Source organism: Eublepharis macularius, chromosome 1, assembly GCF_028583425.1.
Source record: "Eublepharis macularius isolate TG4126 chromosome 1, MPM_Emac_v1.0, whole genome shotgun sequence".
Taxonomy (NCBI): domain Eukaryota; kingdom Metazoa; phylum Chordata; class Lepidosauria; order Squamata; family Eublepharidae; genus Eublepharis; species Eublepharis macularius.
In genome coordinates this window covers 143,194,005-143,266,093 of record NC_072790.1, presented here as the reverse complement: position 1 = coordinate 143,266,093, position 72,089 = coordinate 143,194,005, and the positions used below count along the sequence as shown (strand labels likewise).

At 43.5% G+C, this 72,089-nt stretch overlaps 1 protein-coding gene and 1 pseudogene across 1 annotated transcript; both read right to left on the bottom strand.

The window, feature by feature from the left end:
* Window positions 1–20,856: 20,856 nt before the first annotated feature.
* On the bottom strand, window positions 20,857–39,880 carry LOC129326088 (sulfotransferase 6B1-like; annotated as a pseudogene).
* A 7,170-nt stretch (window positions 39,881–47,050) lies between these two features.
* On the bottom strand, window positions 47,051–67,708 carry LOC129326094 (sulfotransferase 6B1-like). Its single transcript, XM_054974221.1, has 7 exons — window positions 67,412–67,708; window positions 66,349–66,500; window positions 56,052–56,141; window positions 53,541–53,667; window positions 51,187–51,281; window positions 50,595–50,751; window positions 47,051–47,641 (listed from the first exon to the last, which is right to left on the bottom strand). The coding sequence occupies exons 1-7, from the start codon at window positions 67,605–67,607 to the stop codon at window positions 47,511–47,513; spliced, it is 948 nt and encodes a 315-aa protein (XP_054830196.1). The 5' UTR covers window positions 67,608–67,708; the 3' UTR covers window positions 47,051–47,510.
* Between the last annotated feature and the right edge of the window lie 4,381 nt (window positions 67,709–72,089).

The following is a 72,089-nucleotide window of genomic DNA, read 5'->3' as shown; positions in this document are numbered from 1 at the left end:
TGGAAGACTGGATCTTGAAAGTTCTGAACATGGCAGAAATGGACAAACTAACGAGGAAATTGAAAGAGCAAGAAGTATTGGAATATACATTAAGTTGGGAAAAAATCAAGAAATATGTGGAGAAAAAGTGGGACATGAAGGGGAAATTGTGGTCTTTGGATAGTTGTTAAGGGGGAGATAGAAACTTACTTAAGGTTAAAAGGGGGTATATTTTATTATATTTTATTGGATTAGTATAGAGTTATAGTATTATAGTATTATAAAGTTAAGAGTAAGACAGTGTATTCATATGGGAAGTAATAAGGTTGAACAATAAGGTTGTATAGGTAATAGGGAGTATATATAATATTTTAGTGATGTAATAGAAGCAATAGATTTATAATATAGATAATAGGTATTTAAGGATTAGTATATATATATATATATATATATATATATATATATATATATATATATATATATAGTTAGTATATGTACCTATTATATACTTATATATTTTTATACTCTTAATTTAGATAAGTATTATATTAATATAGTTAATACAACTAAATAGACTAGATTAGTATGTATTATATAGATATATATTATATATACTATTATAGATTTTAAGAATTTATAGTATATATTCTTTAGGTTAAGTTGGGTATGGAAAACTGTTGGGAGTCACTAGATAAGGGAGGGGGGAAAGGATGGGGAAAATGCAATGGGGTGGAAAATGATAATGATTATCATGTTTATGTTTGTTAACTCATCCAATATTTTTTTTTTAAAAAAAGAAAGACCAAAAAAGGCAACAAAGTAAACCAATAGGCCTGCTTCACAAACATTTCCGTTAAATGATGCTTCCAGTTTTCTGGTTCCTCCTATTTATTCTAGTGGATTCCACCCACACAGACATGAATATTATTAATGCTCTCTTTCCTGAGTGACAGTGTGCAGCAATCCTCATTGTGCTCAGTATTCCATAGACTCAGTAGGGCTGTATCTCCCATTTTCTCAAGGGCAGCCTGGAGAATGGAGCAATGTAGAAAGGGAGAGCTGGACTGCAATACGGAAAGCAAAAACAGACCTCTCATTCCCTGGGCTACCCTTTGCACATGCCTATGTGCACACCAGAATTGAGGAGGTTAAAGGAAAACAGAGTTCCATTGAGCCCTATGGGATCCCTACATTGAGAGCACTGTTCCATCTTATGAGGAAAGATTGTACCTTATCTTCAGAATAAATTTCTGCAGGGTACATTAACAAGAATATGTGCCCACATGCCCAAATTCATTTCTCTTCTGGCATCACCCAAAGGTTATGTAACCGGAGATAGACTGTTGTAGGATATAGAGTTTTGCCTTGAGCAAAGACTTCAGGAATATTTCATACCTCTTGTCCTGCAAATTTCCAACAAACACAAGAATCTTTCCATCCCAAAATAATCCTTTCAAAAACATTTTGCAAAAGATAAAATGAAATATAAAGAAACACGGCAGAGCAGAGATGTATAATTCACTACATTCAACTACAAACAGCTCTATCTACCTACTTTTATTATTTTCCGGTATATACATCAAGAGGATATCTCCTTGTTACAATGACCTCTTTAGAAGAAATCCTTCCCATAATCCAGTGCTGATTCATTTATCTTCTTGCTTTTGTATTTGAGTTTTTTAAAAAAATATATGTGGCCTATTCTTCTGTTTATGAAGAAAGGCTCATTTGTTCACTTTGGGAGGTACCATCTGGTTTTAGTTTAGCTAGGGGTGGGGGCATAGGTTTTCAATCTGGCAGCACAAAAGAAGCCCACAGCAACAGAGCTGAGGAAGTGTGTTTGCTCACACTGGTCCAAGCATTTTATTTCAGCATAATCCAAAACACCTGCTACAGGGCTTGCACCTGGGCAGAGGGCACTTTGACAGATTGACAGCTTGATACCACCTCTGCTTTGAAGAGAAACTTTCCCCCTCTAGTGGCAATCTGGAGTAAGAGCTATACATATTATGAACTACTTGATACAGTTGTGATGAAATACTTTAAAAAACAAAACACTATCAGCAGTTTACCCAAGCAAAGGCAACATTCAAGGTTACATCACACATTATATATTTCACATAGAATGCACTTCTGCATAGGAAATAGTGGGAAACCTGCCTGGCAACTGTCATGTGTTTGTTACTTTACTACGGTATATGCACTAGGAATAGGAAGCACAGCTTTCTGGCCTGCATATGTGCAACTGTAACTGTCAGAGTGTTAGATAAAAACTAGAGAGACCCTGCTTCAAAGCCCCACTACGCTACGGAACTCCTTTCGTCATGGGGTTGCCAACTCTGGGTTGGGAAAGACCTGTGATTCGAGGATGGAGCCTAGGGAGGTCAGGGTTTGGGGAGGGACCATAGTTGGGTATAATTCCATAGAGTCCACTGACAAAGTGGCCATTTGCTCCAGGAGATCTGACTTCTGAAACCTGGAGATCAATTGTAATGACAGAAGATCTGCAGGCCCCACCTGGAGGTTGGCAATTGTACTGTGTTACCTTTAGCCAGTCACATTGTCTCTCAACCTAACCTACATCACAAGGCTATTGTGAGGATATCATGGAGAAGGAAAGCTATCCACAGCATCCACAATACATACTTTTCTTGATACTCACTTCCAGTGCACACAGTGAAGCTCAAAGGGGGATCTTGGGCTAATCTTTCTCTCTCTCTCTGCCTAACAGTGCAATCATAAGCAGAGTTACTCCAGTCTAATCCCATTGAAATCAATGGGTTTAGACTAGAGTAACTCTTCTTAGGATTATATTTTAAATTTCATAACAGGAATGTTTTGAGGATAAGTTGGAGGAGGGAAGAAACACACACACATCATTTTGCTCCTTCAAAGAAGGTCAGTATGCCAATAGTGTAAAAAATATACCTGTGAGTTTCATTTTGTTTCCAACTTGGAAATGTTTTTCATGCAGGAAATACCTAACAGTTCTAATGTATATGGAACAGCCAGGGCTGCATCACATTGCCTTTTAGAAAAAGCTGAAAAGTGCTAGAACCCTGGATGCACCAGAGAAGAGAGGGAAGAGTGAGATCCATCCTCCTTTCCAAACACCCAATGGTAGGATTTCTAGTACCTCATCCAGATCAGCCCTTCAGAACATACACAGCTCCAGGGCTCATTTCGAGGGGGAATGTGCAGGAACACAGTTCCGTCAGTTCCCCAAAGAGGTCACATGTCAGGTGGCCCTGCCCACCTGACTCTCGGCCATTTTGGGCCCATTTCAGCCTGGACTGGGACCGAAACGGCCCAGATCAGACCTCTGACGGGTGGTGGATCACTCTCCCACTCAACAGTGCCCCAATCCTGACCATTTGGGGCCCCTTTCGGCCATTTTCAGCCCCTTTTTGCCACTTTGGGCCCAATTTTGGCCCTGAATGGCCAAGATTGGGTCCAAAACAGCATGGATAGGTGATGTCAGGGGGTGTAACATATGCAAATCAGTTATGCCAATGACACACTTCCGGTGATGTCAAGGGGTGTGGTGTATGCTAATGAGTTATGCTAATGAGTTCCTCCAGCTCTTTTTCTATGAAATGACCCCTGCACAGCTCTATGTATAAAAGACAATGAAATGCAACTGTGATTGACTCAGCTTCAAATGCTGGGATTCCTGGAGAGTAAAGAGGATGATTGATGTGCCCCCACACACACACTTTGTGGCTAGCCTGAAATGGCAGTTGGAGATGGAATGTTATGGAGTTGACAGCTGGAATAAACTGAAGAGTGAGAGGAGTTGGAGTCTGACTTCTGACCAGAGAGGGTCAGCCACAGAGTCCTCTGTGTGAGGAAGGAAGGGGAAGGTGTACCCTTCAAGGAAAAATCTTTATGTTCATGAAGCACTTGTAGTCCTTGGACTAAAGTGGGAAAGACAGCACTAACTTCTGCACAGACCCACGAGATTTGGGAATTGTAGTGTCCCAAGGAAGTGGGTAGAAAGGAGTCTACCCTTCGGCACAGGAACAGGGTTATATATCTGGGGCATAACACCTGCCTAGTATCTAAAAAGGGTTTGACTCAGTGGAGTACCTTAAGGTCTGCAGACAAAGGGAACTCATGCTGTGTGTGTGTGTTAAAAGAGGAGCACCTAACTTATGAAGGAGTGCCAACCTCAGAAAGAATATACTGTAACAAGTCTGATAACATACAAGCCAGCAGCTTAAGAACTACACAAAAGTGTTTTGTGCCTCACACCAGTAAAGTATTCAGTTCATAAACCTATAAGTTACTTCAGTTTTAAACACCTGCCTACATGCTTTCTTATTTTATCTACTTCTAAATAAACCTTCCTTTTCATTTTGAATCTCTGCAAGCCTTGTGTGCCAGTTTCTGTTTAAGGAAAGCACAAACCCCTGATCTTTCCCCTACCCGGACTTGGCTGGGTAACCATGCCACTTATACGTTCCTGAAGGGTGGAACAAGAAAGAAAATTGAAGCTAAACCTCAAACATGCTACTAAAGGCTTTCCAGCCCAGTATTCAGCTTCATAGGCTTAGAGAGGAGAAGTTTTACCTCAGAGTAGAGGAAGGTCAGCCCAAGCCTCAGTTAGATGAGGGTTTATGACAGCAACTCTTCTGCAGCATGCAGTTTGTAGGAAGACACCAAAGGAATGATAAGCTGTGGAATGGCTCTGCACTCAAATTATTTATTTGATAGTGTATTCCATTTATATCTGAATGCGCAGAAAGAGGGGAAAATACCACACAGAGAGAAGTATGTGATTTCTTCCTTCAGTCTGGAATGTTGCCATTAGTCACCTTAGACCAGCTGTTCATATCTCATTTTTCTTTTCCCTCCCGTTACTCATTTCTTCCTGCTGCTGCTTGCAGAAAATGTTAGAGGGATTGTATTGGGGGGGGGGTGAATGTGTTGGTATGTCCCGATGAAAGACTGCCTCTTTGTTCAGGAGGTTACGGGAGAATAGGTCACTTCTGTTCAAACACCTAAGGACAAATTTGTAGGAAATCAAATACGAGTCTATGCATGATTTCTGCTAGCAGTAACTGTAGCTAAAGAACAGCAAGATACAAGACCAGTAACACCTTAAAGACCAACAAGATTCCCAGGGTATAAGCTTTCAGGAGTGAAAATTCTCTTCTTCAGAAACAAGTAGGAAAGGAGATCTCTGAGCCTTTATATCTCAGAGTCTTTCTACACTCAGGAAGCAGGAGGGATGTTGCAAAGAATGGAGTCAGGAGGATGCAAAGGTAAAATGCAGCTTGATTACAGCAGAAATTAACATCTGTAGCTAAAGGTTCTCCTCACATATACAGTTGCATTGAGCATATTGTAGCTTTGCTTTGATTTCCTCTCATTGTGATACTAAAAGAAACAGTTTTTTATAAATAGCCATCCTCCTTAATATTGCCTTCTGGTTTCTCAACTTTGCCTGATACTTCAGGACTTAGAGATAGGACCAGGGCTTTTTTTCAGCAGGAACACGGGGGAATGGAGTTCCGGAACCTCTTGAAAATGGTCACATGGCTGGTGGCCCCGCCCCCTGATCTCCAGACAGAGGGGAGTTTAGATTGCCCTCTACGCCACTTGGCGGCACGGAGGGCAGTCTAAATTCCCCTCTGTCTGGACATCAGGGGGCAGGGCCACCAGCCATGTGACCATTTTCACCGAGGGCAACCCACTGAGTTCCACCACCTCTTTTCCCAGAAAAAAAGCCCTGGATAGGACTGTGCTTTTGGAACACTGGAAGTGCATCTAGGATTCTACCATTCCTGTCAAGTACACTGCAGTCTGTATCAATGAACTTGGTATGCTCTTTTACTCCTTTCTCAGGATGAGATCATAGCCTATCTGGCAGGGGGTGGGGCTCGACGTTGCAAGGGGCCTCCTCATTCCAAAGGAGTTTTCAGGGCACACTTCATAACTTCTCATCGAGCATTACTGTGCCCTGTCACAACATTTGGGAATCAGTGGCCTGGTCATCATTAACCCACTATAAAAAGAGCCCTGCTGGATCAGACCAGTGTTTCATCAAGTCCAGCAGCCTGTTTCGTAAAGCAGCCAACTATGATGAGACAACAAGCAGGGTCAAGAGTCCAAGCAAAGCCTTTCCCTGTTGTTACAGTCTCTATGTTGCATTTTATACTAATTTATAGGATTATAGGAATAATCCTTAGTAGGTCTATGTCATGAGTCAGCCCCAGCCTCGACTGGCCACCTTACCTATTGCTTCAGAGTCCTCCTCAGAAGATGAGCAGGAAGGGCCAGAAGGGTCTTCTCTAGAGCCAGAAGCCCCTGCAGAAGCTATTGGAGAGGAAGAGCAGTCAGAAACCACTGCTGCTGCTCCAGGGAGAATTCAGCAAGAACAGCCTGGAGCTTCTGCAGAGACTGTCAGGGACGAGGAACAGCCAGAAACCTCCACAGAGGCTGTAAGAGACAAAGACTCCCCCAGGGCAAGAGCGAAATCTGAGCCTCTGGGGCCAGCTGAAAGGAGGAAACTTAGAGATAAGGCAGCGCTGCTGGAGAGGCGTAGGAGTGGCCGTCTGCAAGCACAACGCCGAGCTGAGCTGTTCGAGGGAGAGGCAACAGCTGTTCCTCATTAGGACAGCATAAAAGGAAGACGCCGAGGAAACCAAGCGTGGAAGCAACTCAGCTCGTCACTCCCTGCTACCAGAGCTCTACGCCTGGATGCTCTTGCCTTGCCTTGTGCCCTGCTCTGCTGCTGGATTGGATTTTGACCCCGGCCTGCTTTCTGACTACTCTTCTGCCTGCTCCTCTCTCTGACTGACGTATTGGCTCTGAAACATGACCTGACTTCTGGACTACTGACCTCCTGCCTGTTGTGTTCCGCCCTGCAGTACCAGTGAGCCTCCTGCCTGCTGTGCCCAGCCCTGTGCGCGACACATTGCTTCCACCCCACACTCAGCAGCTACTGGCAGCATGGATGCAGCCACAGCTGCTGCACTTGTAGCTCAGAACCAGACGCTGCAGCAGACGGTGACCCAACTGAACAACACTGTGGCTCAGCTTCAGCAACAGCTTCAGCAGCAAGCTCCAGCAGCGCCACCACCGGCCCCGCCCAAGTGCCTGGTGAGCCCGCCTGAGAAGTTCGCTGGCAATGTGGAGGAGTTTCCTGTCTTCCTAGCCCAGTGCCAGCTGTACATCAGCCTGCGCCCACGAGACTTTCCTGATGATAAGACCAAGGTGGGCTTCATCCTGAGTCTTTTGAAAGGCCAGGCGGCCAAATGGTCTACCCCTCTGCTCCTGGAACCGTCGCCGCTGCTGCAAGACTACACCAGGTTTGTGGAGCGGCTCCAGCCAGCCTTCGCTAACCCCGTCAAGGCTGAGAGCGCCAACCGGCGCATACGATGGCTCCACCAGGGACGGGGGTCTGTGGCCACCTATGCAACCGAATTCCAGCTATTAGCTCTGGACTTTGTGTGGAACGAGGCAGCACTGCAGGACCAGTTCGTGGAGGGCTTGTTCGATGAGGTTGCGGACGAGCTGGCCCGAACAGAGCGCCCCAGTTCCCTTCAAAGCCTTGGGGTGCTGTGCCAACGCATTGACCAGCGCCTGGAAGCCCGGAGACAGGCGCGCAGTGGAGAGCCCCGGTGGCGAGGGGTCCCCCGGCTGGTGCCTGCAGTCCCCTACTCCGCCCCAGTCGCTCCAAAGGGGGCAGAAGGAGAGGAGCCCAAGAAGCTGGGCGGGGCCTGACCCCGCCTGACGGCCGCAGAAAAAGCAAGGCGACGCACCCAGGGCCTCTGCTTGTACTGTGGCGGGGCCGGCCAATATGCCAACGCCTGCCCGGAAAAGCGCCGCCCCAAAGGTGCAGCAAAAGACCAGCCCCTGCTCGCGGCAACCCACACGGACTGGGGCAAGAGGTTTACACCAATGGGGCCCTCGACATCGGAGGGGGACACCTCCTCCTCCACCTAGACCTCCAGTTGCCAGACGGGTGGCACGTGGAAACCCGCGCCATGGTCGACTCCGGCGCTTCCCGGAATTTCATGGACCAGCAGTTTGCCCACCAGCACCACATCCCATTGCACGAGAAACCTGTTGCTGCCCTGGTGGAGGCCATCGACGGGCGTCTACTGAAATCCGGTCCAGTAACCCACGAGACTGAGCTAGTGGAGGTAGTTGTGGAGGGCCACTGGAACTGAGTCCAGTTTGATGTAGTCTGCATGCCCCACTTCTCGGTGGTGCTGGGGTTGACCTGGCTCATGGGCAGCAACCCGCTCATCGACTGGAAGCGCCAAGTCAACCAGTTTCCAACCAGGAAGCCGGATCCCTGCCCGAAGTTGCTTGCCAGCACAGACGCCAGTGTCCAGGGATCCCTGCTGCCACCCCGCTATGCAGAGTTTGCAGACGTGTTCGAGGAGAAGCGGGCTGATCAACTACCTCTCAATAGACTCTACGATTGTGCCATAAACCTGATTCCTGATAGATCCCTTCCCAACGGACGCCTGTACTCGTTTTCAGAGCCAGAACGAGTAGCCCTAAAGGACTTTTTGGTGAAAAACCTAGCACAGGGGTTCATCTGACCCTCAGCCTCTCCGACGTCTGCACCAGTCCTGTTTGTCAAAAAGAAGGGAGGGGACTTGCGTTTATGCAATGATTACCGGGCCCTTAACCAGATTACGATCAGAGACCGGTATCCACTACCTCTGATCCCTGACCTCTTGGAGCGGCTCCGAGGAGCAACTCGGTTCACTAAACTAGACCTGCGGGGAGCCTACAACCTCATCCGGATACGGTCAGGGGATGAATGGAAGACGGCCTTTGGGACTCGTTACAGCCAGTTCGAGTACCTGGCAATGCCCTTTGGCCTATGTAATGCGCCAGCGGTCTTCCAGCGTTTTATCAACGATGTGTTCCGGGACCTCCTTGACCATTATGTCATCGTCTACTTGGATGACATCCTGATCTACTCCTGCAACCCCGCCAGGCATGGGGAGCATGTGTGCTCGGTATTGGAAAGACTCAGACAACATGGGTTGTACGCCAAGCTTGAAAAATGCGAATTTGACCGGGAAGAAGTTGAGTTCCTGGGACACCGAGCGTCCAGCCAAGGAGTAACGATGGATCCCGCTAAGGTCGAGGCAGTACTTTCCTGGCAGGCTCCCCGAAACCGTAAGGAGGTTCAGCGCTTCTTAGGGTTTGCGAACTACTACCGACAGTTCATTCCTGATTTTGCTGCACTGGCCGTCCCCTTGACCCGATTGACATGACCCCGCCTGCCATTCCAATGGACCCAGGAAGCCCAACAGGCCTTTCAAACCCTGAAGACCCGGTTTACGACCGGACCGATCCTCATCTACCCAGATCCAAGCCTCCCATTCATCGTGCAGGCTGACGCCTCTGACACTGCTTTGGGGGCAGTCCTAGCACAAAAACACTCCTCCCCCGAGGTGTTCCAACCATGTGCCTTCTACTCCTGACAGCTCACCCCAGCCGAGCGGAATTACACTATCTGGGAGAGAGAGCTATTGGCCATCAAGGCTGCCTTTGAGACCTGGCGGCACCATTTGGAGGGAGCTCGGCACCCTGTGGTGGTGCATACAGACCACCGTAACTTGGAACATCTGCAAACCACCCGGAACCTAACACAACGCCAAATCTGATGGGCGTTGTTCTTCTCCCGCTTTCAGTTTACCATTCAATATATCCCTGGCTCACAGAACAAGTTGGCGGATGCCCTGTCCCGGAAACCTGAGTTCAGCCGGCGGGCAGGAGAGATGCCGCCAGCCACAACCATTCTGGCTCCTGAGCTCTTTGCGGCCACCAATGCCCCAGATGCCCTGCAGGATCGGATCCAGCAAGCTCAAAGCAAAGACCCCTGGGCACAACGTACCACCCAGGTGCTACAGGACCCTGTTCAGCCAGACCCCCCAGGCTACCTCCTGCAACAGGGCCTCCTTACATATGAGGGCCGAGTCTATGTTCCCCCAGGTGCGCTACGAGGGGAGGTACTGCAGCTTACCCATGACACCCTAGCCGCTGGTCACTTTGGGAGGTACAAGACCTTGGACCTGTTATCCAGGGACTTCTGGTGGCCCCGTATGCAGACGGATGTATTTCGCTATGTGCAGTCCTGTGATACATGCCGGTGAGCCAAGGACCTTCCAGGGAAGCCAACGGGACTGTTACAACCGCTGCCCACACCCGAGGGGCCCTGAGAAACCGTCTCCATGGATTTTATCACGGATCTGCCACCCTCTAAAGGGCATACCTGCATTGCGGTGTTTGTTGACCTGTTCACCAAGCTGGCCCACTTCGTACCTTGCCCATCGCTACCTACAGCCAAAGATCTGGCGTACGAGTACGTCCAAAATGTGTTCCGGCACCATGGAATTCCACGGCACCTGGTTTCAGATTGGGGGGTGCAATTTACTTCGCATTTCTGGAAGGCCCTCCAGACACTGCTTGGAACCCAGGTCCACCTGTCCTCGGCCCATCACCCACAGTCCGATGGGCAGACGGAGTGGACCAATGCCACTTTGGAGCAGTACCTGCGCTGCTACATAAACTACCAGCAGGATGACTGGGCTGACCTCCTTGCCATGGCCGAGTTCGCGTATAACAATTCAGTGCACGCCTCCACACGTCAGACCCCATTCCTGGCCACCTACGGACGCCACCCACATTATTTTCCCAGAACAATGCCAAACTCATCAGTACCAGCAGCAGATGCCTTTGTCCAGGAGCTGCAGGCCCTCCACCTGGTTCTGCGGGAACAGTTGGACCGCGCCAAACGGGCCTACAAAGCTACTGCCGACTGGCGACGATAGGAAGGGGACCCTTTGAAGGTGGGGGACTCTGTGTGGCTTTCCACTCAGCACATTCGATCACAGCGGCCCTCCCAGAAATTGGACCACCGATTCATCGGGCCCTACCGAATTACCGCCCAGATCAATCCTGTGGCCTACCGGTTGGAGCTCCCGTCAACACTCCGGATCCATCCTGTGTTCCATCGCTCCCTGCTCACCCCGTTGGCACCGCCACATCCCCTCCGTGAACCTGTACTGCCGCCTCCCCCGGTCCTGGTGGACGGACAGGAGGAGTACGAAGTGCAATGACTCGTGGACTCTCGCTGGCACCGGGGCCATCTGCAGTACCTGGTGGAATGGAAGGGCTACGGACCAGAGGATAGGTCGTGGGAACCGGCCAAGAACCTCCATGCACCCCACCTCATCCGCCAGTTCCATCGGGCCTACCCCAGCAAACCCGGACCCTTGGGAGGCGGGGGCCTTGGGAGGGGGGATGGTGTCATGAGTCAGCCCCAGCCTCGACTGGCCACCTTACCTATTGCTTCAGAGTCCTCCTCAGAAGATGAGCAGGAAGGGCCAGAAGGGTCTTCTCTAGAGCCAGAAGCCCCTGCAGAAGCTATTGGAGAGGAAGAGCAGTCAGAAACCACTGCTGCTGCTCCAGGGGGAATTCAGCAAGAACAGCCTGGAGCTTCTGCAGAGACTGTCAGGGATGAGGAACAGCCATAAACCTCCACAGAGGCTGTAAGAGACAAAGACTCCCCCAGGGCAAGAGCGAAATCTGAGCCTCTGGGGCCAGCTGAAAGGAGGAAACTTAGAGATAAGGCAGCTCTGTTGGATAGGCGAAGGAGTGCCCGTTTACAGGCGCAACACCGAACTGAATTGTTAGAGAGAGAGGCAACAGCTGTTCCTCATTAGGACAGCATAAAAGGAAGACGCCGAGGAAACCAAGCGTGGAAGCAACTCAGCTCGCCACTCCCTGCTACCAGAGCTCTATGCCTGGATGCTCTTGCCTTGCCTTGTGCCCTGCCCTGCTGCTGGATTGGATTTTGACCCCGGCCTGCTTTCTGACTACTCTTCTGCCTGCTCCTCTCTCTGACTGATGTATTGGCACTGACACCTGACCTGACTTCTGGACTACTGACCTCCTGCCTGTTGTGTTCCGCCCTGCAGTACCAGTGAGCCTCCTGCCTGCTGTGCCCAGCCCTGTGCGCGACAGTCTACTTGTAATAGGATTGCCAGTCCCTCAGTAAGAATGAGAACCCCCAGTCCTTCCCCTCATTTCACATTGCTTCTCGGAGCAGTGACAGGAGAAAAAAATTAAAAGCTGTCACAATCACTAATCTCTAGGAAGCACTAGTAAAATCATAGCATTTTTGGCAGTTCCTAGAGAAAACTAATGTCACTTGTGGGGAAAGTCCAGAAGTGATGTTAGTACTTTCTAGCAACTACAGAAAAGACTACGGTTTTACCATAGAGTTTCTGGCGATTCCTAAAGAGGTGTGATGTCACTTCTGTTTTTTCCTGGAAGTGATGTTACACCATCACTGACAACCACTTTTATTTATTTATTTATTTATTTATTTATTTATTTATTTATTTATTTATTTATTTATTTATTTATTTATTTATTTATTTATTTATTTAGAATTTTAGCCCACCCTCCCCACAAACGGGCTCAGGGCGGGTCACAACAAGCATAAAACAATAAATATAAATACAATAATAAAACCAATAAAACCACATCAGACTACAGTACCCCCCAAATTGTGGCTCATTCTGTTCGTCCCTGCCAAAATCGTGCAGAGGGGGTTTCAGCTGTTCTGGTCAGATCATGACTTTTCATTAGAGGAGATGTGTGAGGTAACTGTACAACCTCCTCTTAAGAACCTCATAGTTTCCCCCCACACGCACACACAACAGGTTCCTGTTGGTTATCCTATCTTGTAGTAAGTCCCATTTTATTTAGCATTCTTAGGACTGCAGTCTAAGTTTACTTTCCAATGATATTTAACATTTATATAGTGCCATCAGTGCACACCTCTGCAACTCCACAATTCATATCACTGGTAAAGCTTGCCATGATTTTAGCCAGGTTTATACATTGGGGCCTTTCTCATTTTTCCACACTGTCCATGAAGATGATGGACAGTGGGGAATATTTTTCCTGTGTGTTTCCACAATATCACAATTCTAGAAGAGTCCCTTTGGGATTGCTAAAGGTCCCTATGCCTGCCCAACACAGACATCAGGGACAATCTATGTTAAAAGTCCCTAGGTGCACATTTCTGATATTCAAGGATCTATAGAAAAGTATGCCCAACAAAATATACACCCTGCTAAAGAAAGACCAACAAGAAAAATTCATTTGAATCACAATGTATCTGATACCTCTCTGCAAGCTTCCCAGTCAGACTTGATTAATACTAGGACCCTCTGCTTCTGGCTATAGACTTATTTCCTTCTGCCTCAACTTACCTCCTCTGCTTACAACTTGACAGAAGCAAGCTCCAGAAAAGTTTGATACTAGAACATATTCATACACATCCCATGTTACAAACATCTATTTGGTGTGCTATAATGATGCAGGCAGTCCTGGTGCCTGCAAACCTCCAATAATGCAAAATGAACGAATCTTTGCATCCTCTAGAGCTAGGGAATTACTCTCTTCCTCCCTACACAGAGGCCCCTGAGGATGCAGGTGAGTGTACCTGTTTAGGGAATCTTGGTCCTGCTCTTGCCACTGCTTAAGGTGGGCTTCAGGCAAGAGATAGGATTGGAATAATGAAAAATGGAATGAATGGGTGAGCTGTATCCTGCAGCCTCTTCACATGCAGCCACTCCTTGTCAGTAGTGAATGTCAAATGAAAAGCAGCTGCCTGGATATGTTCAGATATTCAGAGAGTTTGCCAAAAACTTCCAGTGTGGGTGGCTTAAAACAAAGAATCTTTGGGAGGTCCATTTTCCAAAAATAATAAAATTAGATTGGGGTAAAGGTTGCTGCTAGTAACCAGGGAATTTCCCCCTTTCTATCTTCAGCTCCTATAAAGAATACAAATAGTCACGATAACACGTTTATGCCAGCCAATGTATACATGCTGGTTTTCATACCTAGAGGACGCTTTTTTCTTCTTCTATCAGTCCATTAAGCCCTACTAGCAGCCTGAGACATTTCTCCACCAAACTGTGTCCCACTAATGTTACAACTGCTATAGGACCAAATGGGAACCCCATTCTTTTTAAAGAAGGACATATTTGGGCTAAAAATAGTAGCATTGTGGGAACAGAAAGCTTATTCTTATGGTCAGAAACATTTCAAAGGCTGGGTTAATAGGCATGAATTACAGGGAGCATAGTAGAACACATTTTGCTTGTGTTGTCATGGAGCAGCAAAGGGATCTGGAAGACAACAGCAGCACTGTAGCAATTGTCATCAAGATATTTTTATTGTTGCCCAAAAGCCTCTATTTTTGGTTTCTTCTATCTTTCTGTGTTGAGGCCTGGACCAGCCTCTCTTCTTTCCATATCTGTGTGGATCAATAAGCAAGTTTTGGCCCATTACACCAAAGGCAAGAGAGCCAGCAGGAGTGTGACTGGGGTGAATTTTTTCATACTTCCTTGCCCATCAGACCTCTCAGTGATTAATCAGAGTGTGTTTGTACTGCAAAAAGTATTGTATTGGTGTGCTGCTAATATAGGACCACTTGTCCTATAATTGAATTCAGAATCTGTCCCCACAGTGTATTTTTAGTATCTCCAAATCACATACAAGTAACATGATCCTATCTTGTGCCAAGAAAAATTTCATTATAATTTTGGATCTGGGATTTGGGGGCAGGGGACCTTTACCCCATGATTGTTGGTTTTCAGGTAGGGTGTTACCGGTTTGGGATTCATGTCTGTGAAGTTTTTTCAGGTTCTGGAATGTTGGGACCATTATTCTTAATAAGGAATCAATTTGAGGGTCTGGGGCAGCTGTTTTTAAAGATTCTGGCACCGAATTTACACATAACATAGTCCTCCCTCTAATCTAAGGATCTTCTAAGTTTCAAGCAGAAGAGATGTGATTTTGCAGACTTCCAAAACAGGTGCTTTTCAGCTGATTTATATACAGGTAGGAATGCTGCTGATCACTATTTTTTTTGTTAAAAAAAATCCTGTCTGCATCCATTTTTAAAAATGTAATCTAACAGTGACTGACTACAATTTTTTTAATGACCTTTATGCTGAAAACTAGGCTTTCTTTATTTATTGGCTCATCTGACCAAAGGCCTCAAGTTCAGAACTTATAACATACGTACCCACAATTTAAAACAACCTACAGTAGTATATACATACAGAATCACTACAACAAAATCGCCATATATCATTATCTTAATAGGGCATAAGAGCAGAGATAATATATAAATTACATTCAGAATAAAATGTATAAATATATAAAAAATGTAAAACCAATGCATTGAATATGTATTAAACAAGGTAGGGAAATATAAATACAGGCTTCTCCTATTCATTTCCAAGCAATACAACTAACATTTCAGTGTTGTTTAAGGGAGTTTACTATTGTTAGGTATTTTGCCACATAACACGTTAACTCTGGGTTAGAATCTACCAACAGATGGGCTATTGCCCATGATTCCAGGGAAAGTTGATGTTTAAGTAATGCAGGAATAATGTGCTTGGACCTAGGGATTTCACACTGGTGGCAGAATAATATAAGGTGGTCTAGTGTCTCTATCGCACCAGTCATGCAATTGCATAAACAATCTGAATATGGAGTTTTGGCAAAATGCCCTTTCAGCTCTGTGGACGGGAAGGGGTTTAGTCTAGTAAGTGTAAAAGCATGCTTGTGTCACAAGAGAACTCACATACCAAGGAAGAGTCATAGAAGGACGGATCCCAAGTGAAAGGGTAGAGCGGCATACTCGTCTTGCGCAGGCTAGAGTACTGGCCTGGTCTAGATTGAACACCTTCGACCTAATCAGCTTCATTGCTTCACTGGAGTTTATATTCTTGAGCATTGGTGGTGAAAGACCAAGCTGTGTAAGTTTGTTATCTATATATTTTCCCCATATGCTTCTATGGCTATCTTCCTTTAGTAAGTATAAGCTCCTTGGGCATTAGGTACCAAATAGTAGGACTTCATTCTCAATGTGAAGGCAACAAGCCAAGCACTGACTTCCAAGGAGCATTGCACAAATTCTGCTCTAAGCACAGGTCCAGTAACATGGTTAGGCACTCCTGCCATCTAATGTAAAAACCAATGGACTATATAGTCTAAAGATTCAGTAACTTCCCTTACCCATATACCAGCCCCAAACAAAATCTGAGGGATTATTTTAGCATTGAAGGCTGTGAAAGCCATTGGTATATACTGAACACCATTTGAGTAGTGGAACCTTAGAAGAGCTTTTGAGTTGGTTTTAGCAATTCATGTTGCAATATTAATATGATGTTTTCAGGACAGATTATGGCTAAATACTACTCCCAAATACTTAAACTGAGTTATCTGCTCTATTTGTTGTTCCTTAAAGGTCCATGTCCTATAGTTTGAAAAGACCATGATTTTTGGTTTATTATAATTTATGGTAAGTCCCTCTTGAGAAAAATAGTCAGCAAATACATTAAGTATCTTGTGTTGACCCACTTCAGTCCTGGATAGCAACACTGTATCATCTGCATAGAGAAAGACAGGAATTTCGTATCCAGCTAATGTAGGTGCATGAAGTGCTGACTTTTGTATGCAAGGGATCATATCATTGATATATAAATTAAAAAGCAGACGGGTTAAAAGGCAACCTTGCTTAACACTCTTAGAAAGATGAACATTACTGATAAGTTGCCCGTTGGTGCCGCAGTGAATTTGTGCAGTAGTATTCTTATACAGCTTAAAAATTAGCCAAAGGAGCCTTTTATCTAATATTCTGACCAATTTAGTCCAGAGGCAGGATCTAGGAACAGAGTCAAAAGCCACTGTTAGGTCCATAAAAGCTGCATATATGTGAGCTCCTGAGAATGAGAAATACATCTCCACTAGATAGTGCAATGTAAGACAGTGATCAAGAACTGAGACACCTCTCCTAAATTCAGCTTGTTCTGGATATAATATACCTTCAAAGTCTATCCAATTCAGCAGTTTCGAATGGAGAAAGGCTGTGTACACCTTACCAGTTAGTGAAAGGAGACTAATGGGCTGGTAATTTGCAGGGTTAGTTTTAGGAACGTTTTTTATAAATAGGGACTATCGTTGCATGCTTCCAGGATGCAGGAATAGTACCTGAGATGATGATTTGGTTAAAGAGTGGAGCCAATAAATTACTCCACCGAGATAGATTCGTTTTCAAGAGATCTACTGATATCAGGTCAGCCCTGGTGCTTTGCCCAAGCGCATTTGTTTAATTAAAGAGCTTACTGTCTCCAGGAGTACAATGGTAAAGAGTCCAGTAGCACTTTTAAGACTAACCAACTTTACTGTAGCATAAGCTTTCAAGAACCACACTTCTCTTGATCAGATGCATGGAGAGTATGAAGAAACTGGCCAGATATATATAGATGGTGAGGGAAGGGGGGAGTAGATGCAAATCATTTGCTTCTGATAATGAGATCAGTTTGCTTCTGATAATGGAAATCAGTTACTTCTGATAATGAGATAACCATTCATAGTCTCTATTCAATCCAAGTCTGACTGAGTCCAATTTACATATGAATTCCAATTCAGCAGCTTCCTGTTGGATTTTGATTTTGAAAGGTTTCTGTTGAACTATGGTGACCTTTAAGTCCTTGATGGAATGTTCCAGAAGTACAGGTGCCAGAAATCTGTTTTTTTTTGGGGGGGGGGTCCCCCACAGGTTCTCCTCTGATCTCAGATTCAGTGCAAAAATAATGGCAAAATATTATTCCCATATCCCAGGGACAATACATGATGGAATGCTAACTACTACAGAGAGGCCTCTATTGATTACATTCCAATAGGTCTCCAACTCATTGTTATTAATAGATGAGATGAGAATCTCCCAATTTTTACAAAGCACAAGCCACTTTTTGCGCTTTAACAAAATTCTAAACTCCTTCTTCAAGGATATAAACTCCAATAAGTGACCATGTGAATTAGTATATTTAAATGTGGAGTTTGGTTCTAATTCTTCTGATATAGCCTCTACATTCCTCATTGAAGCAAGCATTTTCCCATTTTTGAATAGAGGGGGATAAGGGTTTTGAACAAACTGGCTTGAAAAGATCCAAGATAGTAGATAATCATTCTATCACTCTTACAATATCCCTCTGTTTCAAAAACTCCACTAAGATAGACTTGCATTCATTAGAACAAATGATATTCATTACTATAGGAGCTAATTCAGGTGACCGTCTAATAGGTCTTAACATGTTCCCACTTTACAGAGAGTCAGTTGAGAATCCAGAAGATATTAAACAGCACGGTAAAGCTAGAACAGTAAGCTGCAGAGGAAGATGGTCGTCTCCCTGATAATCATCCGCCTTAAACTCATAGATCTGAGGGAGTCAGCCTGGTGAGACCAGCATATAGTCAATTATACTAATACCTCTATTTGTCACACACATAAAGTCACCTATAGTATCCAAGTTTCTATGCCCATTCAGAATCACCAAACCATGATTTACTACGCAGTTAAATAATTGTTTACCCGCAAAATTAATCTTGGGAGCTCTAGATCTTCTCTCATATAGATACGGATATGAAAGCTCACCCAGAAATCCCATTCCCCCTGAGCTAATAGTGCATCATCATTAGCATTTGCCATCCTTCCTTGTACTTTATTGCTTCAAAAAGTAAAGGAGACTTCCTTTGATGACTCCTCCCCCACAGTCCATCCAGTCTTTGAGGTGATGGTAAGCTGCTGATGGTATGTTCCCAAACAAGAAAAACAACACAGATGTGGGGGGGGGGTTCATAATGTTAAGAATCCCAGATTTGTGTCACCATTCCAGAAAATCATGTTAACCGCCTGAAGCAGTGATTTTCAAATTTATTTTTAGCTTGGGAATTTCATAGTACACATCCCTAATCATCTTCCACAATGTCATGTGTTTCTTGCCCTTGCATGTAGTTTAATTTGGATTACAAGGCTGCCCAGATGTTTGGGCCCCTTCCTTGGGAGCTAAATCCCTTCTTGAACCTGAAGAGATAGGTAGCCATAACCCTGCTCTCCCCTCTTGTATAACCACTTTGGCAGTACTCTTTCCTTCCCCTCTTGCATAGAATACATTGCACAGTATGTGTGTGTATGTGTGTATCACATACTTGGAATAATTGTGGATATTCTAGTGCTGAGTATTAGATTGAATGGAGCTTTTTTACTACAGGAGTCCACCAACATCATAATCTTCATATTATTGCCCTGAAGAAACATTATTTCTGTTTTCACTCTATCCAGATTCTCAGTATTCCTTCCAAACTTGCAGAGATGTCTTGTTACTTTGTTAGAAGATCTATAATAGCCATTTGTGTGAGTCATTGCCCAGATCTGAGACATTCCTTTATGCTAGACAGGGGTGTGCATAACAAAAAAGAGCTGAAAATACACACAGGAATCACTGGATGGGCTTGTTAAAGCAACTTCTGGAATGGCAGAACAAATTCAGGAAACAAAGCTGTAATGACTTCTCCCTGTGACAAAGTTTCATTTAGATTTTTTCCACGCAGAAGTAGCACAGGCAAGCCAGGCAGTGGTGGGACGTCCAGCAGCAACTTGTTTTCCTTAATGGCAAGTCTGTCTGCACTCATCATGCAACCAATGGGATCCAAGGAGGAGAGAAACTGAGCCCTTAACGTTCACTCCATTGGTAGGAAGAGGATTTACGCAGTGGGTGTTATGTTAGTGCATTTTTTCCCAGTGCTTTCAGGGCAACAGCATTGGCAATAAGTGGGTTGTAGGGATCAAACTGCAAAAGGTTTGCTTTGCACTGGGGAGGGAAGCAGCAGATGGCACAGTGCCGTCAGAGCCAGCACTGCCATCACCAGTTGCCATTCCTTTTTATGCGTTTTTACACACAACACAAGGAAAGGCCAGAAACATCCACACGAGCTGATCTCACCTCTTTTCTTTCTTGCTTTCCCTGCAGCAACCCTTGGGGGTGATTTATTTATTTATTTAAATCATTTGTATGCCACTTTTCCACTCAAACAGGGTCCCCAAGGTGGCAAACATCAATACACTAAAAAAAATTAAAACATTTTAGAACCAATTTAAAATTAAAAGAACATTTAAATAGTACAAAAATAATCTAATAACAGCAAGAACAGGGAGGCAGGCCAATAATAATTATTGTGGGTATGCCAAATGAAAGAAAAAGTCTTCATCTGCTGGCAGAAGGCAGCAATGAGGGGGACAGAAGAATCTTCCTGGGGAAGGACATTCAAAGTTTTGGTGCCATGACCAAGAAGGCCCTTTCTCAACTTGCCACCCATCTAACCTCAGATAATGGGGGTAACCAAAAACAGGACCTCCAAAGATGACTACAGTAAATGGACAGGTTCATATAGGAAAAAGTAGTCTTTAAAATATGATAGCCCCAAGCTATATAAGACTTTAAAGGTCACCTTGAATTGGACTTGGAAGCAAATTGGGAGCCAGTATAGATGGAATAAGATTGGAGTGATATGGTCCCTATGACCCACTCCACTCAACATTCTGACCACAGCATTCTGTACCAAGTGTAGCTCCTGGACAATCTTCAAGGGCAGTCCCATGTAGAGCATATTGCAGTAATCTAATCTAGATGTTAGCAAGGCATGCCTGACATAGACAAGATCTTTCCTGCCCAGGAAGAGCCACAGCTGTTTCACTATCCAAGCTGTGAAAGGCACCCCGGCCACCACTGCCACCTACAAGAGGGTGGCCATATACTGGGCTGCTCATGCTAACAAGGCAGAATTGCACCAAATAACTTTATGGTATATTTATAGTCCACACTTTGAACTTTTAAGTGACAGAATCAAAGTTATCCATCATTAGCTGGAAATTGTATTTTCATTTTGGTGTCTATTTTTAGAAGTTTTGGGGAAAGTTTGGCATGATTTTGAATTTTAATCATTTGAAAAAGATGTTCATGAACCTTTTGAAAAACAATTTATTTATTTTTATACCAGAAACCAAGAGTGTTAGACTACACATAACGGCAAGTTTGAACAATCGGTGTTGATACAATGTAAAAGGGTGACACCTAGTGGTGTTTTTTTTAATGATGATGGTACTATTCAAAATCAAAAAGAGTCCAGTAGCACCTTTAAGACTAACCAATTTTATTTTAGCATAAGCTTTCGAGAATCAAGTTCTCTTCGTCAGATGCCTGATCTCTGCATCTCTGGTACTATTCACATATAACTAAACAGTGTGAGTAAGAAGCAATATGTAGTTCAAAGGACTTATTTACAAAATATATATCTACTAAGTAGGCTCATAGTCTGTGGATTTCTATCCCCAGGTTTCTAGCCAGATATTACATCTATTTTTATGGTTAAGAAAAAAAAACCCTTCACTATTCAGTGGCATTACCAGTTTCATAAAGTAAAAAAGGATCATAGTTATCACATGGCAAACTGTTAAGGGCATGTAATAAAATAACAAGCATGATAGAATTTTTGGGAAAACCCAGGTATGTTTGGGGCATATCACTGCCTGCTTTCACAGTGAGGATTTTCCACATTTCAGCCACCCAATACATGTGTTTTTTCACATTTCCACATGAAGTTGCCCTCTATTTTTGCAGAGATCATTAATAGCCCATCCCTTTAACAACAAAAACCCCTCTGCTTTATTTCAAAACTGTTAAAAATGGTGTTGCCAAGGTAGGATGCTATCAGCATTGGCAGTTTCTTGGGTCTAAGTTACAGAACTTTTATGAAGGGCTAGACAATTGCAGCAATTGACATAAAGGAAGAGAATCACCCAGCCTACTTTTTAGACAGAAAGGAGAGGGAGGGGATCTCCAGAGGTAACTGAAAATACATGGAATTTTTAAAAAGTTTTAGAAAGATATTCTTATGCAGCGTTGTTCATGTAGTTGTTTTTTTTAAAAAAACAGAATTGCTCACACAAGAGCATGCCATTTAGACAGGAGGGTGGGGGAGGTGCCTCTGAAAATACTTGAAGGGTTTTTTATAATTAAACAGTATTGTGTTATTCTTATGCAGTGTTACCAATGCTTTGAAAATGAAATGAAAACAGGGTTGGGGGACAATCCTGACCATCACATGAGAATACAGCGGTGTGTGTGGGGTGTGTGTGTGTGTGTGTGTGTGTGTGAGTACACATCAGGTGTGAAAAGGAAACCAGGGTAACAGTTGAGAGAAAATGGATCCCCCTCTGCTATCAAGAAATCATACTGAACACACGATCAGATCAGCAACCTGACCGCTATAGAAAAACACCCTGGTGTGGACACAGTGACTAAACCATAGGAAAAGCTGTGATATCTGAAGTTTAATTAGAGGCAAAATTGTGTTGTTTTTCACTTTTCTATGGAAACATTTTCATGGAACTTTGATTAGGTACACCTGATGTATTAAGATTAAAAAATTCTAAGGGTATATCTACATTACAAAATAAGATGTGGTTAGTTGTTGTAGATTTTCCAGGCTGTATCACCATGGTCTTGGCATTGTAGTTCCTGACGTTTTGCCAGCAGCTGTGACTAGCACCTTCAGGGGTGTAGCACCAAAAGACAGAGATCTCTGAGTGTCAATATTGTCAATCTCAGTGTCATGGCCATACAGCCTGGAAAATCTACAACAACTAATGTTCTCCGGCTGTGAAAGCCTTTGACAATATATTAGATGTGGTTCATAACAGGTTACATAGACACGACTTCTACCAAAAGATCCTGGAAAGTGTAGCCTAGAGAGGGTACTCAAAAGTCTGCATTTCAGATCACTTATGCAACCATAGTTCCTTGCAAAAACCATTTGGCCGTAATATAGATATGCCCTAAGGCAGTAAGAATATACTATAAAAACAAGAAGGATTAACATGTTTCATTTATCTTACTTCTTGTCACACCCCATAGTAAAAGAAGGAGAGAAAGGAAGAACTGGGCCTCAAGGGCCAAAGACTGCTGGTATTAGCTTCCGCAGGGGTAAAGAGTGTCTCAGGAGACCTTCTTGGGAGTAAAGACCTACTCATGTGTAAGCCAAGAGAGTCAGGGTGTGGGTGTGGCAGGAGGAAAGAGAATAATAGGATAAAGCAGGAGGGAGAGCCACTTGGCCAGAAAGCTGACCAGGCCTGGAAGAACAGAAAGGATCAGATACACCCATGCATCACAGAGATGGCATTCATGGCAGCAGAGCAGCAAGTTTCTTTCTTAAGACCTATCTACGTCACTGCCTAACCCTATAGTAAGGGTGCAATGGCTAGGGGCAGTAAGTAAAGAATCTTGGGAGCAGAACCAAGGATAGTAACCAATGGGAGACTTATCATACAGGATGGGCCCTTGCTGACAATACTGTGATATATGAGGCATCACCCTGCTCTGGCCCTACCTTATTGGGTTCAGCTGTAGCCTTGTTGACCAGGCAGGTACCGGCTGGGTGACCCAGGTCTCAGAAAAAGAGCATGGGGTGGGCTAACACTGCCTAGCGTTCCCTCATTACTCTTTTGGATGTATTCTGAACTCACTCTACAATCTCCTCCAAGCTCTCCTTCCTCTCCACCCTTTGCATGTGGGTGGACTCCCCTTTTATCCCCACCATTCTTAGGCTCCACCTCCTAGTCCCCCGTGCTACTGGGTTGGAGTGTGGTCCAGTGGTGCCTTCACTGCCATTGATCTGCTGCTTGTGGTGGTGTTGGCTGGCTGTCTCTGCCTCCTGTGCCCTCTCCCTCTGGCTGGGCTGTTGAGTTGCCCCAGAGGTGAGACAAGGGGCTGCTCTGCTCGGACAACCTAGAACGCTGTTGCATGGAATCAAATACAAACTTGACTCTTTTGAACAACATTTATGCTATGGCCTGAAGTAGGATTTAAATATCTGAAACGAGTGAAGAGATAAAAGGCCGGTGCAGCTCGTTGCCTTTCCAACTAATTCACAGCTCTGTAGCTGACCTTCACAGCAGCTTCGTTTTCTCACGTGTGACGATCTAGGAGCTGATAACGCAAGCAGCCCGGAGCACTGCAGCGAATTTACGGACGCCAGCAGAGAATCCAGCGGGACGTATCTTATTACAATCTCCGACACCGGACTTACTCCTAGACTTTTTTCTGTTCATTATGCACGCCTTATAAGGAGTGTGGGTCTGGATGGTTATTTAATGTCACATGGTAACAAGGTTGAATTACACACCCTTTGGTGTTATATCTTGACCACACGCTGTGTTGTGTTTTTTCTTTGTCCATTATACACTTCCTTGAGCGAGGTTGCTCCCTTGGTTGTTTGGTGTATGTAAGGAAGTGGTTTCCCGTTTCTGTTGTTGATAGTTTAATCCCCCCTGCTACCTGCCAGCTGATAGCTTAAAGAGATCTTTAAAGGGCCATGAAAAAGGAACTATGAACGTGTTTGTGAACAAAGTCATGTTAGTTACCATTCGTTGTTCATTGTTTGTCGATGGCAACGAACAACAAACAGCTTGTTTGGGTTTTTTTTTCTGTTTGTGCCCATGTCTATTAGGGATTACTATTAATGACACCACATAGAAATTGCTGCAATTGTTTGTTGAGCTAAAATGACACTACATACAAAAGCAAATGACTATCACATACTGAACCACAGCAAATTGTATGGATATCAAGAGAGCCGTTTCACAAGGGCTCTCTGTTTCCTCCAACTTTGCAGTAAATATCATATTTTAATTTTTTTCCTAGTTTAGTTCTGGCTAAATACTCTTCAAACCTTCTATCCATTTTTTTGTTCTGGGATTCTGAGAGCATGCTTTTCCAATCACCAACAGATCCTGTGGAAATTAATAATAAAGTTATATATTACTCAAGAGGGCATTTCCTTTAGTGGGGGTATCTGCCCCTTGAATCTGGACAGTGATGATTGAGGGAGACTTTTACAGAGGAGAACCTGTTTCCCATTTAAATACTGTACAGTTATGCCACAAGACTTATTTTGCAGCTATAAAGTTACATACTACTGATCACTCATAACAAAGAAAATTTTCTCACATCTCTGATTAACTAAAAAGTCTACAGCACTTTTTTTAAAAAATGTGGGTATGTGTTGGTTCTCATTTCATGATTTTTGCTTTGGCCATATCTTGTGGGAATCTTTCTTATCAGAAACTTCTGGAAGACAATACATTACAGTCTGGCTCTAGGGCCAAACTACACGTTACTATTTTCAATATGTCATATTTAGATTCCTCAACCTGACTTTGAATCACTTATAGCTCAATCCTAAGCAGAGTTAGTACAGTCTAAGCCCATTGAAATTAATGGGTTTAGACTGAAGGAACCCTACTTAGGACTGTATTGTTAGTCACATATCAGCATCAAGCTCCCTACTACTAGGAATTAATTTCTTAAGCATTTCTTAAGCAGTTCCGGTTGGGAATGCAGAGAAGGAGAGTCAGTCCCTGTGCTGTTATCCTTTGCTGTCCCTGGGATATTTGTCCTGTGGGATGGCTGCACATGCGCATGCTCTGATAGACTACATGTACAACCCGTAGTGAGGCCATTTCTGTTCAGAGAAGAAAGCTGACTCCCCTTCTCCCCATGCACCACAGTCACAATCTGAATTGGAACCCTGTACATTTGGGAAATGAGTTCCCAGCAGGGAGCTCATAGCGAACTGGCAGTTTTCAAGAAGAGGCTGGATGAATACTTGTCAGAGATGCTGTAGGCTGATCCTGCACTGGGCAGGGGGTTGGACTAGATGGTCTGTATGGCCCCTTCCAACTCTATGATTCTATGATTCTATATTTCTGACTGATTCACAGTCAGATCAGGGAACTCAAACACACAATTTGACACACAAAACCTCTTTCCATTTATCCACTGCTGAAACCAGACAAGGAAACCACAGCAGTGAAATAAGAGGCTCTGTATACTATAACCTTCACCAGCTTCTGAACTTATTTTATTCAATAAGCTGTATATTTCTGAACTATTAAATTCAAATCTGGAAGCAGAATTTGAGTTTCATGAAATCAAAAGTGTGAATGAAAAGTTAAACCATGGTAACTTTCAGGGCATCCCTATTACACATCTCTTAGAAACACACATCAAATCAGGTTCACAACAAGCACTATGGTGGTCACTTAGGAAAATGCTGGTAAATTCCTTTCCCTATGAAAATGTACCTTTACGGAACAAGATATCTCCAAATGCTCCATGAGTTTCTGAGGCTCTCTCTTTCATAGCTGTGAAGGTGCTTCTGTCTACTACATTTTGAATCTCTTCTTCATTCAGAGAAAATCCAAGGAAAAAAGCTATTTTTTTCAATCCCACATTCGGATTCTATACTTAAAAACAGAAGACAGTATGTTGAATGGGTGAGAAATGTATCTTTGTTGCACTTGTGGGACAACAACAATGTATCTGTTAGATTACTATTAAGGTGTTAACAGAATGTGAATTCAGAAGTAATAGAAAACATGAAGCCACAGTGGGTTTGTGCCAGCGGTGCCAGTCCAACTTCCATCGGGTTTTGCTGTTTGCATATATCAGCAAACCAAATGCAGATTCAGCCTTCAGTCTTGCCTCTCTTTCCATATTCTATTGGGGGCATTTTCTTTTAGATTAAAACATATTTAAATGTCTATATTTCACCAAAAGTACTAGAATGAGGTTTGGAAGAGGGTGGGCTTTAGTATTCCTTCCCTACATAATTAAGTTTTAATTAAAACAGACTCCCCTACACTCCCCACCACACAGGGTTTTTTAAGACATGTTTGTCTTTTTTACCTGTCAGAGATAATAGGAGTTGGGGCAGCAGAGCTCTGTATCAAGGAAAAGGCTTAGTTGCTTAATGAAATTAAAAATGTTGAGAGAGCGGAGATCCTGAATCAGCAGTTCTCTTTCATATAGGTAAGTTGGTGTGACAGATGGGAAGAAGTCCTGCCCCTTTCTTTCAGATACCTATCCCCTGTATACCTATTTGATGTGTAGGCAATGTATAACAGCCAGTCATGGGAAATGGATGGCTGGGAAGGAAGAATACAGATATACACCTAAAAAAAAACAACCTATGTTTATAGCAATCCACCTTAAGTTTTAGCAAGAAATATGGGCTATAAATGAAGTAAACAAACAAACGAATAAATAGTATGATATAAACACGTACTCTATTTTCCTCATTAGACTTAAGGAAAATAAATAGATATAGAATAGCATGTATGTATTCACAGATATGAAATGCACAAACAAAGTACTTTGTTACTTCTGTAACAGTATAGTATGGAACACGAGGTGACATCCATATCACAGAACCTCACCTCTTTTAGTTCTTCATAACTGATGGCCATAACAGTTTCAGTATCATCAATATACTTGTCCCATTCAGCTACATAGTCAAAATAGGAACCCCAGGCCACTGTAGAAAAATAAAGGGGATATAAATAACATGATAATACAGAGTTATAGCTTTAAAGACTGACATTTTAAAATCACTTTAAGTATTCTGAACTGTCTCCCCCAAACACAAGTCATTTAGCCTACTTTGTAAATGAGTAAACTTAGGACAACTGAATACATTACAACTGCTGCAGAAAACAATAACTTTATATCAGTTTTTCCCACAACCAACATGCAGTGCATGCATCTTTATGCACCTCGTACATGCATCTTGAAACCCTGACTGGGAGATAATTCCCTCTCAGGTGTTCAAATATAAACTTGTTTGTGATATGATGTCTGGCTGGAAGCCAGCAAAGTTTCCTGAGTGGTAGATCAGGAGTCAACTCTCAATTATTCTCCTGGTCAGCTGAGAGTCGGCTTCTGATATTTCCCATTGCATCAAAAAAATTTCACTGTATCCCAGCAAGGCTGGAAGACTGTGAGGTTTTCTGGGCAGGTGATCAGGAGATGACTCTTCACTAAGCACTGGAATCAGCTGAGAATTGGCTTATGATGACTTTACACCCAAATTTAGCAGCAATGGGACAGCCACAAACATTTTCAGCAGCTGCTCAAGTTGTTTAATGCTGAGCTGAACAGATCCAGTTATAAAGTTTCAAAAGTCTTAATCAAAACATACAGCTAGTCTAAAAACATTGCATTGTGTATAAAACATGAAAGATTCCAGCAGCTAACACATGTTCCCAGCCACTAGTACCCAACAAAAGCTCTGGTGCTGCATTTTGGAACAACAGAAGTTTTTGGACTGTCTTTCAGGGCATCCCAAAATAAATGCATAACTCTAGTTAAACTGAACAATTGCCATAGCATTTGTCATCATCAGCAGGACCAAAGTTTCCAGGAAAGAGTGCAACTGGTATATCAACCAAAGCTGATAGAACGTATTCTGTTCTAAGCACAGTCACTATCTAGACATCCAAAAGCAGAGCTGGGTACAAAATGAATCCCAAATGGCCTCAGCATTATTTTATTAATAATTGCTGCAAGACAGAAAGAATACCTGTCCCATCCATAAAACTGGTAAAATAATCATCCCAAGTTGAAGTAGGAAAAAACCCACTGTGTTTGTAAAATGAAAATAAGATACCAATGTGTCTTTTGGATTTCGAATCAGCACCAGTATCTGGAAGATGAAGAAATAAAAACATATATTTATTTCATAGTATAGTTTATTATTGTACCGAAATCACTGAGGATAAATTGGTATCAGTCATGATTCTCCTTTCATTCACCTTTTTAAGGCCCCAAATGACTAACAAAAATATATTGTTGGCAGGTTGATTAGTAACATTTTTTGGCTGCTACTGATCTGGCCCATTTGCAAAGCTGCATTACACAGCCAAGAACTGGGCAGAGGCAGGGACCTTGTGATGAAAAATGGAGAAATGTAAGCCTCATTTGGCCCACCACCCAATCATCTTTGGTTGTGTATGCATGCCTTGGTATGAAGCTGACACGCGTCTCATAGAATGCTGCTGGTGCTTGTACATGCCACTCTTCACAGCAATACATCATTGGTTAAAGTTTTCATGGGTTAAAGTATACAAGACTTATGTCCACTCACTTTGGCTTTATTTTTAAAAATAGATGTAGGTAGTGAATGAGGAGACAGATGTGTAATGATGATTCTTCTGGAAGGTAATTTCTTCATCCTCTTTAATGAAAGAAGAAACAAGTGCAAGTCAGAGTTATATAACAAACCCCCATATCTTAACTACACTTCATTTAAAGCATTAAACCATTTGGAAGGGAGAGTTTTTTTTTAAAAAAAAAATATTGGATTAGAAATCACTATAATATCCATTACTATCAATTTCCTTTAAATATTCCAGTTCTTACCCCCTCCCTTTCCCCCCCCTTTTGTTGACTTCCAACAGTTTTCCAACCCCTTATCCGTTTTTCCCGCTACTCATTTCAAACTTATTTTATTATATTAAACATATACTTTCACTCTCTTCTAAGCTTCTCTATTATAACACAGTGCTATCTCTATTCCCTTTCCCACTTAACTTATCAACTAAATATTACATTCCTGGCATATATTCTTTAATAATAACAATCATTTGTCTAATTTTTGTACTCCATATTCTATCTTATTCATTCTTGTCTCGTCAATATGGGACAAACAATTTGTCCCTTATTCTACATAACTTTAAGTACTTCTATAAGCATTGTATACATTCACTATAAGTCAATCAATTTAACTTGTACTCTATATATTGCTCTTTACTTCCTTCTGTCTTATATTCATTCTATTTTAGTTATATAATTTTTCCATTATACAATTATCTGCCAGAAATAAAATTAGTTAGTTTCTATCCTTATAATTCTTATAATAACACCTCTATTACTTAATACTATGTCTAGTAGTCAAATAAAATATTTGCTTAGAATTTCTCATTTAACTCTCCTCCCCTCGGTAAAGTCACTTCCCTCTTCTTTTGTTATATTTCAGTAATTTTCAAACTGCCACAGTTCTCCTCCCACCTCCCATTTTTTCACCAAATATTGCTTCAACTTTTCCCAATCCATGTTAAACTGTCCTGGATCAAGGTCTCTCAGTTTCCTTGTCATTTTGTCCATTTCCGCCATGTACAGCAATTTGTAAATCCAGTCCTCGATAGTTGGCACTTCTTGTATTTTCCACTTTTGCGCATACAAAAGTCTAGCCGCTGCTGTCATATAAAATAACAATGTCCTGTATTGTGCTGGAATATCCTCCATTCCCAAGTTCAGTAGCAGGAGTTCTGGGTTCTTATTAACTTGAAATTGTAAAATCTCACTTATCACTCTTATTATTTCCCCCCAGTACTGCCTAGCTACCTCACAAGTCCACCACATGTGGTACAAAGATCCTTTGTGCTTTTTACATTTCCAGCATTTATTAGACATGTTCAAATTCCCTAACGCAATTTTCTTTGGTGTCAAATACCAATGATAAATCATTTTGTAGATGTTCTCTTTAATATTGGTGCATGTCGTGATCTTCAATGTATTTTTCCACAAGTATTCCCACGCCTCCATTGTTATTTCTTTATTAAAGTTTATAGCCCACTTCACCATTTGCACTTTAACTACCTCATCCTCAGTATACCATTTTAACAACACTTTGTAGACCTTTGAAATTTCTTTTTTATCTCCTTGTAGAATTACTTTCTCTAATTCTGAATTCTCCATTCTTATTCCTCCCTTCGCACAGTCCGAATAATAAAGATCTCTAATCTGTCTATATTGAAACCAATCATAACTTGGAGACAACTCGTCTTGCGTCTTTATTCTTAGTTTAGAAAATTCTATTCGTGTTCTCTCTTTCTACGTTAAACACTGTTGTTCATTATCGACAGTTCTCGGATCTATTACTTCATAAGGAACCACCCAGGAGGGAATTCCTTCCTTGGAAGGGAGAGTTCAAGCACAGGCTGCAATTTGAAAGATACTTTCCTGGGAGTAAGCACTATTGAATAATATGGGATATCTGAGTAGATCTGCTGGGGTGCAACTTGGTTTGTTTTGCTGCACTACCAGGCACTGGTTTGTCTCCTCCCACCCGCAGTCAAGGCACAGGGATCACTGTGAGGAAAAGTGCCACGGGGTGTGGGGGGGAGGTGATTTGTTCAATAAATCAAATTTGATAAAAGCCCTGCAAGATTTCAGTCATAAGCTGCAATTCAAAAGACACTTCCCTGAGAGTAAGCACTATTGAATTACATAGGACTTCCTGTTTAGGATTTGTTCCATAGTGTTTCTGAGTCACATGCCAAACATGTACCTATTTCCCCCTTTCAAAAATAATCCTGTCTGCTTCCACAGGAAAAAAAGAAAACTTGTGGGGAAAACATACATCTGTTTGGGGGAGGGTAATTCAGTCAATCATTCTGCCTGCCTGCCTGCGCTTGGGCGATGGAGAAGATTGGCAGCAAGAATGCCCCGTTTTGCAGCAGAAGGCTGAGCATCAAAAGGAAGGATTTGGATTTGCCCCTCATTGTAAGAAGCTGCTATGAGGAAACATAGCAGCTATAGAGAACAGCAGAATACCAAGGTAATAAATTATTGGCACTACAGAAAAAGATTAAAAAGAAGCAGTATTGTTTTTTAATGTTGGTGCACTGAACTGGTTGGAGGGTTTTTCTACTTAGTGCCTCACTGTCCCACCCACTGATGCTCCTCTTCTACGAGTCTGTTGTTGTGTATGCAATTGTTCTTGAGGAAAAACTCAGCAGACCAATAGTTTAGACTAGGAGGAGGACTCATGGTTGATGCTGTTTTTTGTTAAGCATGAAAACAGTTGCCTCCTTGAAAAGAACAATGTCTGTTTGCACATGAGTGGCTTGCAACAGACAGGAAAGCATGAAAAAATAACGCCCAAACACATCAGTTCCAAGCCAGCCCCAGCCCACCCAGAACAAACAAGTAATGGAACCGAATTATTCTGGAACCCCCAGAACTGAAACAGAAATTTTCTTGGCTCACACCCCTATTAAAATCATAGCCCAAGTAACAAAACAGCAAGAACCCTGGCAACACCGCCACCTGGTGACTCTTACTGAGGATGCACCCTCAGACTACGTTTTATGACTATCCTGTGGCTTCAAACTACCAGTGCTGATGTGAACCAGAGCAAATGGTGGGGACAAGGGCCATTTGGCCTGAGCATCAAGTTCAAAGGGGGCCTCATATTTAGACTCTTGTTGCTTTTTAGCATTTAATAAATTTTGCAACTTGTTTTTCTGTGCCTCATGTGCCATCTTTTTCATTTTTACTATGGCTAGGGACCTGAAAAACTGTAACAGGCCTGGGCCTCTCTGGACCTCTCAGAGGGTTTGGTGTGTGCAATTGTTATGATAAGAAGGCTAGTACTCTTTAACATGTCAGCAAAGGGAGGGCAGTGTGTGTATATGAAGCCAAATGGCCTGTTTTATCTTGAACCACCAATAATCAGTTGTTTTGAAATTTCATCTCAGAGGCACTCCCTATAAAGAATCATTTTCTTCCAACACAGGAAATAAAATTCCTACTTTTTATTCTAGAGTTTTGCACATAATTCAAGGAGCACCACTAAATAAGCCAAATCTCATAGAGAGGAAGTACTATGTTATTCTCTGCTCACTCTTTTCAAGAGGGCATTTACAGCAGCAGAGGCAGTGGTGGGAGATGGGAGGCAACAGAGAACAAATTACACTGATAGCAAGCTGGGGTTAATCCAGCCACAACTATATTGATTACAGCCATTGGAGCATTGCCACAGCATAGGGCATGACTCCAAGTACTGAATGACCCGACTGCCATCAATGGTACCCCTCCCAGCTAGAGTTATCAATCCCTTGATGGGAGCAGGGATCCCTTGCTCCTAGCCTCCGCCCCCCCCACTCACCTTGGGGGGAGAATGGGCTCCTGTGCACTAGAGCTCTTCCATGTTGCACCAGGAATTATCTTATTCCTGGCGTAACAAGGAAGGGAAGGCTCCCACAGGACCAGACTGTGCGAGCGCTTTGCATGCGAGCAAGGTAAGTTCTTCCACACATACCCCCCAAACCCACCCATCCCTCAGGTTGGGCTCCAGAGGACCTGGCAACCCTACTCTCAGCCCATCTGCTGGGAGCCAACTGTGAGATGGCAGGTGATGTGATCCCCCACCTAGATGTGAAGCCACACTGTTGTTCACCTGCCACAGGAGAGAGAAGTCAAATGATGGTCCCCTAAGCTCGGCACATCCCTGCATGACTTCCCTCCAAGATTCTTTAAGGGGATCCCAACGTGGGGTGAGAAGGCCAGCCAGCATAGTCTTCTGCCACCTCAATTTGGAACAATGCCCCCCCCCCAGACACCCACTAAACAGTTTGATGACTTCAGAATAAACCAAACAGAATCCACACGCTGATGTGCCCAAATGGAAGGAGGATGGGAAGCAGGGCTGGATGCTGCTGCCTTGTGCTTGAACAAAGGAGTGAGAGGGACCTGGGGAAGCCTTTATCCTTGCCCTCCCCACTACCTTTCTGTCCCTGGCTTGAGACTTTGGATGAGACGCCCCTCCTCCATGCCACTATGGCCTGACATGGCACAAGCTCCCACTGCAGGGCCTCATGTGCCATGGCAGTGAAGACAGCCCAGCAAAAGGGGAAGAGGAGGAAGAGCCACCCTTCCTGCTCCACTATCTAGCCTTGGCCACAGCAACATTTAGCCTCAGTGTCCAGATGAGTTTTGGAGCCCCACCTCTAGCATCAATAACCTTGGTATCATGCTAACCTTGAATTTATCAGGATTTCCAAACTCAAGGCGCGAAGTCATTTCCAATTTATTTTCAAGGTCCATTATCTTTTTCATTTCCTCTTCTGTATGTTTTGCAGCCATACTTTCCAAGTTGTTTAGGATGTGATCAAGCCAGTTAGTGCCTAAAAATATAAGTGTGGACAGCATGCACTTGGAGCTGGTGAACATATCCCATTTGCTTTTATGTCACTTTTTAAAAAGCACCCATCCTTCTTAACAACACGATCCATGGCTTTCCCCTTTCACCTCTGCTGGTACTCCCCACCATTTCCGTAAAGGCACAGGCAGCTATACTTCTGAAAGTCTTGGGCATACCAGGCAGGGGTGGGATGCTACTGATCAAGGTCATGAGACTACTCCAATTGGTGACTGAAGACCAATCAAAGTTACCCAAAGAAAGAGAAAAAGGCAAGTATGGGCCTGTGATCATGCAAGTGGTATGACCACTTACTAGACAGCACTGGTTACCTTTTAAGTTTGTTTACAGTTTATAGGATTCAAATAAGCATCTGATCAAATGGAAGAAAAGCTACCATTTTCCCCAATCCAAAACAATGCCTTGCCATTTTGTGAAATTCATGGGAGTTTGTTGTTAGAAATAAATTCTATGCAATACCACTTTTTCCAAAAAGCAATGACTAAGGTAGGAGGCTAAAGGGGAATCTCTTGTCATCACAAAAAGTGCCAGGTGTTCTGTCCCCCTTTAGGGTCTAAGCCCTCTCCCCTTTTGCCCCCAGGGCAGCATTACCCCAAGTGACATCAGGGATTAAGACTTGAATGTGGGACTTTACAGCTTCTTTCAGTGAGGCTGCTTGTCCCTGTACATCCTTCAGTTTTGCACTATCATAAACATCTGAGGCCTGGTCTTCTCCCCAGGTGTTTAGGGGGACTGCATTCTCTGATTCACTTCCCGAGTCCTCACTATCTGCTCTGGGCACCCTCATCATCATCATTGGATGACTCTTTGGAGGGAACTTCCTGATAATATGCTATGTGATTGCAGATTCTGCAACATTTAGGATCAAAGTAGTTTTCCTTGACCTCATCAGCCACTAGTTAAGCTCTCTTATCTGCAAAGGGAACAAACAGCTTGTTATGCTATTCTCTGTTTCTACTTTCCCTTTCCCCCTATTCTTAATACTTACATTAGGTAGAGAGTCTGTATGCATGGCAGCACCGTTTCTTTTAAAGGTTTTGGCACTGAGCCCATTTTCTCATACACAGTTCCTCTTGTGGTAGTAGGGTTGCCAGTCCCTCTTAACCTCCCGGCAGGGGACTGGCTCCTTGTACTTACCTCTTGTGGGGGGGGGGAAGTGACATCATCATGCGGCCCCTGGGAGTGTGCCCACGATTCGCAGGGGCACTGATTGGCACCACTGTGCAGCGCGGGAGCACGCCTGTGCTCCACAGCGGCCCAAAACAGGCCTGTTTCAGGCCCGTTTTGGCACAGATCAGGCCTGTTTTGGCATGGATCGGGGGTGCTGTGGAGCACGGGAGCACTCCTGCACTCAGCAGCAGCCCAAAACACGCCCATTTTGGCCCATATCAGGCTTGTTTCAGGCCCATTTTTGCGTGGATTGGGCCCATTTTGGCCCCATCCCCACTGAGGGTCTGGCATCCCTATCTGGTAGAGATTCTGGCTCCTTGTACTTACCTCTTGTGGTGGGGGTGCGCGCCTGAAGGCATGATGATGTCACTTCCGGGAAGTGACATAATCACATGGCCCCTGGGAGTGTGCCCACGATCTGCGGGGCACAGATTGGGGCTGCTGCCCAGCATGCATTTCAGCCCACTCTGTGGGGAGGAAATTGACAGGACCCTGTGATCAGTTAGGCCCACCACATGTCCCTTGGACCCATGCCCATTGTGGCTGATAAAGGCCAGTGCTGAGGGGCTGTGGTCCTCGCTGGAGGACATTGTTAACCTATCCTTAGGCTTCGGGGTTTTTCCTTGGCCATTAAAGGAAGCTGTGATGAGGCCTCTTTTAAAGAAACCATTGCTGGACCCCACTGACCTGGTCAATTACCGCTCGTTTTCGAACCTCCCGTTTCTGGGAAAGGCGATTGAGCAGGTGGTAGTGGAAGAGCTGCAGGGCTTCCTGAAGGATGTCTCAGCCCTAGACCCCTTCCAGTCCGGGTTCTGTCCGGGACATGGGACGGAGATGTTGCTGGTCGCCCTCACAGATGATCTTCGTAGACATCTGGATTGAGGCGGCTCGGTGCTGCTGATATTATTGGATCTGTCGGCAGCATTCAATACAGTCGGTTACGATCTTCTGACTCACCGCCTCACCAATGTGGGGATACAAGGGACTGCCTTACAGTGGCTTGTCTCTTTTCTCCATGTTTGGGGACAGAGGGTGGCGCTTGGGGAGAAATTGTCATCCTGCTACCCTTTGGTGTGTGGGGTCCCACAGGGGGCAATACTCTCCCCATTATTGTTTAACATCTCTATGTGCCCCCTTGCCCAGTTTTGGACTTGGGTGTCATCAATATGCAGATGACATCCAGTAGTATCTGATGATGGATGGCCGGCCCAACTCAGCCCCAGATGTCCTGGAACATGCTTTTGCAGCCATGACTGGTTGGTTGAAGCAGAGTCAGCTGAAACTGAACCCGACGAAGACGGAGGTCCTGTACTTGAGCCATGGGGGATTTGGTTCAGGACTCCAGCTCCCAGCCCTTGATGGGGCACTGTTAGTGCTAGCTCTGAGGGTTAATAGCCTGGGGGTGATCTTGGATGCCTCCCTGAAAATGGAGGCACAGGTAACAGTGGTTGTCAGGTCCTCTTTTTTTCATTTGCGGCAGACCAGGCAACTTGTCCCTTACCTGTCAACCTGTGACTTAACTACAGTGATCCAAGCAACGGTCATCTCTAGGCTAGATTACTGTAACTTGCTCTACGTGGGGCTGCCCTTGAGCCTGACCTGGAGATTACAGCTGGTACAAAATGCAGCGGCGCATGTTATTACAAGAGTGCCAAATAAGGCACATATAACACTGTTCTTACACGAGCTGCATTGGTTGCCAGTGGAGTACTGGATCAGATTCAAGGTTCTGGTATTGACCTATAAGACCCTGTGCAGACTGGGACCAGCGTATCTACGGGACCGTCTCTCCCCATATATTCCCCAGAGGACACTCTGATCAGGGGACAAACAGCTGTTGGTGATCCCTGGCCTGAAGGGGGCCCGCCTAGCCTCGACTAGAGCCAGGGCCTTTTCGGTCCTGGCTCCCACCTGGTGGAATGCTCTGTTTGCTGAAATCAGGGCCCTGCAGGGCCTACTATCCTTCCACCGGGACTCAAAGACAGAGTTGTTCCACCAGGCATATGGCTGAGGCTGGGCCTCCGCTGGCCTGAAAAAAGGGGTGTATAAAATCTTAACCCTCCCTATGAAGGCTGTCCACCATCCTGTTTTAAATGTGTTGTTTTTAATGTACATGAATTTTTAATATGTTGTTATCCACCCTAAGCCTGCTCGCGGGGAGGGCGGAATAGAAATCTGAAATAAATAAATTCTGAGGGTTCCAGGAGCAGCTCTTGGACATCCTCTTGTACAGGCTGCATTTCTTCATACACAGGTTCCTTTCCCATCTTGCAAAAGCTTCAGCAACCATAGAAAATGTGGAGAACACAAAGTGGCTCCTCCATTGAAAGAGCTGGCTCCCCAACCACCTGCACACTCATTGGTGCATTTGAACAACATCCAGAAACTTCCCCGTGGGAGAGGAGGTGATGATGAGCATGTAGAGATGTCACTTAACACCCCCCATGCCCCTTAGCTGTCTGTAGGGAGCTTGGATGCAGGAGGTGTTCCCAACTTTCCGCCCAAGCATCCAACAAACCTAAAACCCATTCATATTGGTCCAGGGTGGTGAGATGAGCTTGTAGAGGAGAAACATGAACCCCTAAGAGGCTTCTAGAAAATTGGGGTGTACACTGATCCCCCAACTTTCCACCCTAACACCCAACAAACTGAGAAAAAACCCTTCCTATTGGTCCTGGGTGGTGAGATGAGCTCATAGATGGGTTACATGACCACACCCTTCTCAGGGTTACAAGGGTCGGGATCACTCCCTGCCACATGAAGTAGTGCTTTCTGGAGCAAAAGGGTGGGGCTTAAGTCCTAAACGGGGGTAGAGCATCTGTCATTTTTTGTAATGATAAGAGGTATCTTCCCTTTATCCTCCTAAGGTTATTTTCCTGTGATCCATCTGCAGTAAGGACAGGGCACAGGATGCAATAAACTAAAACCTATGTGACCAAAACTCTGCTCTTGAGATGAAGAAAGAAATGAGGAGGGTAATCAGAGGAGAAAGAAAGTCATAACACATGACTTCAACTACCCTTACACTGATTGGGTATATGTGCGTTCAGGTTGAGGAAAAGATACAGATGTTCTAAATACCACAAATTATCATGTCTTAGAGCACTGGCCAGACAAGAGGAAGATGACCCTGGACTTGGTCCTCAGTGCTGATCAGAACCTGGTGCAAGATGTAGAGCTGTTATACTAGTTGGGAATAGTGACAACACTGTTACAAAACAAGAGATTACACCAAATTATTTAGAATGGGAAAAATGAAACAGATTTTGAAGAATTCTAAAAAGATTTCTCCAGATTGAATAAGTACAATGTTGCAAATGAGATGTAATGTAAGTAAGCATAAAACAATACACATTGTGGAAAAAAATCCTAACTTTAAATATAAACTGATCCATCTGAACTGGTGGTGCCTGATTAGGGAAAAAAGATATTGGAATCATGGTGGGCAGTTTGATGAAAATGTTGATTGCGTGTGAAAAGGGAAATTTGGTGTCAGGGATTATTCTTAAAGGGACTGAAAATTAAATGTCCAATATAGCATTGCTCCTGTACAGATCTACAGTTTGACTATATTTAGAATATTGTTGTCATCTTAAAAAGGATATTGTAGAGCTGGAAAAGGGGCAGAAAAGGGCAACCAAAATGAGGAAGGGGTTGAAGGACATTCCCTGTGAGTACAGTCTAGGGAGTTTTGGGTTGTTCAATTTAGAGAAAAGATGACTAAGATGAAACAAATGAAAGTTTATAAAATTCTGCATGGGGTGGGTAATAATAACAATAATGTGCAAAATGTACTGTCTGTGAAATATTGGTGGGGACACAAGCCTGAAAAAGTTATTGAAAATGAGGAAGTTAAGATCTTGTGGGATTTCAAACTCCAAACTAGAAAGTACGTAATAAACTGATTGATGTGGCAATCCCAGGTGACAGTCAATTTGAAGAAAAAGAAATTGAAAGATAAAATATCAAGATCTAAGATTTGATCTTCAGCATCTCCAGGATAAACATACAATGATTATTCCAGTCGTGATAGGAGCACTCGGTGTGATTCCAAAACATTTAGACAATAGACAAGATAACAACTGAAAGTTGTAAACAGCTGCACTACTTGGACATGCCACATATTAAGATGATATTTCACTGACCCTAGATTCTTGGATAAAATCTATGTTAGTGATAGACCAAAAAATTCCATCCCAAACATTGATGGATTGCAACATGAAATAATAATAACAACAACAACAATAATATAATTCACAAAATGAAGTAGATGAACAGTAATTTCAGAATAGATAAAAGAAATGGAGCTTATGCGGAGGAAGCAAAGTGGCAGTCCTTCAGGGCAGCAGATCTGCCATTCCTCATCAGACCCCAAAGAGAAAAAGATCCTGCACTCTAATATGCACTAGTAAACTCACAGCAGTGTCTGTGTACTCCTTTATCTCTCAAACGGTTGTTATAGCACATGCCTTCACTTCAGCCTTTGAGACCTCTTCAATATCTGGTGGTTGCTTTGCAGAACCATCCCTGGTCCATCTTCCCCATTGAGGAAGCCGCTAATAACCTGATTTCAGACCTTACCTCACTCAGCTCCTCTGTTACATGTTGTCTAACTCAACAGCAAAAATTCTTAAGGAAATGAACAATTCAATAGTGATACTATATATAATTAGCAAAATTTCTCAATTGCATGCATTTTATAGGACATTTTAATGAGCCTGTGTAAAACAGACTCACCAGATTTAGGATATCCTGCCAGGATTATATCATCCATCCTGGCTTCAAAGGATTCAAGAGCTTGAAGAGTGTCTGGGTTGCATACAGCAATCGGATACAGCACTCCCTTATAGGAAAACATCAGATTTTCTGGGGGTATCCTGGCACTCTCAGTCAATGCCTTATTCAGATATTCAACAGCAGGTTTCCTGTTCTTAGGCATTTTTGTATCTCATACTATAGTAACCCGATGCAGACTGACCACAAGCTACCACTGTGACTTCTGTGTGTATGGAGGGAGGTACCAAGGCAGAAAAGTTACTGTTTAACTGAGGGAGAGCTTGAAAAGTATTCCTAGTCTTTCCTTTCCTTACTGCAGATTCATGGTGAACTAGCATTTGTTTACATCTGGATTGCTGTGCTGTTTCTCTTGAAAGAAACAGTATTCTGAAATTCTGACGTCAAGGTTAATTTTTTTTTCCCTCAGGAAGTTGAACTTATTTGGAGAGAGGAAAAAAGAGGAGGGCAAAGAAACTTCTCGGTAATTGTGGCAAAATATAATGAAATCTAATGCTGACTGAGGTGAAATTAGGTGTTATATGGGGTCACTGGGATGGATCCATGGTTGCCAGACCTTTGAACAGTCAGGGAGATTCCCTGCCTCCAGCTCCCATTTTCAGGGAGGTGAGGTAAAAATGGCTGTCAAGTCAATGGTGCCAGGTCCACAATGGGAAATTCCTGGAGATTTGGGGAAGAGAGACTAGAGAGAGTGGGGTTTAGGGATGGGAGGGACCTCAGCTGAGTATAATGCCATAGAATCTACCTTCTAAGTCAGCCATTTTCTCCAGGGGAATGTATCTCTGTTTTCTGGAGATTAGTTGTAATTCTGGGAGATCTACAGTCATGACCTGGAAGTTGGCAACCGTACTGTGACATCACTTCTGGGGAAAACCTGGAAGTGATGTTAATCCTTTCTAGGAATCTCCAGAAATGCAATGGTTTTACTATACAGCTTCCTGTAATTCCTAGAGAGCCAGGATGTCACTTCTGGGAAAACTGGGCACCAATAGCTGCCCCCATGTCTCTAACCCCATTCCCAGTCTTCCACTGGTTTCCAGACTGGTTGCCTGGCAACTCTAAACAACAAGAACAACACAAATTCTGTCTCATTCTTAGCATTGACTAGCCCATGGTAAGTCTGAACATGTGCTGAGTGCTCTTCTTCCTCCCCAAATTTACATAGATTCATAGGACTACCCAAGGTAAAATGGATACAAATAAGGTTGCCAGCCTCCAGGTGGGGCCTGGAAATCTCCAAGATTTACAACTAATCTCCAGATTACAGAGATCAGTTTCCCTGGAGAAAATGGCTGCTCTGCTGCTCTGAAGGGTGCACTCTATGGCAATATATCCCACTAAAGTTCCTTCCCTCCCCAAACCTTGCCATCCCTAGGTTTCACCCTGAATCTCCAGGAATTTTCCAACCCAGGGTAGGAAACCTAGACACAAGGCTAGCTCCCTGGCTGAAGGGAGAAATAATCATCCACACACCATGTTCTCTATAACCATGGTCAATGCAACGCATAGAGCAGGTAAAGAATGGCCTTCCATAAGAAATCAGAAAATTAGTTTCCATTTTGACCTTCAGTAACCCCGATAGCTGTCCTAAAGGACCTTTGATAAAGTTTAGGTCCTGGGGGTGCTATTTGTCCTACTGAGGAAACTATGAGTAATTTTCTCCGAAGAGTAGCTCCACAGGATGGTTTCAAGTTGGAACAAATGATGGAGAGGGGAGCTTAAACACCTCTCCCTCCATGCTGCAGTACCAGTATGAATCAAGCCCCAAACTCACAACACATGTCTGATAATTCAAACTTACGGAAAATGTAAAGACATGTAATTAAGACTTCAGCTGCACTCAAAATTCAGTGAAGTGAATTCCATTACCTATGAGGAAACTTTTAATTTGAGAACCGGACTGACAATCTTCCTTCCAAAGTCATTTCTGCTGTTCCTTTTCTTTAAAAACTGAATCAACATCACCATTTTGACCACTGTATCACCATATTTTCGGTAGATTTTGCTTACAACATAGTTGTACAAGCACTGTGTAACCAAAGTTACTACCTGAATTACCTGGGCTTGGGTGCAAATATAATATTTTGCCTATATATCTGACTGGGTGAGGCATGATGTGGTGTGCGTAAGTACACCATGGCTTTTAAGTTACTTGGAAAGAGGCCTCTGTTGTTCATTAAAGGGAGAGGTTATGAAACAAGAATGAATCAGGACAAAGGCTGCAATTTTGATTACACAAGCAGTTTGCTGCTAGTTTGCTTCCAGAACAAACAACTGTTGGGTGCGTCTTTACTGTAGTGATAGCTGCATCAAATAGGAGCCAAAATATGACAGGACATTGTATTCAGTGACTATACCCTGGTTCACTGTGTAGGAAAGGAGAAACCTGAAGTAGCTATTTTGTGACAGAGCTTCACAAATTCAAAGTAAAAGGGTCCTTTCCCCCTTGCCAATTAGCTCCAACAGTAAATGTTATAATATGGCTTGCCCTTGATCAGTAGTAGATTACTGTAAAAAAAATTATTTTTATTTCTCCAGAATGCTTGAAAGAGACCGTGCCACTTTACATGTAAAACAGGCTTACATGTAAGTATGCTTGCCAACCTCCAGGTAGGGACTAGCGTTCTCCTGGAATTACAATGGGTGAGATCAAATTTCCGGAAGAAAAAGATAGCTTTGGACCCTATGCATCACATCCCTGCTGAACTTCCTTTCCTTCTGAAGCTCTGCTCTTCCCAGGCTCTGCCCCCAAATCTCCAGGAATTTCCCAAGATGGAATTAGCAACCATACATATAAGGGCAAACCCTGGCTTGGCATTACATAAGCAAACACTGGGCTTGCATACCCCTTCCTCCTCATCTCTTCTTGTATGTTCTGATTCCCTCCTCAGCTTCTTCTTTCATGACAAAAGATAGTTTCCAGAATGTAAAACTGTGCAAAACAGAAATTGAGGGAGGGAATCATGAGAGAAGAGGAGGGAAAAGAATGAGGATGAGGGCGGGGGGGGGGGGGAGCCTAATAGTCACAAATGTAATCGCAAACCATCATTGTGCATTATTTGTGAACCAGCACCTGTATGTATGATCTGAGAGTAAAATGTGCTCCTGGGCAGCAAGTATTGGATAGATGGTATTTTCACAAGAGGCATCATCCATAATCCTCTCTTTAAGGAACAGAAATATAGATTAGCAATGATACCTGAGTAGTGCTAATTTACATATATGGTAGAATTGCTACTGCACTACAAAGAAGTGACGATTTTCTTAAATTGGTGTTTCTTAGGTGTTGCAAAAAGATATAGAAGAGAGTAAAGAGAAATGCACTTTGTGAATTTTATCCCAAAAACATGCTGTCAGATTGTTTGGCTATGTGCAGGGCTCATTTTGAGGGAGAACGCACCGGAACAGCGTTCCAGTAGTTCCCCCCAAGTCAGGTGGCCCAACCCACCTGACTTTAGGGCCGTTTAGGCCTTGACTGGAGACAAAATGGCCCAAATCCAGGCCAAAATGGCCTGGATTGGGTCGGTGCCGGGCGGGGGAACCTTCCGTGGATAAGGGCCGAAACAGCCCAGAATGGGGTTGAAATGGGCTAGACCTGGTTGGTGCCGGGTGGGGGAACCCTCCTCCGCCCGGCACCAACCCGGTCCTGGCTGTTTCAGCCCTGATCTGGGCCAAAATTAGACATGGGCACGAACGGGAAAAAAACCCTAACAAGCTGTTCGTTGTTCGTTGCCATCCACGAACAACAAACAATGAACAGTAATGAACATGACACTGTTCACAAACAAGTTCGTTGTTCGTGGCTCCTTAAAAATCCCTTTAAACTATCAGCTGGCAGGTTGGAATTCGCCCCTGCTGCCTGCCAGCTGATACTTTAAAGTGCCATTTCCTGCCACCTGCAAGGGGCAGGGCCCTTTAAAACTCCCACAAACTGACCTTCCCAATGTCCAATACCCACTAAATTTGCAGGGGACATAGTTCTCACTGTCCTCCAAAGACACCCCAAGTTTCAGAGAGATTGCACCCCAGGAAAGGCATGATCCATGGGTCATTCCCTTTGTTGTCATTTTCTCTTCACAGTGGCAAAAACAGGACTCTCTGATGGAAGCTAATTTGAGGGGTTACAAACTGATCTTCCCAATGTCCAATACCCACGAAATGTGCAGGGGGCATAGTCCTCACTGACCTCTGAAGACCCCCCCCCCAAGTTTCAGAGAGATTGCACCCTGGGAAAGGCATGATCCATGGGTCTCCCCTTTGCTGTCATTTTCTCTTCACAGTGGCAAAAACAGAACTGCCTGTTGGAAGGCAGCTACTTTGAGGGGTTACAAACTGACCTTCCCAATGTCCAATACCCACCAAATTTGGAGGGGACATAGTCCTCACTGTCCTCCGAAGACCCCTCAAGATACAGAGAGATTGCACCCCATGTGTTCTCCCCCCTTTGCTGCCATTTTCTCTTCACAGTGGCAAAAATGGGACTCTCTGCTGGAAGTACTTTGAAGGGTTAAAGCCAGAAGGGAAGCCAGAAGGAGTTCAGATGGAGTTCAGTCCCTGCCATTGTCAGGGGAATTGATTGAAAGGCCCCATGCTGTCTGGCTTGACTAACGGCTGACAAAGGCAACTAACGAGGCTTGCAATGACCACTTGTTCATTTAGAATGGAGCCTCATAAACAGCTTGTTCGTGAACAGACGAACGGGCTGTTCATGGGTTTTTTTCCGTTCGTAATGCTGTCCGTGCCCATGTCTAGCTGAAATGGACCAAAATGGCCATTTTGGGCCCGTTTCAGCCTGGATTGGGAACAGTCTCCAGAGTCTTGGCTTGAAGAGGCAAGGACTCCCTGATAGGTAAGGAGCTAGGGAGTCTGCTGTCCTGGTTCGCTCATCCACAGCTGTGTCCCCCATTCTCCTCTCACATGGGCTGGTGCCTCCCCCCAAATTCTGGCCTCTATGCTCGACGTTGGCAGCATGTGTTGGGGGGAAGCCAGACTCTGCCTTCTAGGCACCAGGCCCTTCCCTGACACAGGGAACTGTGTTCAACAGAACTGCCACTGATGGAGGGCAGCGGGGGATGCTTGCAGCTCATGAGAGGGCTGCATGCAGACTGCCTTGACTGGATTCCCCCCTCCCTCTCCCCCCCACTTCAGGCAGAGCACAGCCATAGATTGTTTTGCCATGTCTCTGGCTCTCTGTACTCTCTACTATGGTGGCCAAGCAACCCATGCACTCGTTTACATGAAGGATCATAGCCCCAAGCAGCAGAGGGAGCATAGCAAGCAGATGCAGTTGAAGAGTACTTCCTGGCTGGATGAGTAAGAGCCATTTGGATGTTCATCACCTCTGTCTTGATGGGGTTTTCAATCCCCTACCCAATGGGGCTATAGACCCTCCTGAGGTGCAGTAGACCTGGCCTCACCATTGCTGCACATGTCTCAGAGCCTTGCTACAAGTGACATTTTACACGTGAAGGATAAAGGATCATTTTTGCAAGTCTTTCTGGGAACTGAAGTTCCTCTCCCCCACCCCTTTTCCTTTTGTTTCTTCCCCTCGCTGCCTGAAGAGATAGAGAAAGCCTGCGGCAACAGCAACTTTTGCAAATCGTTTCTCCAGTCACAAGCCTGCTCTCAATGATCTTTGGGGCAGGCAGCTGCAACTTTCTCAGCTTTCTCCGGAGCATTTCCCCCCCCCCCCCCCGCAAGACGATTTGCAAAAGCTGATGTTGCCGTAGGCTCTCTCTGTCTCTTCAGGCAGCGAGGGGAAGGAACAGAAGGAAAAGGGGTGGGGGAGAGGAACTTCAGTTCCCAGAAAGACTTGAGAAAATGATCCTTTATCCTTCACGTGTAAAATGTCACTTGTAGCAAAGCTCTCAGTTCTTTCTTTAGGCAAGTGGCAATCCAGCAGGGAGAGCAGGGAGCACAGCCATTACAGTTTCCAATAATCATCTCAGACCACATTTCCAGTACAGCAGTGAGTCTGCCTTGCTTACTGAAAAGCAGATTGGCACATTGAGGTGGGGACCAACATCCATGTAAGGCTAGCACTGCCAAGGATAGTGGAGGGGGACTTGTGGAGAGATTCCCAGCCAAAATAAGGGATCTCTGAGGTGCCTCACCCGCTAGGTCAGCCCACTTCCTCTTTTGGCTGTTGGAGGGGAGTCAGACCCTGGACTTTAGCCTCTCTCCCCTGCCCACATGGGGGTCACTCCTGGAGCCCCAGGCATGCTATTCCACTGATACTTGCAAAATATTCTCTGTATGGCCCCATGTGGCTAGAGGAGACATCTGAGTTGCAAGGAGATCTCTAGTCCCTTCTGGTATGTCCCTCTGCAGGAGGTGAATGGTGCCTTGGCTGCCAGCCTGGCCTTTGCCAGAAATGGGGTAAGAGGGCACCCTGTGTCATGTCTGCACCCCTACATCCATGCCATTGTTTTATATGTTCTGGGTGTTGAACCATTGATAATGATTTCATTTTGAAAATGCTCTGCAAGTGCTCTAACCATAACTTTAGTTTCTCCCTCTAGCAGCCTGTGAACACAGCTGTCTTAACTTTTATTTGAAGCCCACAGGAGTGACCTTGTACTGTTGAAATGTTACAGTTTACTCTCATGCATTCCCAGGCTCCTTCCCGCGCAAACCTATGGTCTAGCTGGGATGGGGGGAAATGAGTGGGTATTTAGAATTGTATTTTCCTCACGTCTCTATTCCTATCAAGGAAGTATGTACTGCTGAGATGCTTTCTTGCCTCTGTGGAACAGTATGGAAATATATGTGGAAAGATTGGATTTCTGAATAAAACCATTTAATCAAGAGTTTGGACTTCTTGTTGCAATGGTGCAGGGACCTGTCTACCATATCCTGTCATCCATAGCCTGACACCCTGTCTGCACCTTGGGTGTGCATTCCCTCTGAGCTGAGTAGGACACCTCTCAAGCTTGGTGCCTTTGTTGGAGTGCCGTGCAATTGCGGGGTCTTTGCACCCTGTGCATCTGCTCACTGAGGGGGAGGGTAGTGGCATTGGCAGGCAGCTGGGATCCCTGCTGGGGATTGGATCCACCTTTGCCTACCACTCACAGAGATGTCAATGGCAGTTCTCATGTGACGGATGGATGCTGCCAGAGTTTCCATGGAAACAAGAGAGTGTGCTCTGCTGGTTGTGCCTGGCCTCAGTTTCCCGCTGACATATCTCCCTTCTGAATGTCCTTCGGGATCAGACTAGTGGTGCCAAAGTTAGACAGGCATCTGCACACCCGCACTCCAAGGGGACTAAGAATTGAACTATCCAGTGTATACCCCCTCCTAATATTTAATACTTTCATTTAAAAGAGATAAAATTAGAGACAGACAGATTCTGAAGTCTATATATAAGCAGGAAATTTTATTAATATTTGTAAAAATATTCAACTTTTTAAAATACATCAAATCAGCAACGTATTTTTTAAAAGTTCAAATCTCAGCAATATATTTTTAAAAGTTCAGGTTTTAAAACGTCAGATCTTAGAAGATAAGCAGGGTCAGTCTTGGTTAGTATTTGGATGAGAGAACTCCAACAAAGATCAGGGTTGCAGAGGCGGGCAATGGCAAACAACCTCTGTTAGTCTCTTGCCATGAAAACACCACCAGGAGTCACCATAAGTCAATTACGACATGAGGGTACTCTTCACCACCAGAAAAATTTATACTTGATTCAAGTTTATTGATTGCTTATAGCCAAAGGCAATCTTAACAAATGAAATAACAGAAACATACAAAAATAATAGATTCTGAAGTATTCAGATTAATCCATTACCCATCAGCCATGAGAACTAGTGTTGTACTCAGCATTTACAGTACACATCATACTTTAACATCATTCCAAGCTTTGTTCTTGCTACACTCTCTTCAAATTTTCTATCCATTTCTTCATTCTGGTTTTCTGAGAAGACATTCTTCCAGTCACCTACTATACCTGCAAATGTAGAGTATAGCAACTGTTACACTGAAAGAGAGAAATGCTTCTTCCTCAGATAAATGGTAGTATTATTTCATGGCAAGGGCAGCTTTCCCTTCAAACCCACCCTCACTGGTTTGTTTCCTCTTTTGACTGGATCTTGTTTTATGTGTGTTCTGCAATATAATGTAACACACCCTTCTGATGGGAACCTGTGTTACAATATAACACACCCTTTCTGACATTTTTTCCCAACTTCCTCTTCTCTAGCCTTTGCTGTTTGCTGCTTTATGAATAGCCTCTGCCTCTCAGAGCTTTTTTTTTAATGGAAATATGTACAGCAATATGTGAACCTGGTTTTCTTAATTCCCAGCTTTCATATTTTAAAATAGTGTCTACCTCCTTCCATTGTGGAGATTAAAAGGAAAAGGCAAAATTTGACACTGGAAGGAGCTGGAGACCTACTCTTTTAAAATGAAACCAGGGAATTCAGAGAACCTGGTACACATATTGCTATACTGTTATATTGATATAATGGTAAACAATTGCTGCTTTAAAAAATGAAAAGCACCCATGGGCAGGGGAGGAAACGACTTTTGCAACAGCCAAGCCTCAGAAGAGTCCAGGAGCCTGCCAGCCCACCTGCCATTTTCCTGTTGAGGGGATAGGTTCTGCTGCCAACAATGCTGGCAGTAAGAAGTCTCCAGTGGGGATGATGCTGACATGTTAAGTCCACAACCAGTTTTGTAATGTAAAAGTCTGTGAGTGGAAGTCAGATCTGCCTGACCATTAGCTGTTACTTAGCTAGTTTCCTCTCCCTTGCTCCTATACTTTCTCAAAATACTCCCCAAAGTCTGGGAGACAAATTTTTGTTATTCCCAGAATTTAGGGACAGTTCTGCATCATTTCAGGTATCTCCAAGCTGACCTGAAGCTGCTAATTTTGGCCTTTAGTCAGACACAATCTCACAGACTAATGAACTTCACAATGTTGCTGTGAGGATAAAAATGGAGCAGTGGTGGAACCATGTACTGTGCCCTGAACTTTTGGAAGGAAGGGTTGGATTAAAATGTGGTAGATACAATAAGAGAGAAATCCTAAGCAGGTCTTCTCAAAATTAATTCAATTTTATTCAATGGGGTTTAGTCCCAGGAAAGGGTTCTTAGGCATGCCTAAATCTTTTTAAGGGATCACACCTAGCCTGGATTGCCCACTCAACCTCTTTTATGGCTTTTGGAACTGATTTACATTTGCATGGCCCTCACTCCCTGCACCCTCTCCCTGCTCCCCTCACCACCTATGTATCTTTGGCCTGTTTCTTCATACCCTCCGTACATCTGATGAAGAGAAATGTGGTTCTCCAAAGCTTAAGTTACAAAAAAGTTGGTTAGTCTTAAAGGTGCTACTGGATTCTTTACTATTTTGCAACTACAGACTCAGATAGGACGGAAGTATTGTAGGGAGGGGATCTCAAATGCTTCACTAAAGAGTTAGGGACCATGGACTTCACCACTATGTTACCTTGTATATTATCTATTGCTCAAATACGTACTTCTATACTACCTGTGCTTCATGTTATCTAATGTCAGTCCTAGAACTGATTATGTTCTGTTTCAGCAATTATTCAACTCTGTATTGGATCCTTGCTAATGCTGTGTCTTTGTAAAATCCTATGACATTGTTGTGGAAATGCCCTTGACACTGTATAGAAATGTCCTTGATACTGATTGTACTAATCTCACACTAAGTAATCCGCCTTAAGTCTCAGTGAGAAAGGCGGACTATAAATGACATAAATAAAATAAAATAAATAACACAGCTAACTCCTATGGTAAGGTGCCCTGAGTCAGTGAATGATTTATTATGGACATCAGAGGCTCATTGATGTGACTCTTACAAGACACATCTGAAAAAATGGGCTGTATTCCATGAAAGCTTATGCTAAACACACTTGGATAGTCTTTAAGATTCCTCAAAACTCTGCATTGCTTTTTACTACACAGACTATCCTGGAATTCATTTTATGTCTTTTCTCTGTAATTTTATACCTTAAGTTTGTGTTCATCTGAACACCAGCTACTAAAAGCTAACTTGGGACTCATTAGCAAGCTAAAGTATTAAGAATGGTTGTGTCATAAGGATTTCAATTTCATTAAAAAACTGCCCCAACTTGGGAGTCCAGTAGCAAAAATGTGTATGTTCATCTGATGGGTTCTGTACAGCGACAGATAAAGATGCATTCTAAAGCCTTCTATGCACGACTTCTCTGCATGTAAACTGTATGCATGTGGAGAGGGATTGAGCACAAGTGTACTGGTCCCTCTGCCCACCTCCACATCCTTGCTGGGTCATCTGCAGGGTGCAAATGCATGGAAGTGTCCAAGCATATGCTCCCTCCCCTACTTTTCTAATATCACAATGAGGGAGAGTATGTGTGGGCACTTCTTCCCAGAAAGCACCATGCTCATAAGCTGGCAATCATTGAGAGGTAAGGAGTGGAGCCACTGTGCTTGTGCCTACTCTCCCTCTCCACATGTTCAGTCAATGAACAGAGGTGTCATGTATACAGGTGCTGGTATTTTCTGTTTGCAGTAGAATTATGTGGAGTGGCTGTTCTGAAACTTACTGGTTTAAAATGCTGGATGGTGAGGCATCACATATTTGGATATCCATGCATTCACAACTATACATAAAGAAAACTAACATGTCAAGCAAAAGATTCTAAACGAGTCTTCTATCAGATGTATCTTTAGAATAAGAAGGTCCCCCATCCCATGGGATAATATTCAAACAATGAATCTCTACCTAAAATATGAAATGGGACCATGTATTTTTGCTGCACATGTACATCTGCTCTAATTTATTCAGCTAATAGATTTACTTCATGCTGTAAGATAAGAATAGAGCTATCTCAAATGGACAACAACCTATAGACAGTTGACCAAGCCAATTAAATACATAAGAACTTTACCTTTACGGAAAAGAGACTTGCCCATTTCTCCATGAGTTTCTGAAGCTTCATCTTTCATGGTTTTGAAACTAGTTTTCTCCACAATGAACTGAATCTCTTGTTCACTTACAGAAAAATCAAAGAATTCAGCCATTCTTTTCACTCCCAAAGCTGGATTCTAAACAAAGGAAAACAAACAAGTGCATTGCTATAGAATGAAGTAGCCCTCGCGAAAATCATAAAAGTTCACCTTAGTTCAGAAGACATGTTTATTTGTATTTTAAAACCAAAGCAGTATGTTGCTTTAGGAGCTGTTGAACATGCATACAAATTAGTACTATGTAATTCACAAGGACACATGATGGCATTTTAATGGTGAACAGGCTGAAATTGTTTGAATATTTATGAATAACTGATGCTGATTGAGAGTAAGGCTGAACTAATAGATCCAGAAGCTAAATTTTAAAATAAAGTATTTCTGCTATTTTAAAAGACAATATTTTTGAAGCATGTAAAGCCATCAAGTGGAAATCCTTCTTTAAAACCTGTTAGCATTATTTCTTGGAAAGCATTTCATTAACACACTGTGTCAGAAGCTTTTTAAAAAGCTTACCTCTTTTATTTCCTCATAAGTAATAAACATGACATTTTTGTCATCCAGATACTTGTTCCATTCCATAATATGGTCTAAATAAAGACCCCAAGGCACTACAAGGAAAAAAAGCAGAAAATGTTCATGTAACAAAACTCCAATAAATCTATATTCAAGGATTTCTATACAATCTTATTGAACTTTCCAAAGTAAGGCCTTAGTGTTGGAAGTCATATCCTGCATGCACGAGATCATAGGGCAGTTTCACATCTGTATAAATCATACTTCTGAAGTAAATTGTGCATTGGCAACCAAAGGTCACCCATCAGCACTCATAGAAGAGATAAGCAAATCTCCCTTGCACATTCCATTCAAAGTCTAAAGAGTAGAGATTATTTTGAGTCAGTTGGGATGACTTTGTTGGTAATTTTCTGTTACATCTTAAACTACCCAAGAGGTGGGGGTGGAAGAGAGTGGAGAGAAGGAAGAAGTAAAAAAGAAAGGAACGTCCTGAGAAAGTGTATTCATATCTGTATAAAATTAGAGCAGACACATTTTTCTTCTGCTATGTGCCACTGTTTCTGTATTCATGAAGCTAAGAGAAATGATTATATGAAACAAGCTAGGGTTTCTATATACAGACATCACATCAAATCACAAGCCAATTACAAACTGAGGTTTAGATCCCAGTTACTAAACTTGGAACCTGCTAAAAAATTACAGTTTGTAGGTAAGCTTGCAGTGAGAATCACATTATAAACATGTAATGTGACCTAATGTTACCATGCTGTGGATTTCCTCACTTTCATATGACAAGCAATTATGTTTGATGGGGCCATTAAACAAGGTAACTATGACACTCATTTAGTATGGGGCCATTGCCTGGGATTAAGGATAGCAAAAAGTGGCTTTACATTAGGACTACACATGGACACAGACTGGGGAAAAAAACATGCACCATTGGTCCATGGTGCATCACGTTTCACAGACCACAGACCACGAACTTTTGATGGACCTATCCCTGTTCGTGGACCAGTTCATCAGTTTGTGGTCTGTCACTTCCGAGGCCCCTAGGACCACTTCCTTCACACTCAGAGATGCTAAACTCACAGTAAGTCTTCATCAGGCTCTCCTTCAGCGACCCTCCAAGTTTGGTCAAGGTTGCATTTTGGAGTTCTGAGTTACAGACCCCCAAAGTGGCCACCCTCAGGAAACTTCCAGTGGATAGAATAGGAGTCACAAACACCAATTGACTCACATTGGCTTGCAGCAATTGGCAGAGCCCTAGGCTAGCCCAACACCCCACAATCAAATAAGGATTGAAAGAAAAGATGAAACAGAAGAGTGAGCCCTTAAGGAGCCCAATAAGCTTGCACTCAGAATCTTACTGCAGCTCTGAGACTGAGTTGGGGCAGAGCCCTAGGCTAGCCCCACCACCCCACAAGCAAATAAGAACTGAAATAAAAAATATTAAACAGAAGAGTGACCCCTCAGTCGAGGAAACCCAATAAGCTTGCTCCAAGAGCCTTGCTGCAGCACAAGCCCCAAGCCTCCCTCGCACACAATCCCAAAAAACTCCTGCAACAGGCAGTTCCTCCGTTGGTAACCAGCGGGAAAGTGAAACTGTGGCTCAACGCTGGGTGTTATATATACTGCTTGCTCTCATAGAGAATAATGGGAGCTCTCTGGTTGGCAGCCAGAGCTGCCTATCAAGGTTTTCAGGGCTAAGAATGGTGTGTTCAAAGGCAGCAGAAGGTCTGCAGGTGACTCTCCTACATTGCCTAGGGAATTGATTGCTGGGCACTGGGATGTCTGGTTGCATGGACCAATGGACCGACAGACCAGCCCAAAAGTTTTTGCGTCCGTGAAAAACATGCGTCCCATGACCCATCTGTTCACAACATGCCAAAATTTGACACGGACCCTGGGCTGGCCCATGTCAAATTTTGGTCTGTTTTTTCGGTCCCTGTCCACCTCTAATTAGGACATCAGACACTGAAGTGCACAGACACACACGCACAGGTAATTTTTCAGCTATTTTCCAGGTAAGGAATAGAAAAGCATTATAGAAATATCAGACACTACTACCAGATTTCCTTTAATTTTTAAAATAAAATTATTGCAAATTGCAATACAGTAGACATTCTATGATAACATTAACAATTTAGAACAACATTACTAAGAAGTAACGAGTCCAGTAGCACCTTTAAGACTAACCAACTTAATTGTAGTCTTAAAGGTGCTACTGGACTCTTTACTATTTTGCGACTACAGACTAACATGGCTAACTCCTCTGAATCTATTGCTTAGAAGAAATAGATGCTTTTTCTTATTGCTTCTGTTACTTTTAGGCTAAAAAAAGGAAGCAAACATACCTGTTCCTCTTATAAAGTCTGGGAAGAACTCATCCCAGGTTTTTTGGGTTGGAAACAATTTCATGCCATTTGCAAAATGGAAATAAGAGACAGCTGTATCCTTTGGATTCCGAAACAAAACCAGTATCTTTAAAGCACAAACACACGTATTAAATGAGGAGGGCAAAGTTCAGATCCCAAAGAACAAAAAAGCAATAAATTTAATGTTTTTTAAACAGTATGAATCTATTAATTTGGCAATTTGGCAACAAATTAATTAAATGAGGTTCAGCAACCAGTCCATACAACTGGGCAAAAAAAGTACTTTCATAGTTCATTGGTATAGCACATACTTTGATTACATAAATTAATAGTTTTGGCCCTTCAAATCTCTAGAAGCAATGCTGAGGAAGTCTTCTACTGGAAAACCAAACTGGATGTGATGTAAAAGAGCCATGCTTAGATACAGGTAGCTTATCTGTGTTCTGACATTGATGAAGTTAACTGAGGCTTTAGTTGGTGCTGGAATTTAAATCAGGGAAAGGCATGAGAAGGAAGGGCTACATCTCCCCTCCCCAGGGGTCATTTCGTAGAAAAAGAACTGCAGGAACTCATTAGCATAACTCATTAGCATATGCCACACCCCTTGATTGGGTCAAAATGGCCAGGACTGAGCTTCTGCCAGATGGGGGAGTGTTTCCCCACCTGGCAGTGACCCAATCAGGGCCATTTTGCCCCCAATCCAGGCCAAAACAGGCCCAAAATGGCTCAAAACTGCCATTTTGGGCACATTTTGGCCTGGATCAGGCTCAAAGGGGCCCGGATTGGGTCAGTGCCAGGCAGGGGAGGGGTTACCCACCAGGAAATGACCCAATCCTGGAGGTTTTGGTCCTGATCCCAGCTGAAAAGGGCCCCAAATGGCCAAAATGGCCATTTGGGCCCTGTTTGGGCCCAGATTATGGTCAAAACAGCCTGGAGCAGATCAGTGCTGGGCAGGGGAGGGTTCCCCCACCTGGCACCGACCAGATCCCGGCAGTTCTGGGCACGATCCCGGCAGAAAATGGCCCAAATGGTTGAAAGCAGCCATTTTGGGCCTTTTGGGCCAGGATTGGGGCTGAAAAGGGCTGTATCTGGTCAGAGCTGAGTGGGGGAACCCTCCCCTGCCCAGTACTGACCTGGTCCAGGCTGTTTCAGCCAAGATATGGGCCCAAAAAGGCCCCAAAGTGCCCAAAATGGCCATTTTGGGCACATTTGAGCCTGAATTGGGGCCTAAAAGGCTGGGACCAGGTCAGTGCTGGGTGGGGGAGGCCTCCGCCACCCAGCAGTGACCCAATCAGGGCCACTTTGGCCCCAATCCAGGCTGAAACAGGCCCCAAATGGCCAAAACTGGCAATTTTGGGCACGTTTTAGCAAGGATTGGGGTTGAAACGGCTTCCCCCTCCTGGCACCCACCTGATCTGGGCTGTTTCAGCCCCAATCTGGGCTGAAATGGTCCAACATGGCCAACAATGGCCATTTGGGGCTTGTTTTGGCCCAGATTGGGGCCGAAACAGCCATGACTGCATTGGTGCCGGGTTAAGGAGGCTTCCTCCGCCCAGCACCAACCTAATCCGGGCTGTTTCGGCCCTGATCTAAGCCATTTTGGCCCTTATCCAGGCCGAAACGGGTCAAAAATGGCCGTTTTAGGCCTGTTGCTGCCCGCATCAGGGCCAAAATAGCCAGGACCAGATTGGTACTGAGCGGGTGAAGCTCCCCTTCCCTGGCACCAACCCAATCCAGGCTGTTTTGGCTCCAATTGTGGCCATTTTGGCACCAATTCAGGCCTAAACGGCCCAAAATGCTTTAAAGTCAAATGGGCGGGGCCGCCTGACTTGGGGGAACTACCTTAACAGCATTCCAGTGCATTCCCCTTTGAAATGAGCCCTGCTCCTCCCATTGATTCTTCCCCAGTATTTAAAGCAGCTCCGAAGGGCTGCTTATTAACTTCTATTTTTATAAAACTGCAAGAAATTCTAAACACCTGTCTAAACACAAATTACACCTGTCCTGGATCATGAAACTTTGGAGAGCTGCTGCCAATGCAGGGCCCAACTGTCTCTGTTTTTTCTTTCAGGAGGACTGTCACTCCCTAGCCCATTTCATTGCTTCTGTCTGTGTTATCATCTCACTCCAAACTCTGCTTCTCTCTTCTGCTACATGGGAATATAAGAATAGGATAAGAATGTGTTTGTGCCTAAAGCTTATGAAGACCTGTAAAATTTGCCATGCCACGTTCCAAGAAACAGCCAGTCAGAAAACAGTATTTAAAAAAATTAATTTTGGGCCAATCCATCCACAATCCATTCTTCTCAAATGGGGCTTGCACAGGACAGGAATACTTCCTGAGCCTGTAGGTCATCTTTGCAATAGAACTGAGTGCCAGAAAATCTGAGGGGTCTTTCACATGAAGGATTTCCCACAGTTTGAATGCCAAACTGCAGCATTTTCCCTCTAAGCTTCCTCATGACATCGCATATTAAGTAGAGTACTTACCTTTGTCTTATTTTTAAAAATAGATTTGGGTAGTGTTTGAGGAGCAAGATGCGTTTTTATTCTTCTTCTGGAGGGTAGTTGCTTCATCCTCTTTAAAAACATGGTAAAATGGGAAATTAAAATTTCTTTATGTTAATATTTTCATTTATTTGTTAAAATATTTATAGCCCAGTTTCTGAAGATCTTCAAAGAGGTTCACAAGGAGCTATGAATTAAAATATTTATCACAAAAATAGCCAATATATAATCTAAAATTTTTTACATCGCAGTATTAAAAATTATTTAAAGCTAACATGTTAGAAACAGAAAAGTTTGGCACAGTAAAACAGAGGCAATCAAATTTGTTATCTCAGATTAAAAGTTTTCCTAAACAAAAAATAGATAAAGGTACAAGACAAGATTGCCCATTATCTCCATTGTTGTTCATTTTGATTTTGGAAATTTTGTTGATTCAAATTCGAGAGGACGATACAATCCGTGGCATAAAAATAAAGGAATTTTCCTACAAAGTCAGGGCATTTGCGGATGATGTAATGTTGATAGTGGAAGATTCAATAATAATGGATAAAATAAAGGAATTTGGTGATTTGGCGGGATTTTATGTGAACAAAAAGAAGTCGAAGATATTGTGTAAGAACATGATGAAGCAAAAACAGCAAGAACTAATGGATATAACAGATTGTGAGGTAGCTAATAAAGTGAAATATTTAGGAATTGAGCTGACTGCAAAAAATATAGATTTATTTTAAAATAATTATGAGAAACTGTGGCAACAAATAGAAAGAGATTTGATAAAATGGAATAAATTAAATTTGTCATGGTTGGGAAGAATAGCAGCAGTGAAGATGAATGTGCTACCACGTGTGATGTTTTTGCTGCAAACTATTCCAATTATCCAAGACTTCAAACAATTTGACAAATGGCAAAGAAAAATTTCAGACTTTGTGTGGGCAGGCAGGAAACCCCGAGTGAAAATGAAGGTATTACAAGACTCGAAAGAAAGAGGGGGGCTGCAACTGCCAAACATAAGATTATATTACGAAGCAATTTGTCTGACATGGTTAAAAGATTGGATAACGTTAAAAGACCGTAAACTGCTGACTTTGGAGGGACACAAAAAGTTGTTTGGATGGCATGCCTATTTGTGGTATGATAAAGTTAAAGCGGACTCTATGTTTTTTGCATCACTATATCAGAAGAAGCCTTTTCACAATCTGGAAGAAATATAAGAATTACATGGAAAGTGGTATCCCTTCATGGGTGGTACCATATGAAGTAATAGATCCGAGAACTGTATATAATGAACAACAATGTTTAACTTATAAAGAGATAATGTCGATAGAACATAGAATACCAAAAATAAAGACACAAGAAGAGTTATCTCCTCACTATGGATGGTTTCAATATAGGCAAATTAGGGATCTTTACAACTCGGACTGTCTAAAGGGAGGAATAAGACTAAAAAACTCGGAGTTAGAAGAAGTGATTCTACAAGAAGGCAAAAAAGATATTTCGAAAATATACAAAATACTTTTAAAATGGTATACGGAAGACGAGACAGTCAAAGTCCAGATGGTGAAATGGGCAATAAACCTTCCTAAAGAAATAACAATGGAATCATGGGAATACTTGTGGAAAAATACTTTGAAGATTTCAACTTGTACCAACATTAAAGAGAATGTATACAAAATGATGTATAGGTGGTATTTAACGCCTAAGAAGATTGCGCATGGAAATGCAAATATGCCAGATAAATGCTGGAAATGTAAAAAGCATGAAGGATCATTTTATCATATGTGGTGGACTTGTGAGGTAGCTAAGCAATACTGGGGAGATATAATAGAAATAATTAATGAGGTTTTGCAAACCCAAATAAATAAGAACCCAGAGTTGTTGCTACTGAACTTGGGAATGGAAGAAGTTCCAAGGCAGTACAGAACATTGCTATTTTACATGACTACAGCAGCAAGACTTTTGTATGCGCAGAAATGGAAAGTGCAAGAAATACCAACTATAGAAGATTGGTGGTTGTTGTGGGTTTTCCGGGCTGTATTGCCGTGGTCTTGGCATTGTAGTTCCTGACGTTTCGCCAGCAGCTGTGGCTGGCATCTTCAGAGGTGTAGCACCAAAAGACAGAGATCTCTCAGTGTCACAGTGTGCAAAAGATGTAGGTCATTTGTATCTACTCAGGAGGGTTGGGGTTGAGCTGAGTCATCCTGTAAGAGTTTCCCAGGGTGTGGAATGCTAATGGCGGGAGGCTTCACTGTATCCTGAGGAGGATACTGTATCCTCAGGATACAGTGAAGCCTCCCGCCATTAGCATTCCACACCCTGGGAAACTCTTACAGGATGACTCAGCTCAACCCCACCCCTCCTGAGTAGATACAAATGACCTACATCTTTTCCACACTGTGACACTGAGAGATCTCTGTCTTTTGGTGCTACACCTCTGAAGATGCCAGCCACAGCTGCTGGCGAAACGTCAGGAACTACAATGCCAAGACCACGGCAATACAGCCCGGAAAACCCACAACAACCATTGTTCTCTGGCCGTGAAAGCCTTCGACAATATATAGAAGATTGGATTTACAAATTGCTGTACATGGCTGAGATGGACAAAATGACAAGAAAACTTAAAGATCTTGATCCAGGAGAATAGATTGCAGACTGGGAGAAATTGAAACAATATCTAGAAAAAAAATGGGATGTGAAAGGAAGATTGTGGCAGTTTGAGAATTATTAATATGTGACTTTATAAAGGGGAGAGAGAAGTAACTTTACCATTAATGGGGAAACTTAGCTATTAATTAATCTAAGCTAATATTAGTAATAAGGAGATTGTATTAAAAAATAGATAGTTTAAACAGTGAAATGTAGATTGATATATTAGAAAATTGGAGATATAGAAGAATTTGAACATGCTTAGAATAAGTGATATAACATATATAGGATTTAGAAAAATTATGGTTAAGAGTAATTTGAGTAATAAGAGGGGTTTGGGGTTGGAAAGCTGTTGGAAGTCAGTAAGGAGGGGGGAAAGGGTGGGGCTGATATAATTTAGATAAGACGGGGAATTTGTGTATTGAATAACATTGTATGTACTCACCAATAAATTTTTTTTTAAAAAAAAGTTTTCCTAAACAAGGAAGTCTTCACAAGTTCTTGGAAACTGAACTAAGATGGTGTCAAAATGACATTTCCACTATGAATGTAACCCCATGCAAGTTAGCTTCCTCAGTACCGTTGCACACTTATTCCATATATTTCTTGCCCTAGCTACAAACAGGATTACATAGATTGATTCAACAACACTAATGTAAAACAGTGGTTCCTAACATGACGAGGCCATTAAAGAACTTGAAGAGCATCCTCTGCAGTCTGTGCAAGCCGACTTCCTCTTTCTCACTACTGCTGAACCGGGCTCATTGTGCCTAATTTTATTGTTTCCAATTTACCTTCCTACATGAATAGAGGCTGGGATGGCCATTCCCAGTGCACCACTGTGCCAACCATCAGCAAAGCCTACACCGCCACCAGCAATGGCAGTGAACAGTTTACATCTAGCTGTTCTGCAGTGTGGGGTTGCCAAGTCTTTTTTGCCAATTGCATAACAGATAGTTGTTGGACCAGCACAGTTGTGTCTAGTGTTTGCCCACCCTCTGTATGGGCAAAATCAACAATTGTCCATACATATGCATTCTCTGTTGTGGACCCTATCTTATGGAATGGCCAGCCTGACAACGTTACAAAGGCTTCCACTCCCCTGGCTTTCCACAAACTATGCAAAACTATGAAAAATCAATGAGGGCTTTTTTTTTTACACAGGTAAGTCAGCCCCTTCCCGGCCGAACATGCAGCAGCTAGGGTGAGGGCTGCTTTTGCTGCCACGGAAGAAGGGAAGGCAGTTTCCCTTCTCCCAGGCATATGGGTATCAGGGGAGGGTAGAGCTAAAGGCATATAAGCCTGCTCCGCCCTCCTCCCCATCACAGAGATGCTGGGTTGCTTGGATGAGTCAGACATTTTTGCTTAGTTTAGCTGAGCTTCTGTCCGACTCCTGAGTTGCCCAGCAGTGTGCAGAGCTCTGCAAGTCTTCGTCGAGGGCTTTCCCCACAGTGGCAGCAGCATTGGGAATAGAGGTTTTCCCCTGCAGGCCCGGCGTTTTGGGCACTTCTCTTCTGGGCCGTGTCTTTTCGCACTGTTTTTTCGGCGGCATGGCACCAGTTTGAGGGAATCATTGGGTGGTTTAGGGCTGCGCAGTTTGGCGCAGTTAGTAACAGCGGCTGGTGTGTTCACACTAGAGGGGCTTGCCTTTTATAACTGTGGCAGCTTTACCTCAAGTGCCCATGTGTGGGCATTAGAGGGGCTGGCCTGGACAAACGTGGCTGTTTTTCCTCAGGTGATGAGGCGGCTGCAGCACTTTTAAAAGAGCTTTTCAGGCTTCAGTTAAGCGCCCTGCCCCCCCCTTTCTGCTATTTGTATTATTCATAGTTGCCTATTATTCATCATTGCCTTTGTCTCCCTCCCCCCCCCGCCTCCTTGGGCTAGGAAGGGGTGGCTGTGGAGCCAATTAATTTGGACGGCCATTTTACAGGATGGCAGTTTGGCAGCCATTTTAGGCAGTTGGTGGCCATTTTAGGATGCTCCTTTCTATTAGGCCTGTATGGAAGTGGCCATTTTGATTGGGGCCTCCACCTAAGGGTAATGCTCCCCCTCCTTTTGTTACTGCTGTAGCCTAGTGGTTAGGAGTGGGGGTTGCAAAACAGTGAGACTGTTTGCATGTAGTAATCGTAATCGTAATCGTAATCGTAATCGTAATCGTAATCGTAATCGTAATCGTAATCGTAATCGTAATCGTAATCGTAATCGTAATCGTAATCGTAATCGTAATCGTAATCGTAATCGTAATCGTAATCGTAATCGTAATCGTAATCGTAATCGTAATCGTAATAGTAAAGGAAAATCCTTCTGCTGATATAGCTCTATCTGCTGCCGTAGCCCGGCAGGTGGGTTCCAGTGTTTCATTCATTAGCCATGCCTAAAGGAAAAGGTCCATCTAAAGGCAAGCAACCCGCCAAGTGGGCACCTCCAAAGAGGCCCATGCCTGTGTTGTCCTCATCTGAGGATGAAGGTGTGGATTTGGAAAGACAGGAGATATTGCTGAGGCTTGCAGCTTTAGAGCAGGCAAGGAATGGCACCACGGCAATAGCTAGATAGCCAAAACAGGCTAGGCCTGCTGGGGCTGTGTCTATGGCTACATTTCAGTGGGAAGTGCAGTGTTTATCTGTTTTGGAAGGGACATCTGGAGTGTCAGCAGGAGAGAGGTCTGGTGTACAGGCAGTGAGTGGTAAGCTTGGTGTGCAGGATGGTGCAGAGGAGCGAGGATGGGCTGCTGAGCCTGCACCTACGATGGTAGCTGTGGGCATGCCAGAAGGGGATGGTAAGTCAGCATTGCCTACTCAGGCTGGCCCTTGGTCTTGGTGGCCTTGGGGTCAGCCGTCTAGCTTACTGCCCTCAGCAACACTGCACACGCCGTATAATTCGGTTGCTTCTGCGCCACAGGCACCATTCACACCTGGTGCCATGGCACAGGGTCAGGGAAAGTTGGGTCCATGGTCTGCTTGGAATCAGTCTTCACAGCCTCACTCAAGCCAGTCCACTGCCTGGGGTCAGTATCTTGCAACCCCTGGGACTGGCACCATGCCTTATGTTTCACCTTATGGTGCAGTCCCATTTAGGGCTCTTCCATTTGGGGACACAGCCATACCTTTAGGTGATCACTTAACCTCCAACACAAGGGAGAAAATATTAAAAGGGGAGTACGTGGATGTTTTTGGCCTCCTATTTAGAGAATTGGAGAAAAAGGAGAAGGAGGACCTTGATGATAGGGAAAAGGAGCGCTTGAAGAGCAGGAAACTAGATCACACTTGGGCAAATTGGTTACCGGGCATGTTGATCTACGTGGGAGTGATAGCCAGGGTGCAGCCTTGGAGGACTGCATCTTTAATTCAGTATATTGATATTATCTATAGAGGGTACTTGGACTTCTCAGGCTCTGCATGGTTGCAGTATGACAAGGAATTTCGTATGCAAGCTGCCTTTAACCCCAACCTCCCGTGGGATCAGGTTCACCAGCAGCTTTGGCTGCAGGTTATGTCCCTCACTAGGCCAAATATGGGTGACCAATCAGACAGCAGCCACTTAGTGCAACGTTAACAAGCTGATCAGAGCCCCCGCCCTCACGTGGGGCAGACGGTTCAACCCTGCTTGCTATGTTGGGGAGTACAACTCCCAGAAATCATGCTCCAGAAAGGCCTGTGGTTTTAAACATCAGTGCCTTATCTGTGGTGGCCCCCACCCCTTTGCGGCCTGCCCGCGTCAGCTGAGGAAATGGAGAAAGAGGGGGGGAGGGGAGGCAGTGCCCATTCTTCTGGAAAAGGGTCCCAGCCCCATGAGGCTGAGGGCCCTTAGGCACCTTTTAACTGGTTACCTAAAGCGTCATGATGCTCATTATTTGTTAGAGGGTTTTGCCATAGGTTTTAGAATGCCATTTCAGGGCCCTCGGACCCCCTTTACGTCGGCTAATTTATGCTCCGTTGTTGGCATGCTGGATGTTGTACATTCTAAGATAGCCAAGGAGTGTAAGGAGGGGCACATTTTAGGGCCTTTTAGTACCCCACCTCTTCCAAACTTTAGTCTCCCCTTTGGGTGTGGTGCCAAAGAAGGTGGTCGGTGAGTTCTGCCTCATTCACCACCTTTCTTATCCCAGGGGTGGGTCAGTGAATGATGGCATTCCTGACTATTGGTGTTCAGTTCATTATACATCATTTGACGAAGCAGTCAAAGTTGTTAGGCAGTGCGGGGTTGGGGCAGAAATGGCCAAATGCAACATTAAGTCTGCATTTTGCCTCTTGCCTGTTCATCCCAGAGATTTTGAGCTCCTAGGATTTTCTTTTGAAGGCCAGTACTGCATTGATAGGGCTCACCCTATGGGATGTTCTATTTCAAGTGTGGCTTTTGAACGATTTAGTACCTTTCTGGAGTGGGCCTTGAGGTCTCGGCTTTCATACTGAGACACCGCCCATTATGTAGACGAATTTCTTTTTGTGGGTCCTCCAGGCTTGGCCCAGTGTGTCCACCTTTTAGCTGGCTTTATTGGCCTGGCTGAGGAACTTGGGGTCCCTTTAGCTCACAAAAAAACTGAGGGCCCATCATTGGTATTTACCTTTTAGGGCATAGAATTAGATACAGTGCATCAGACCTCATGTCTGCCGCCCCAGAAGCTAGAGGAGCTGCAGGCTTGAGTGGCTTACTTCCTGGGAAGCCGTAAGGTCTCCTTGTTAGAGCTCCAGCAACTAGTTGGACACTTTTACATTGCATGTAGGGTTGTGGCACCTGGTCAGGCGTTTTTATGACATCTTTATGATGCCATGGGTAGCATTAGGTTACCCTACCACAGGCTGTTGATTAGCGGAGCTATGAGGGCCAATCTGATTGTCTGGCAGGAGTATAATGGCATTACATTCTGGAGGGAGTGCCTCCTGTTGGAGGCAGAGTTGCAGGTGTCCTCAAATGCGTCTGGGTCCACAGGTTTTGGGGTGTTTTTCCAGGGGCACTGGTGTGCTGAGTGGTGGCCTGACTTCTGGATTAATCTTGGGCTCACTTCAGAACTGACCTTTTGGGAGCTGTTTCCCATATTAGTGGTGGTCTATTTGTGGGGGGCCGAACTGGTGGACCATACTGTCCATTTCTAGTGTGATAACCGGGCAGTGGTGTGCATCCTTCGCTCCCTTTCATCTAGATCTCCTTGGGATATGAGGCTGGTTAGGGCATTCACACTTCAGTATTTGAGGCTAAATATTTTGTTTTTGGCAAGGCACATTCCAGGTGATAATAATGGTGTGGCAGATGCTCTGTCTCACTTGCAGATGGAACAGTTTTGGCAGCTTGCCCTGGAGGCCGACTTACAGCCGGCTCAGATGCCCCAGGAGCTGCAGAGCCTTGGATGGTAGAGGTGCAAAGGGCCATGCCATTGGCTATTGTCCCTAGTACCTGGCAGTCTTACAGCCGGGCAGTGCATCAATTTTCAGGCTTTAGGCAAGATGCCAGACTGCCGCAGTTATAGCCCATACAAGTGAAGCACCTTATGTGATTTTGCATCAAGCAGAAAGGTAAGGGGCTGGTGGTTAAGTCCATAAGAAGCCAGCTGGTGTCTCTTGCTTTTGATAGCAAGGCCAGGGGAATTGAGGACACCACTGGGGATTTTAGGTTGAAAAAATGCTTGAGGGTTGGTCACATGAAAGGGGAACATGGGCTGATGTTAGGCAACCCATTTCTCCTTCTGTACTCCGAGGCCTTTCCCTTGTGTGGAAGAAGGTGTGTCGTTCAGATTTCGAGGTGGCATTATTCCATGTGGCCACTCTCACGGCATTTTGGGGGGCTTTGCGGGTTAGTGAATTGGTGGCCCAATCCCTTAGGGATAGGTCAGGTCATGCCCTTGTGGTGCAAGACCTCAAATCCATGGACAATATGGTTACCCTTAGGATCCGGCAGTCTAAAACCAACCAGATGGGTAAGGGGGCTGTGTTTCATTTTAGTGCCTGTTCCGAGTTGGGATTATGTCCTGTGAGCACACTGAAGCACTATGTGGAGTTGAGAGGGGAAGGTGAGGGTTTACTTTTCCGTCATGTGGCCAGCACCCCTCTTACCAAGTATCAGTTCTGGGCAGTTACAGGCAAGGCTCTTGCTAGACTAGGTTTGGCGGGCGTTAAATTTGGCACCCATTCCTTCAGGATTGGGGCTGCTTCAACAGCGGCAGCCATGGGCTTTCTTGGGCCTGCCATCCAGAAGGTAGGGCATTGGTGGTCCTCTGCGTACAATGCTTATGTGTGACCCCTAACGTCTTTGTAATTTGTTGGTTCTTTTCTTTCTTCTAGTGCTGTGTATTGCTGAGAGAGGCTTCAGATCCTCATCTGCGGGCACAGTATGATCTTTCAGGCAGCCCACCAAGCCAGGAGGACTCCGATCGGGTCTCAGCTTGGCCTTAGTGGTCAAGTGGCAGGGCCATAGAAGCCTTTGTTGGCCTGGGTTGCTGCCACTCCTCTTTGAGGGGAGAACCGGTTCACCACCTCACATCTTGGTCATTCATCTAGGTGGTAGTGATCTTGGCTTGGTTAAGGGCAAGGTCCTGTCTTTGCAGGCCTGGAAGGACTTCCTCTTGCTAGGCAAGTTCTGGCCTGAGGTGCTGATCGTGTGGTCAGTGATGCTTCCATGCCGGGTATGGTGGGAAGCATTACATCCTGCTAAGATGGAGCAGGCTAGGCACAAGGCCAACAGAGCCCTTGAGAAAGCTCTCACGGAGGGGCTCGGGATTTACTTCCCATACCCCATGATTCAGGCCAAGTGTGCCAACCTCTACAGGGGTGATGGGTACACCTCTCGGGGGCAGGCAACAACATATTCTTGAATGATCTACGGCAAGGGCCACCTGTGGGGTGCAAGGGTCTAAGCAGAGGCTTGATCCTTGGCATTGGCAGGTTAGGACGGCAAAATGAGTTATGTTGTAATCAATAAAGTGGCCCAATTTTAATCCCAAGCTTTGTGTCTGCCTTTCTTTTCGACTAGGGGGGCAATAATACTTTACTGAAATGAAATGGTTCAGAAAGATGCTTTTCTAAAGAGACTGTGAATGATACTACTATACTCTGTCTGTTGTTGTAAGTATGCTTCTACTGTGTAATTAAATGCTTGTGCTTTGTTTCAGGTTGTTTCAGCTCTGATTCAGTTTTCTTCTTGTTTTCAGATTTCTGCAGTCCAAACTCTATTTCATTGTTTTATTGGATGTCCCATGTTGTTGATTGTATATGACTTACACTATGTAATCCGCTTTGAGTGTCAGTGAGAATGGCGGACTACAACTAACATAAATAAATAGATAAAAACAAAGGTCTCCTGCTTAAGTGGATGGCACTTCAGCTTTCACAAGAAAGAGCAAGAGTCCAGTATTACCTATAAGACTAACAAAATTAGTGGTAGGGTATGAGCATTTGTGAGCCACAGCTTACTTCTTCAGATACAGCAAGAAAGGAGGTTGTGATACTGTGCTCAGGAAGCAGTCTTCCGAACTGCATCCAGCACTGTCCTTGAATGTGCCCTAACCCTCATGAGCAATTTTCAGGTGGTATAGAAATTCTATCAGTGGTATTCATGATTAATATCCCAGTCTATTATCTAAATATTTTGGATAGCCCTTGGGCCAATCAACTAAAACAAGTTCTAATATATTTCTTCAATTACTGACCTCAAACTTTTCTGGATCTCCAAATTCAAGATATGGAAATAATGATAGTTCACTCTCCCTTTGCCGTGTTCTCCTCTTTTTCCTTTCTTCGTCATCATATTTTCCAGATACAGCTTCCAACTCAACTAAAATCTGACCAACCCAATTAGTACCTGAAGCAATGCAGAAACTATTGTTAGAAAATACAAAAAGTGACTCATCAGATATTCAGCCATAGCAGACTCAAAACTGAGGTCCACAGCACATTATTTAGAGTTTTGATTATGTGCATATGGGATGAACACCATTCTAATGTAGTGAGCACTAGATACTTATTACCAGAAGGCTTCAAAAGATTGTATTTGCAATTAAGTATATTTTTAGTTTAGAAAGTTTAGTTGCATTTGAAACTGTCAACTGTATCTTTGCCATTGTGTTCTATATATGTGAAAGAATGCTTATTGTTTGGCTAATAGGCCCAGGCCCATAACACATGAATTATTTTGTAATTTGTTCCCTGCAGTAATTTGTAAGCACCCCCAGGTTTACAGAAACATCTACCCAGTTCCCAAGTGGCTCGGTAGCAGGCTGGAAGCCAGTGCAGATGACACAAAATCAGTAGTAAATGCTTCTTGGAACCCTGGATCCTGCATTATGGATAGTATAATATTCTGCGCCAGCTGAAGCTTCTGAATGGTCTTCCAGAGGAAACCCACATGGACTGCATTACAAGCGTCCAATCTAGACATTACCAGGGCAGGTATAACATCAGTGACCTTACTTTGTATTTGATTGCAATACTTGTGAAACCTTAATTTAAATCATAGCAAGCTATCATCCTTTATAACCCATATAGTAATGAAAATACATAGAATGGACTTTACTTTCCTTATACTTATTCAGTTTTTATGCTGTTATGGTTTTAAAGAGAGTTCATGCAATGTGTCACAATTAAGTTTTTTTTTCTCCCTAGTCATATCCATTGGAACTTTGATATAAATGATAAATGAACTTTTGCATGCATGCCCTCTTACTCAAACAAACACAGAGAACAAAGTATTCCTTGTAAGACAGAGCTACTCACCAGTTTTGGGGTATCCCACTAAAATCACATCATCGCTCCTGGCCTCAAAGGTGTCAAGTATTTTCAGTGTTTCTGGGCAACAAATCATAGTAGGGTACATCACCTCATTGTGCAAAAACATCTTATCTGAAGGACTAATATCTTTACTTTCTGCCAACGACTTATCAAGAAGTTCACACATTCCTGCCTGAGCCATGGCTGTGCTCTTTCCAAGTATGAAATCTTGGCTGTCTTGGTGAAACAGGCAAATATAATTACAGAGCAATCATCTGAGGTGGCGGAAAAATGATCTGCAATCCTAACAAATACAGCTTGTGTTACTGATTAACTGAGCCACTGAATTAGATTTGGGAAAAGTAAATCTAGCTTTTCTTTCTCTTTACACAGATTCTAATATCTCTGTCCAATGGAGAGGTAACTTTATTCACTTTATTAGCTAGGCTTTATTAGTCAAGAAGTTTCAGAATAAATATTTGGAGTTTTTTAAGAAGAGCCTAAAAGAAAAAAATGTTTCTTGAAATATGTCTAGTGTTCCAAAATTTCTCAAAAACATAAATAGAGAAGACCTTTCTTGTTTCATTTTGATCCCTGAGGGTTCATGGATAAACTTAAACAGTGTGTTTTTTTAAACATCTGGAACTCTAAATTACAGTCAAGTACTTGCAGTTCTGAGACCACAACAGTTTCAAGAAACTCATTATATGCAAACTTGTGACTTTTAGAGATAGATTATGGATTTTTAAATAGACACAGACTCTCTGCTTTCTTTTAATTTTTGCCATTCAAAGTGTCACAATATGATGAGCCTGAAGTGGGTTCTCCCAATATATCTATTTTTTCCTATAAATCAGATTATCATAATATCAACTAAATTAAGTACTGTAGATAATAAATAAACATAGTGGATCAAAGCAAACCAAACTGAAAAAAATTCTGCATCATAGGTTATGTAGATTGATAGTAGTCAGCATTAATAGGAGTCAGTAATGGTTAGAAAACATCAGATGGGAACTACTTGGCAACTGACAGGGCCTAAGTGCACATTACATTGCTTCTGGATCCATCCTGGCTTGACTCCAGGTCCTGTTAGAAAAGATGGTGTTACAACTTTTTGTTCAGTTCCCTGTGAGTTTTGAAACTTAATTCTCAAGTGCAAGGTATTGGAAATACAATGTCTTGTGTACAGAGAAGGCAGAAGACACAGAATACCTGGAGGGGGCAGCAGGTCTGACAAATAGATAGCAGAATGAGATCTTTCTTCCTCTCTTCTGTCCTTCTTGCATGTCTCGAGATTGGTATTCTTAGGCTACTTCCTGCTTCTTCCCGGAAGTCCCTCTCTGCCAGTTAAGTGAGGGAGTTAGTATCTATTCTGTTTCTCTGCTTTCTATGAAAGTTGTAGTTTCTGAATAAACTCTCTTCATTCACTTCCTTAATCAGACTCAAGATCATTCCTAAGATAGACCAGAGCCTATATTGTAGCAGAGGATGGTTTGTGGATTAATCTCTGATTAAAATAATAAGACTCACCAGAGGCTCCCTTCACAAGCTGTGTGTGAAAGAGAACAAAGGGACAAAATGGCGGCCTATAGCATTCAGCAAGTTGTAGTGATAGAAAGGCTGAATGAAAGAAACTATGTAATCTGGAAAGCCCGCTTGCACACCCATCTCATGGAACAAGGAGTTTTGGATGCAATTAAGGATCCAAGACTGGCAAATGAGGAATGTGAAAAGCAAAGAAAATGAGACAAACACAGCCACAAAGCCAAAGGGATAGTGTTCAAAGGTTTGGAGGACTGGAATATTTTGCGGGTGATTCATATAGATAAAGCTGAAAATATCTGGGAAGAAGTTCAAAGACTTTATGTAGATACTTCACTTAAGAGTATAATATTTTTACAAAGGACGTTGTTCAGTATTAGAATGGGAGAGCATCAGTTTGCATGAGCAACTGGATGATTTTCTGGTTTTAGTCCAGCAGCTTTGCTCATCTGGAAAAGATCTGATAGTACTATTGTTGATCAGCCTGCAACCAGAGTATGAAAGTTTCATAAATCAAGTAGAAGCTAAGAAAGATCTGACTCTGAGTCAAGCCATAAGCATGCTAGAGGAGTATAACAGACATAAGGAATTCCAGAACTCAGACAGAGGGTCCTGGACTGAGGGACCGTGAAAGTGCTATGGGTGTTGTAAAGTTAAGCAAGAAAGCTGATGCATTTTGTCATGAATGTGGGAAAGGCAATCACTTCAAAAAGAACTGCGCTCTCTCCAAACAAAGGGATTCCTCCCAGAGAGGAAAAGGAGCAGCAGGGAGGAATTTCCAATGTGACAAACCAAAACCTTCAAGGAAATGCTTTATGCTAGCTGAAAGAGAACCTAAAGAGCATTTTTGGTATATTGACTCTGCATGTACTGCTCACATGATAGGGAATAAAGCTTTCTTTGAAATGCTAAAGGAAGAAAAAGGGGAGGTGTTGCTTGTAGCAGATGGCAGATCTTTAGAAATAGCAGGCATAGGGTCTGGAACATTAAGATGCAAACTTCCAAACAAATAGGCCTGGGAAATCTTGCTAACAAAGTGCTTCCATGCGCCAAATTTGGAAACTAGCCTGCTTTCTGTAAGCGTGCTTGCAGGGAAAAACATGAAATTATCTTTTGGGAAGCAATGTCTAATTAAGGAGGACAGAGAAATAATAGCTGTATCTAAGAAGCGGAACGGTCTGTATGCCCTGGAAATGTGCCAGCAATTAGGTGACTTTGCAAATACAAAGGAGACCTGTAAACATAAGAATTGCTCATTAATCTGGCACAGGTGTTTTGGGCACCAAGATGTAAATGCAATCAGCCACCTTCAAAGCAATAATCTGAAAAATGGCATGCAATTTACAAAGGGTGTTTTTGAAGAAAAAATGTGTATGCTGCATTAAAAGCAAGGCAGTTAAACCCAGCTTTAAAGAGAAAGGAGCTGAGGAAAATGAGGCAAGGCAGCCATTAGATTTAATACACAGTGACCTATGTGGTCCAATGAGAACAGCAACACCAAGTGGCAACAAGTATATTCTCACCTTCATTGATGCATTCTCCAAGTATGATGTAACATACATGATCAGGGAGAAAAACCAATTGCTGGAAAAATTTAAAGCTTATGTAGCAATGGTCAGTAACAGATTCCAGAGAGGGCCATTGGCATTCCCCACTGACAATGGAGGTGAATATGTAGGACATGAAATGAAAAATTACATGTTCAAGTAGGGGATTCAGCATCAAGTCACAATGCCATACATACCAGAGCAGAATGGAGTGACAGAAAGAAAGAATCACTCTCTCATTGAAATGAGTAGGTACATGCTCCTTGAAGCAAAGCTACCTGAAAAATTCTGGGGAGAAGCAATTAACACTGCTAACTACCTGCAAAATAAACTGTCCAACAAAGGTGCAAGCAGTATCCCATTTGCACTATGGTATGGGCACAAATACAGTGTGACTAATCTCAAGGTCTTTGGATCAAAAGCCTACAGTTACGTTCCTAAAGAAAAAAGGTCTAAGATGGAGCAGAAGAAGAAATTGTGGTGGGGTATGCACAAGGATGTAGAGGATACCAAATCCTTAACCCAAAGACTGAAACAATAAAAATGTGCCACATTGTCTATGTTAATGAAAGGAAGATAGCAGACACTGGCAAAGTAGCACCAACAGGAGAAAATGAAGAACAGCAACAAAGAGCAGTACAACTACCCATCATGGATTGCAAACATGACACAGCTGTGGAACCCGCAGTACCAGAACGGGCCACAGAGCCAGAAGGGGCTGAAGAGCCCAGAATGAGGTGATCAGAAAGTAAACAAAAACATACCACTGAAAAGACTTTCCCACAGAAATTCTGCCTGAACCTTCCACATGGGAAGACATAACAAAAATGCCTGCCAGAGAATCATAGAAGTGGAGAAGGGCTGCAGAGGAAGAGATTGAATCACTCATCAAAAATCAGACATGGACCCTTGAAGAACTCCCTCCAGGGAAGAGAACAGTTGGATGCAAGTGGATTTTCAAGACCAAACATGATGCAGAATGCAAAGTGCAAAGATACAAGGCAAGATTGGTTGCCAAAGGCTACACTCAAAAATACGGTGAAGACTACAATGAAACCTTCACACTAGTGGTGAGACACACTTCAATAAGGGTGCTCTTGAGTATAGCTGCAGTACAAAATATGCACGTGAAGCATCTAGACATAAAAACAGCTTTTCTGAACAGTGAAATAAAAGATGAAGTTTACATGGAAGAGCCACCATCTGGAAGAGCCACCAGGATTCGAACAATCCCAGGAAATGTGTCTCATGCGTAAACACAAAAGAGCTTGTATGGGCTCAAACAAGCTGCAAGGTTTTGGAATGAAAAACTATACCAAATGTTGACCAAAGAAGATTTTAAGCAAGGCAAAGCTGAACAATTATTTTATTTTATTTATTTATTTTATTCAACTTATACCCTGCCCTTCCTGCAAGTGGGCTCAGGGCAGCTTCCAACAAATGTTAAAATACAATAAAAAACCTATTAACAGGGGTCATTTTGTAGAAAAAGAGCTGGAGGAACTCAGTAGCATAACTCATTAGCATAACTCATTAGCATATGCCACGCCCCTTGCCGTCACCAGAAATGTGTCATTGGCACAACTGATGCC

What these genes read in the sequence shown, in the direction of transcription:
- LOC129326094 (XM_054974221.1), bottom strand. Translation starts at nt 67,607, where the DNA reads ATGGCTCAGGCAGGAATGTGTGAACTTCTTGATAAGTCGTTGGCAGAA. An exon ending in GAGATCCAGAAAAGTTTGAG is followed by an intron (nt 56,142 to 66,348) that starts GTCAGTAATTGA and finishes ATGTTTTTAAAG; the next exon opens with AGGATGAAGCAACTACCCTC. An exon ending in AGACTTTATAAGAGGAACAG is followed by an intron (nt 51,282 to 53,540) that starts GTATGTTTGCTT and finishes TTTTCCTTGTAG; the next exon opens with TGCCTTGGGGTCTTTATTTA.